The sequence below is a fragment of the Juglans regia genome, chromosome 13 (genome assembly GCF_001411555.2).
Source record: "Juglans regia cultivar Chandler chromosome 13, Walnut 2.0, whole genome shotgun sequence".
NCBI classification, from domain to species: Eukaryota; Viridiplantae; Streptophyta; class Magnoliopsida; order Fagales; family Juglandaceae; genus Juglans; species Juglans regia.
In genome coordinates, this window is record NC_049913.1 from 38248727 (window position 1) to 38320815 (window position 72089).

At 37.3% G+C, this 72089-nt stretch overlaps 4 protein-coding genes across 7 annotated transcripts; 2 read left to right on the forward strand and 2 right to left on the reverse strand.

Moving 5' to 3' along the window:
- The first annotated feature begins 504 nt into the window (after positions 1–504).
- On the forward strand, positions 505–14747 carry LOC109013214 (glutamate synthase [NADH], amyloplastic). Of its 2 annotated transcripts, XM_018995224.2 has the most exons (22): positions 505–1477; positions 1817–1936; positions 2456–2569; positions 2766–2918; positions 3284–3384; positions 3671–3767; positions 4243–4352; positions 5098–5201; positions 5449–5628; positions 5721–6064; positions 6144–6214; positions 6307–6776; positions 7032–7901; positions 8275–8429; positions 8710–8871; positions 9139–10740; positions 11687–11905; positions 12009–12277; positions 12518–12823; positions 12949–13216; positions 13562–13819; positions 13991–14747. In XM_018995224.2, exons 1-22 carry the CDS (start codon positions 1082–1084, stop codon positions 14288–14290), a joined length of 6669 nt encoding a protein of 2222 aa, XP_018850769.1. In that variant the 5' UTR covers positions 505–1081; the 3' UTR covers positions 14291–14747. The 2 variants fall into 2 exon arrangements, with proteins under 2 accessions (XP_018850769.1, XP_018850770.1); XM_018995225.2 differs by lacking the exons at positions 505–1477; positions 1817–1936; positions 2456–2569; ... (1 more) ...; positions 3284–3384; positions 3671–3767 and adding an exon at positions 3830–3889.
- A 1093-nt stretch (positions 14748–15840) lies between these two features.
- LOC109013215 lies at positions 15841–19634 on the reverse strand. Of its 2 annotated transcripts, none has more exons than XM_018995227.2 (3): positions 19431–19634; positions 16601–16779; positions 15841–16208 (listed from the first exon to the last, which is right to left on the reverse strand). In XM_018995227.2, the coding sequence occupies exons 1-3, from the start codon at positions 19507–19509 to the stop codon at positions 16191–16193; spliced, it is 276 nt and encodes a 91-aa protein (XP_018850772.1). In that variant the 5' UTR covers positions 19510–19634; the 3' UTR covers positions 15841–16190. The 2 variants fall into 2 exon arrangements, with proteins under 2 accessions (XP_018850772.1, XP_018850773.1); XM_018995228.2 differs by having other exon boundaries at positions 16601–16755; positions 19431–19628.
- A 10862-nt stretch (positions 19635–30496) lies between these two features.
- Positions 30497–32942, reverse strand: LOC108984497 (rust resistance kinase Lr10-like). 2 transcript variants are annotated; one of them, XM_018956480.2, is made up of 3 exons: positions 32226–32942; positions 31798–31820; positions 30497–31680 (listed from the first exon to the last, which is right to left on the reverse strand). In XM_018956480.2, the coding sequence occupies exons 1-3, from the start codon at positions 32857–32859 to the stop codon at positions 30577–30579; spliced, it is 1761 nt and encodes a 586-aa protein (XP_018812025.2). In that variant the 5' UTR covers positions 32860–32942; the 3' UTR covers positions 30497–30576. The 2 variants fall into 2 exon arrangements, with proteins under 2 accessions (XP_018812025.2, XP_018812024.2); XM_018956479.2 differs by having other exon boundaries at positions 30497–31676; positions 31770–31820.
- Positions 32943–33079: 137 nt separating this feature from the next.
- Positions 33080–37884, forward strand: LOC108984496 (G-type lectin S-receptor-like serine/threonine-protein kinase At5g24080). The gene is made up of 7 exons (XM_018956478.2): positions 33080–33922; positions 34143–34175; positions 34324–34356; positions 34587–34622; positions 35092–35142; positions 36231–36269; positions 36530–37884. The coding sequence occupies exons 1-7, from the start codon at positions 33148–33150 to the stop codon at positions 37675–37677; spliced, it is 2115 nt and encodes a 704-aa protein (XP_018812023.1). The 5' UTR covers positions 33080–33147; the 3' UTR covers positions 37678–37884.
- Positions 37885–72089: the final 34205 nt, after the last annotated feature.

Below are 72089 nucleotides of genomic sequence, written 5' to 3' on the forward strand. Positions count from 1 at the left end.
AAATTATATTCTTTATTTTCATATATCACATTCTCTTTATATATATATTTGATTAAATATGTGATATATAAATAATAAATAGAAGAATTTAATAAATTTAAGAAGAATAAATTTTAAAATTTTAAAAAAATATGAAAAACATAGAAAAAGGGTTTTTTTTTTTTTTTTTTCCTCTACTTATGAGCATAGAAGGGTTATTAGGACTCTTTAATTAATCCAGCCCATCGTCGTAGCCCCCAAGGGATGGGACCCACCATGAGCGGCTGTCGCGTGCCGCATAGGGCAGCTAACACGTGGCAATCAAGCAGATTCCAATCTGTCACTGCGCCAGAAAATTGTGTATTGAATGAAAAAGGTAAGGGCGGACTGTGGGGTAGTACCGTAAATTTACAAAGATCATATATCGAGTTCTGTATTTCCCGGCTGTGGGTCCCCACACTGCTCTCTGAATCTGTCTTATAAGTTTATAACGCCTCTTCTCCTCTATATAACGGACATCGCTTCTGTCTCTTCAAAGAGAACCCACCTTCAAAACTCTCTCCCTCTCTCTCTTCTTGAGCTTTCTTGTTTGTTTTCCGGGAAGCTGGCGGTTGGTTGGATTTGGCGCTCTGACTCCAGCCCCGAAAAATCTCTGCACGTGACGATCAGATTCTCGTTCGCAAATTTGTAAAAAAGAAAAAATAGTCTATGTTTTAGTTTCTTCGTTGCTTTCCCCTTTAATTTCTCCGAATCAGTCAGATTTTCCTTCAGTTTTCTCGGATATCATCACAGAGCTAAAAGGAAAAAACAGGCCTTGGATTCCGTTGGGGACGAAGTTGAACGGTTTAGATCTGTGAATTGTCTCGAGAAAGTAGTAGTGATAATTTCCAAGTTCTATATGTTTCGCCCCGGATTTATGGGTTTATCTGGATCAGGCTCCTCTTTTTTCGAAATTTGAGTATCGTTCGTGATTGAAATTCTAATACTAGATCTGAGTTTGAGACCTAAAAGAACTCAAGTTTATAGAATAAATTATTTAATTTTACTCCCTACTATATATTCGGGAACCCAACCGTCATTGAAATCTCGGTAGTTTTCGAAAATGTTCACGTGCTCGGGCTCGTATCTCCATCTCCGAACAAGCCCTTCCTGTGCTCTGCCTTCACTTAACAAGCCTTCCAACCAACAACCGAAACTCAATGCGGCTCCGAGAGCTCCTATTAGCCGGTTTAAAACACGTTGCTCGACGGCGAAGAAGTCAGTGAATGTAATAGACAAGAGATTCTTGGGCGCCCGATTGCGGGCGCCCAGATCGGAAAAGGTTCAACTTTGGCGGTCTGACGGGCCGGGGAGGTCACCTAAGCTGAGGGTCGTCGTCCGCTCGGCGCTTTCCGCGGTTCCGGAGAAGCCGCTAGGACTCTATGACCCGTCGTTCGATAAGGACTCGTGTGGGGTTGGGTTCGTCGCGGAGTTATCCGGCGAAAGTAGCCGTAAAACGGTAAGAATATCATTTCTAGTATGTATGTATGGAGGCGAGAACGGAGGGAGCTTTGCCTATTCTGCTTTTTGCAATCAATTTTATACATGCTATGTTTGTATTTACGCATGTATATTTTCGTGTATCTACGTATGTCTGTGTGTATCTTTCCTGTATGTATGTTTTGATTTCATGCATATGATTTCCTTGAATTGGATTTTTGGAGAGTATGTGGGTATGTCTGTGTTCTTTCATTGCCTATATGTGATGCGTGTTCATTGGTTGTTGAATATTGGGATTAGTTGTGTGTGATCTGAGGTAGGTGTGATGGTTTTGTTGTGGGGTTTTTTCTTGTCGTAGGTTACGGATGCTGTGGAGATGTTGATACGTATGTCACACAGAGGTGCTTGTGGCTGCGAAACTAACACTGGTGATGGAGCCGGAATTCTTGTCGGTCTTCCGCACGAGTTCTACAATGAGGTATTTTTTACTTTTAAAAAATGTATTTCTGTTCTTTTCACCTTTTCCTTTATTGTTCTTCTCCCGATTGGTTTTTGGTTAGTTTGACAGGTTTTTGTTAAAATATTTGACCTTTCAGAGTATTGATAATAATGCCCGAAACTTTTTCTGTCTGTATTTCCCATTTTGCTTTAGTTGGTCCTCGAAGCATTTTCAACTACGAAAAAATCCTTTTATTGGGAAATCCTACAAATATATCCTCTCGTTGAGAGTTATTCTTTTTTGTTATATTAACTTTTATATTTCTTTTGAGGGAAATTAGTCCCTCAAAAAGGGGTCCGAGGGAGAAATTTGCATCGAGTGTTATCATGTTTGCGGACTATCAAACCAAAGAACCTTTGATTTCTGTGATTTGCAATTAAAGTCAAGCTGCTGGGGTTTGGCTTTCTCTTTCCTTAATCCTTTTCCCTAAAATTTTCTTCCGTTCGTGGTTGAGATATAAAATTATGTAATTATTGTTCTTGGGCTGCCTTTTTTCAGGTTGCTAAGGATCATGGGTTTGAGCTTCCACCATCAGGGGAATATGCTGTTGGCATGTTCTTTTTGCCCAAATCTGAGAGTCGGAGGGAAGAAAGCAAAAATGTATTTACAAAGGTAATTTTTGAGTTTGAAAATTTTGCTATTTGAGTATCACTTCCTATTTCTTGGTGGACTCTCTTAATTCTATTAAAGTGGTTTCTGCTACGTGCTTTGGTACCTCGTTTTCCAATTTTCTTTCTCTGCTTCTCATGTTATTGTTTCTCTTCCGAGGGATTATCTATTGATGAGATTCCTTTGCTTTTGTTTGAAGGTTGCGGAGTCCCTTGGGCATACTATTCTTGGGTGGCGACCTGTGCCAACAGATAACACAGGATTGGGCAATTCTGCATTGCAGACGGAACCGGTGGTTGAGCAAGTGTTCCTTACCCCTACTCCTCGGTCACAAGTTGATTTAGAGCAGCAGGTAGTTTTCCATCTCTGATATTCTACAAGTCAGTTACAGAGGTTTAAAGTGGAATGCATGATTATTTTGTGGTATTGTTAGGATAAGTTTTCTAAATAACATTACTTATTAAAAAAAACGTTTTCTAAATAACATTATAGTCATGCTTTTGAAATTACCAAAAATTTGAACAAAGCTTTGCTGGATTATTTTGCTAAATTAATTAGTTAAATCCCTTTGCTTGATTCAATGATCCTAGCAGTCAAACTAATTAAAGTATTTATAAATGGAAGACACAAAGTATATGCTCATTTGCGGTTTATTTGTTTTCCAATGTAGTTAAGTTAGAACATCATGATAGCATTCTCCCACTTCTTTCTCTACAGATGTACATACTAAGGCGGGTTTCAATGATTTCTATCCGAGCTGCATTAAACCTTGAACATGGTGGTGCTAAGGACTTCTATATTTGTTCTCTCTCCTCAAGGTACATTTTTCAGAAAGCCACATTATTTGTTCTAGATGCTAGGTAGCATGTAATATAAGATGATTTTTTAGTAATGCTACTCATCATCCCAACTTCCATCATCCCCCCATCATCTTATGATGTGTCATTAGATGATTAGAAATTATTTATTATATTTCACTTATAAACCTATCACCTAATACCACATCATGGGATGATGATGAAAATTAGGATGATAAATAGATTTTTTCAAGTTTTTTTTCCTTTTTGCAATCACATTGTCATTGATTTTGCCTGTTTTCTGCAGGACTGTTGTTTACAAAGGTCAGTTAAAGCCCGATCAGTTGAAGGATTATTATTATGCAGATATTGGCAATGAAAGGTTTACGAGCTACATGGCCCTGGTAAATATATTATCCATTCACTTTTCTTCTCTCTCCACTAACTCTATACTCCAACAAACAGCATGGGAACAACCGGTAACTGAAGAGATGCAAGGTTGAGGAATGACTTCTGAGGCATTGAGGTTTGAATGATCTCTTAAGTTCTTCCACTCCCTTGATTACTGTTTGAATTTGGATGCTGGATTAGATACATTGGGTGAGTTGGTAAGAAAGCTTCATTATCGAGATAATCATGTTTGCAGAAACTTGGTGCCGCGCTCTTTGTGATCAGTTGTTGGGGATGAAAATGTCAATGGAGTGGTGGGAAGAAAATTGTGTTGGTTAAACTAGATTAGGGTTTCCAAGCATTATAGTGTCAGTGCAACTATAAGTGCCCGAACAGAATCTCACGGGCTGTTACCAAATCAATTTCTGAAGTGAATATATCAGATGTGATTGCCACTGACAATCTTGGTTCTTTTGATTTATGGTGCAGATACACTCTCGATTTTCAACAAATACATTTCCCAGCTGGGATCGTGCTCAACCCATGCGTATCTTGGGCCACAATGGAGAAATCAATACACTTAGAGGCAATGTAAACTGGTATGTCATCGAGTAAAAAGGTTCTTTTATGTTCTTAAGTGAATAGTGTAATTGTGTCTTGATTCTTGAGCTGTATAACTGATAAGGATACTTCTGTACATAAAATGGTATACACCAAGTTCTCAGTTTGATGTGATATGCTACCGGCACCTAAACTTAAGACACTATTTCTTGAGTTCACATCAAGAATGCCTGTTTATGGGTCAAGTTAGTAATGATGATGGATGCTAGTAATATTTTCTCTTAAAGCTAAGCAAGAAAAAATCTTCAACATAGCTGATGCCCCCTGCATCAATAGCCCAGATTTTTATCTGAATGTGCTTACTTCTCAAGAAATGTAAATGTTGAATGATAGTTCATTAAGTGTAACATCTATTCAGCTGCTCAGTTAATGACTTCTTGTACTGGCTACAACATCTGGGAAGATAGGCCAGACTTCCAGTGTTTAAAATTATTAATATTGCTGTGTGGTAGTAAGGAATGTAGTCTCTGAGAATCCACTTGCTATAGAAGTCAAACTTGTTTATGACATTATAACCTTGATCTAAATGTTTCTCCACTGCCCTACTTGCCAACGACCTGCTTGTGCATTGTCAATTCACTATATTTCTAAAATGTTGGAAACAATTGGTAAATGGCCTTGCTAGCTGATTGATGGCTTATGGTCAAAGCTGATTTTATTCATATTTTATCGTGAATAAGAATAATGAAAACGCAATGCCGACCCATTTTGCTTTTTTTGCAGGATGAAGGCACGTGAGGGTCTGTTAAAGTGCAAGGAACTTGGTCTTTCAGAGAATGAGTTAAAGAAGCTTCTACCTATTGTGGATGCCAGTTCATCTGATTCAGGTGAAGTTTTAGCTGGTATCTGGCATGTGTACATGCATCTTTTACCTATATATATATATATATATATATAATCTTGCATGTGTCCATATGTATATCTGTGAACATATGGAAATTCTTCCATGAACTAGCATCTCATTGCCTCTTTCATGTCCTGTTTTCAGATTTTAATTGGTAACATGTTCTATGGGATTCTGTACATCATCTTATCATATACTGACTTGCTTTATACATTTTTTTTCCTCTATAGGAGCTTTTGACGGTGCCCTTGAGCTTCTGGTTCGAGCTGGTAGAAGTCTTCCTGAAGCAATCATGATGATGATTCCTGAGGCTTGGCAAAATGATAATAATATGGATCCTCATCGAAAGGCACTGTATGAATACTTCTCTGCTCTGATGGAGCCATGGGATGGGCCAGCTCTTATATCATGTAATAGTTCTATTTTTTTTTTGCACCAACTCCACAAGTTTGCTTTAGGTTTCTTCTATTTTTTAGCTTTTAATGTGTAAAATCATATGCAGTTACTGATGGCCGCTATCTTGGAGCAACATTGGATCGCAATGGGCTGCGACCAGGTCGTTTCTATGTCACCCATAGTGGACGAGTTATAATGGCCAGTGAAGTTGGTGTAGTAGACATTCCACCTGAAGATGTGCTTAGGAAGGGAAGACTAAACCCAGGCATGATGCTTTTGGTGGATTTTCAAAATCATATTGTTGTCGACGATGAAGCCTTGAAGCAGCAATACTCAATGGCAAGGCCTTATAGCGAGTGGCTAAAAAGGCAAAAAATTGAACTCAAGGACATAGTCGACTCTGTTCATGAATCTGAAAAGGTCCCTCCTCCAGTTGCCAGAGTGATTCCAGTAAGTATTTTATTACTGTTCTCCTTGATATTCCTTTGTGGACATTGCTCATATGGGATCTTGCCTTTTGTAACTGTAGGCATCTAGCAATGATGGTAGCATGGAAAACATGGGAATTCATGGTATATTGGCTCCATTAAAAGCTTTTGGGTACGTAAATCTCTGCCTTGCTGCTGCTGCTTTTATTTTCATGTTTTTAAACTTTACAGGAAATCATTTTCAGTTTTGGCTTCCCTATGCAGTTACACTGTTGAAGCCTTGGAAATGTTGTTGCTTCCCATGGCAAAAGATGGTGTAGAGGCCCTTGGTTCAATGGGAAACGATACTCCCTTGGCTGTAATGTCTAACCGAGAAAAGCTCACCTTTGAGTACTTCAAGCAAATGTTTGCCCAAGTTACAAACCCTCCAATTGATCCTATTCGGGAGAAGATAGTCACCTCAATGGAATGCATGATTGGTCCAGAAGGTGACCTGACGGAAACCACTGAAGAACAATGTCATCGTCTTTCGCTAAAAGGTCCTCTTTTATCCATTGAAGAAACAGAGGCAATTAAAAAGATGAATTACAGAGGTTGGCGTAGCAAAGTTCTGGACATTACTTATTCTAAGGACCGAGGTAGGAAGGGATTGGAGGAGACCTTGGACAGGATCTGTAATGAAGCACATGATGCAATTAAGGAGGGTTATACCTTGCTCGTGCTTTCTGATAGAGGTATCTCATTTTCTACTTTTATGCCTACATTTGATTGCAGTCACTGTTGTGCATTCACTGAGTTAACATGTATCTGCATTCATGTCTTTTGTATACGTCCCGTGTACATGGATCGTTCGTATTAATGAAATTGTCTTCTTACTTATCAAAACAAAAAAACATGTATCTGCATTCAACAGATAATTGGAAACCATGCAGAGTATCGAATTCATTTATTGACTGATTTTTTTTTTTTAAAATTCTTTGATTGTATAGCTTTCTCACCTAATCGTGTTGCGGTAAGCTCCCTCTTGGCCGTTGGTGCTGTCCATCAACATCTTGTTAAAAAGCTCGAGCGCACTCAAGCTGGGTTAATAGTTGAAACTGCTGAGCCACGTGAGGTGCACCACTTCTGTACGCTTGTTGGGTTTGGTGCAGATGCTATATGCCCATACTTGGCCATAGAAGCCATTTGGAGATTACAAGTTGATGGAAAGATCCCACCCAAATCCAGCGGTAACTTTCATTCAAAGGAAGAGCTGGTCAGGAAGTACTTCAAAGCTAGCAACTATGGAATGATGAAGGTTCTTGCTAAGATGGGGATATCAACTTTGGCCTCTTACAAGGGTGCGCAGATATTTGAAGCTCTGGGTCTTTCATCAGAAGTGATTGAGAGGTGCTTTGCAGGAACTCCAAGTAGAGTTGAGGGTGCAACATTTGAGATGCTTGCTTTTGATAAACTTCATCTGCATGAGTTGGCATTTCCCTCTCGTGGTTTCCCTCCCAATAGTGCAGAAGCTGTAGCATTGCCTAATCCAGGTGATTATCATTGGAGAAAAGGTGGTGAGATTCACCTTAACGATCCCCTTGCTATAGCGAAGCTGCAAGAGGCTGCCCGAACTAACAGTGTTGCCGCCTACAAAGAGTACGCCAAGCTTGTTCATAAATTGAATAAATCCTGCAATTTGCGGGGACTCTTGAAATTCAAAGCAGCAAAGGTGGAAGTTCCTTTGCATGAAGTGGAACCTGCCAGTGAGATTGTCAAACGGTTCTGTACTGGGGCCATGAGTTATGGATCTATCTCATTGGAGGCACACACAACCCTTGCTATCGCTATGAATAGAATGGGAGGAAAGTCGAATACAGGTTTTCCACCCCCCTCCCTTTATAGCTCCCAATTGTTCTTTTTGGTAACTAAGGCACTTTTGTTGATTAGCGTCTGGTCAAGGTTAAGCTAAATACCATATCAGGTTTTGGAAGTTTTCATTTTTACTTATATAAAAAAAAAAAGTTTTCATTTTTGCATCGCTTACATGTTTGGAATATCTTTAGACATTTCTTACACGTTAGTTTTTTCTATTTTTTTTTTTAATTTTTGAAAAAACAACTCAGTACTAGCTTATAGTGCGATTGACTTTCTGACGCTTCAATTTGTTAAATATGAAAGGTTAACTGTTCCTTTGAATTATACTAATGATATATTCCATTCATTGATTCTTCCTTTGAATTTTTGCTGAAGGCGAGGGAGGCGAGCAACCATCTCGCATGGAACCACTTCCAGATGGTTCAATGAACCCAAAAAGGAGTGCAATTAAGCAGGTTGCAAGTGGGAGATTTGGAGTTTCGAGTTATTACCTTACTAACGCTGATGAATTACAGATAAAAATGGCTCAGGTATCTGTTTATTAGTTTATGAATGGATGCCCATCATTTATATATTTTAATGTAAATATATTCATTTTTGCCCTATTTCCTATTGGAACGGAGTTTCCTCTTGCTTATGGACCTAATTTCAAGGCAGATGATGCTGTGTCTGCAAAGCACCTCTGGGTGCCTTTGCATCTTTAATTGATATATCATATATACATTTGGCATTTTATGAGATTGAATATAAACTGAATTTGATAAATCTCTGTGATTAATTTGTTTTAACTTTGTGTTCATCATGGTTCAGGGGGCAAAGCCTGGTGAAGGGGGTGAACTTCCTGGCCACAAGGTTGTAGGCGAAATTGCGCTTACCCGGAATTCTACTGCTGGGGTGGGACTTATTAGTCCACCACCCCATCACGATATATATTCCATCGAAGACCTTGCCCAGTTAATTCATGATCTTAAGGTACGTGTAATGCTGTTTTTGCACTCATTACTTTGAGGCACAACTAATCAAATAAAATATCTGTCCCATTGAAGGCCCTAGTAGGTTACTTCAGTGTATTCCCTTCCTCCTGGAAGGACTTTGTAATTTTTTTTTTTATATATTTTTGGGTGTCCTCTTTTGTTAGAGTAATGCTTGGCTGATATATGGGGCAAATGGGCCTTAAAATTTAATTACTCTTTATTTTTGAGCTATGGACAATCTGATGCTTTTCTTTTCAATTTATAGAACTCCAACCCAACGGCTCGAATTAGTGTGAAGCTGGTATCTGAAGCTGGAGTGGGAGTAGTCGCTAGTGGAGTAGTGAAGGGGCATGCCGACCATGTCTTGATCTCAGGTCATGATGGAGGTACAGGGGCCTCTAGATGGACGGGAATAAAAAATGCTGGGCTCCCATGGGAACTTGGTTTGGCTGAGACTCACCAGACTTTGGTTGCTAATGATCTGCGCGGCCGAACAGTTCTCCAGACAGATGGCCAACTGAAAACTGGAAGAGATGTGGCCATAGCCACCCTTCTTGGTGCAGAAGAATTTGGCTTCAGTACCGCACCTCTCATAACACTTGGTTGCATCATGATGCGGAAGTGCCACAAAAATACCTGTCCAGTTGGCATTGCTACTCAGGATCCAGTACTCAGAGACAAGTTTGCTGGAGAACCGGAACATGTTATTAACTTTTTCTTCATGGTAGCAGAGGAGATGAGGGAAATAATGTCACAGCTAGGATTTCGAACAGTAACTGAGATGGTTGGCCGTTCAGATATGCTTGAAGTGGATAAAGAAGTGACTAAGAACAATGAGAAGCTGGAGAATATTGATCTGTCCCTATTACTTAGACCTGCTGCTGAACTTCGGCCTGAAGCAGCACAGTACTGTGTCCAGAAACAGGATCATGGCTTGGACATGGCTTTGGACCAAAAACTTATTCCACTGTGTGAAGCTGCATTAGAAAAGAGTCTTCCTGTTTACATTGAAAAACCAATCTGCAATGTGAATCGTGCTGTTGGAACAATGCTTAGCCATGAAGTGACTAAACGCTATCAAGCGGCAGGGCTTCCTGCAGATACCATCCATATCAAATTCAATGGGAGTGCGGGTCAGAGCCTTGGAGCATTCCTCTGCCCTGGAATCACACTTGAGCTTGAAGGTGACAGCAATGACTATGTTGGCAAAGGATTATCTGGTGGGAAGATTGTAGTTTATCCTCCGAAGGAAAGCAATTTTGATCCAAAAGAAAACATTGTAATTGGTAACGTGGCTCTCTACGGGGCTACAAGTGGGGAGGCATATTTCAATGGAATGGCAGCAGAAAGGTTCTGCGTACGTAATTCAGGGGCTAAGGCAGTTGTGGAAGGTGTTGGTGATCATGGATGTGAGTATATGACCGGTGGGACTGTTGTTGTGCTTGGAAAAACTGGCAGGAATTTTGCTGCAGGTATGAGTGGCGGTATAGCTTATGTTCTTGACATGGATGGAAAGTTCTGCTCTCGGTGCAATCCTGAGCTCGTGGATCTTGATAAAGTTGAAGAAGAGGAGGATATCATGACTCTTAGAATGATGGCTCAGCAACATCAGCGTCATACAAACAGCCAACTAGCCAAAGAAGTACTTGCTAACTTTGAGATTCTTCTGCCTAAATTCATTAAAGTTATCCCGAGGGAGTATAAGCGGGTTCTTGCAAGCATTAAAGCAGAGAAAGCCTCCTTGGAGGCTGTGGAAGATGCTGCTAAAAAAGACGAGGAGAAAGTTGAGGCAGAACTAAATGGAAAAGATGCTTTTGAAGAGCTTAAGAAGTTAGCAGTTGCATCTTTGAATGGGAAATCCAATAAGGTAATTCTCTTTTCATTGCAATTAGTGTTGGTCTTTATCGGGATTATTACTCTCTCTCACTCTCTCATGCACTTGAGGAATTTATATTTGACAGGACCATAAATTCTCCTAGTCGCCTAATGTGATTCAAAACATTTTGAAGGATGTAGCTTTTAGTCATGCTTCGGTGAAGAGTTGAATTGAAATCCATATTAAAAGTTGAGCCCATAGATGGCCTTATTGACTTCTGGATTGGGTAGTTTTAGGGCTCATTTGGACACCTAGAATATCGAATTATGTGAATAATAGTAAAATGATTTGTGAATAGTAGTGAAGTGGTTTGAGTTCAAATTTTTTATTGGATTTTGGGAAAGGAGAGAAAAAAATGAATAAAAATATTATAAAGTTAAAAATTGTTTGAATATAATTTTTTCATATTATTTTTGTTTTGAGAGTTGAAAAAGTTATATTTTTTTTGTGTTTTGTTTAGAAGTATGGGAAAGTTGTATTGGGTTTTGTGTTTGGATAAGGATTATGTAATGATTATATGAAAAAGTTGAAAATTTGAAATGGAAAATTGTTGTGTTTGAGTGATATTTGGAAATGAAATTATGAGAAGTTTTGAAAAAATATCAGAATACCTTGTTACCCAAACAAGACCTTAGTCTTCAAATTTCAAAATGAGCTTACTTTAAAATGAGTTTTTGCTCATACTTCAGGGTTTAACCATTTTTTTATTTGTTGGTTCAGTTTATAGTTCACTTTCAAAATTGATATTTTTTTGAACGCACTGCTAGATCTGTTTTGCCTTTCCTCAAATTTTCAGAATCTCGTTTTCACTTTTATTTGGTCCTACTAACCGGTGGGGTAGTGGGGAAGGAGGGTGAGATGGGTTTATCAAGCATGCTTCTTGCTGGTGATCGTTATAGTAATTTATTTGTTTGATGTAATTTTTTGATACTTCCAGAATGTAGAAGAGGGTGAATCATTGAAGAGGCCTACAAAGGTTACTGATGCCGTTAAACATCGAGGTTTCATTTATTATGAGCGTGAGGGTGTTCAATACAGGGACCCGAATGTACGGATGAATGACTGGAACGAAGTTATGCAGGAATCAAATCCTGGCCCACTTTTAAAGACTCAGTCTGCACGTTGCATGGATTGCGGTACTCCTTTCTGCCATCAGGTGATTTTCCCACTTACTAGTCTATATGCAACTATTTGTTTTCTCTATTCAAAGTTTCATATAAACTTTTGTGCACTAAAATCTCCATTTTTAAAATTTGCAGGAAAATTCTGGATGTCCTCTAGGAAACAAAATACCTGAATTCAACGAGTTAGTATACCAAAACAGGTGGCGTGAAGCATTAGATCGGCTCCTTGAAACAAATAACTTCCCAGAGTTCACTGGTCGCGTGTGTCCCGCACCTTGTGAAGGTTCGTGTGTCTTGGGAATTATCGAGAATCCTGTATCTATCAAGAGCATTGAGTGTGCCATTATAGACAAGGCATTTGAGGAGGGATGGATGGTACCGAGGCCTCCTCTCAAGAGAACTGAGTAAGCCTTCAAAATCTATCGATGAGAAATGATATTGTCTTTCAAGTTACTCTTTCTTGTTAAACAGGGATATTTGTTTTCCTTAACTGGTGGTCTTTGAAATGGTTTTTTCTTGGTTAAATTGTGGTCTGACAGTTTTTGTTGTTTTACCCAGTTAGAATAGTCTAGTTTATGAAGAGAAATTCTGTGTGGATAAGTCCCATCTGCTCCATGGAAATAACCTAATGTGTATGATCACAGGAAAAGAGTTGCGATTGTTGGAAGTGGACCGGCTGGCTTGGCTGCTGCTGATCAGCTAAACAGAATGGGTCACTCTGTGACTGTGTATGAACGTGCTGACCGAATTGGAGGACTCATGATGTATGGTGTTCCAAACATGAAGGCTGACAAGGTGGATATAGTTGAACGTCGGGTGAAACTTATGGACCAGGAGGGTGTCAATTTTGTGGTTAATGCTAATGTTGGAACTGATCCTTTGTACTCTCTTGATCGGCTCCGAGAGGAGAATGACGCAGTTGTTTTGGCTGTAGGAGCCACAAAACCAAGGTAATTTGTAGAAAATAGAAAGATAGAGATTACTAAATTATCCATCATAATCTCTAGAAATTATGTTTAGCTAAATTACTTCATGCCGATGCATGTTCAAAGGATCTAGTTATTTTTGGGTGCAGGGACCTTCCAGTACCAGGACGGGAGTTATCAGGAGTCCATTTTGCCATGGAGTTTCTGCATGCAAACACTAAAAGCTTGCTTGATAGCAACCTCAAGGATGGTAACTACATTTCTGCTAAGGGCAAGAAAGTAGTCGTCATTGGTGGAGGTGACACTGGCACAGATTGTATAGGGACATCCATCCGACATGGCTGCAGTGGCATTATAAATTTAGAGCTTCTCCCTGAACCACCACAAACTAGGGCCCCAGGCAACCCTTGGCCACAGGTTTTGACTTTAATTTTTCCTTAGGTCTATTTTATGATGCATGCCAATGGTCCAACGTAGAGCATTTTTCATGTAGTTTCCAGCTGTGATCTGTTTTTTACTTGCTCTGCTTTTAGTAGTCGAATATTGTTGATGCCCCTTTGATGCCATATTTACTCAAACCATATCTTTTTTGTGCATATTTGGAGTCAAGAATATTTGAATGAGATTAATGACTATTTGGGAGTATTTTGATTTTATATTGGAATATTAGGTGCTTATTGTAAAGACAAAAAGGACCAGAAAGTGAGTGAATTGTACTTGTAGATGCTTCTGTAATTAGTTACTTTTATTTTGGAATTGCAGTGGCCCCGAATATTCCGTGTTGATTATGGGCATCAGGAAGCTGCTTCCAAGTTTGGAAAAGACCCGAGATCTTTCGAGGTATTGACCAAGCGGTTTTTGGGCGATGAGAATGGTGCTGTGAAAGGACTTGAAATTGTACGCGTCCACTGGGAGAAGGATGCTAGTGGAAAATTTCAGTTCAAGGAAGTTGAAGGTTCTGAGGAGATCATTGAGGCTGACCTTGTCCTACTTGCCATGGGATTCCTTGGCCCAGAGTCGGTTAGTTTCTCTTTACTTTGCTTAGCCCTTACAATTTACCTGTAGATTGAAACCAGTTGCCAAGTTGAGCTCCTTTCCTACATAAAAGCAAATACTACTTGGATAAAAACTGTTGTTCCAAGTTGTCTTCTCTGCTGACGTTTAGTGGTATTCTGCCATTTGATTTTCCAGATTGTAGTAGAGAAGATGGGATTGGAGCAGGACAATCGATCAAATATCAAGGCTGAGTATGGCCGTTTCTCAACCAATGTGGATGGTGTCTTTGCAGCTGGCGATTGCCGGCGGGGACAGTCCTTGGTGGTATGGGCGATCTCTGAAGGCCGGCAAGCTGCCGCACAGGTTGACAAATATCTCATACAAGAGGAAAAAGACCTTGCTGTTAGCCCTTTGATCCGAGAAGACCTTATCAAAAGGCATAATGGCCTTCCCAAGAGGCACCAAGACAGCAGCAAACACCGAGTGTTGACATAGGCGACCTTGATTTTCCTCCCTAAACAGTATTTTAGAGAAAAAGATACATAGAAAAATTATTTATATGTTGATCTTTCTCACGGGCAACAAGTGATGCTCAATTCACAGGCAACAGGAGGAAGAAGTGGGTTCATTGGGGGTTGGCAAGGTTTTGCAGAAAGCAAGAAGTAGCTTCAATTGGGCTGCTGCTGGATATAGGTTTTCGAATGTTGTGTTAAATTTCTTCATCAATTGATGTTTATAGGTTCTACCTCGTGATGCTTAAAATGTTAGCTCATGTAGTTGTTGTTAAGAAATAAATGTATAGTTTTTTTCTTTCTTAATCATTGATTAAGAATTACATGTTGGAAATTCTTGATACCGTATGAAATTGTGAGGTCTTGAGGTTGCTAAGCATGCTTGAATCTGTTAGTTCCGAACTGTTTTGATTTGAATTGAATACTTTTGAGTTGGATCTCATATGTGCACATTTGGATCTCTACAATGTATACTGCAATCAAGGGTTATCCAAAAGTCAAAGCCCTCTCTCCTTCCCCATGCTCTCGGTTTATAAGGGATGATTCATGGTGCAAGTGTGGTTCCCTGTTCTTTTCCATCCTATAGAGCAAACATGCGGATATACCTAGATAGAGCAAATATGCGCATATACCTAAATCTGCATTTAGAATTCATGATGGCCTAGTTCATCTAAACTCAAGTTCGACTTGATTCGACTTAAGTCAATTAGTGAATGAGTTGTTTGTGAATATGAAAATATGATCGATTACTAAAGGATACAACTCGTATAAAAAGCTCGACTCAACTTATACAATCTTCCATAACTTTGCATTTAAATTTTTTTATAGCATTATCTTTCTTTATAATGAGAATATCTTTGAACATTTAAAAGTATAAAAAGAAATCATGTTCATAATACTAAGCATGTTTAAGTCCTTGGAAATATAATCGTCACTATATGTAAATAAAAACTATTAAAGATATTTAGTAAAATTCAAAATTGGTAGATAAAATTATAGGATATGGTATAAATAACTTGTTTTTTGGTCAATTAAGGGCTCGTTTGTTTTTAGAAATGAGATGAGATGAGATGAATTGAGATTAAAGTTAAAAAGTTGAATAAAATATTGTTAGAATATATTTTTTAATATTATTTTTGTTTTGAAATTTGAAAAAGTTGAATTGTTTATTTTATTTTGTGTGAAAATTTGAGAAAATTGTAATGATAAGGTAAGATGAGATGATGAGATGTTTCCTGAGAACAAACGAGGCCCAAGTAAATCTTGAACAACAAGAACGTCTAGTTATAGGCGCTTGGGCGAGTAGTGGTTACTGCAGTTAAGGAAGTAAAAAAGTGCATGCGGTTGATCACGCAAGGCGTTTGATCAAGCACCTACCCCTCGAACTTCCATTTCAATGTGTCGTCTAAATTTAACAAACTCAACTCGTGTTTAAATAAAAATTAAATGAATAAGACTTAACCACCGCGTTGGCCGTTTCAACTCAACTCGTTTACACTTCTAGACCCTAAGTCCAACAACTAGAATTCCACGTGTGAAATTCAACACGAATTTCCTTTTCTGATAAACTCGCATTTCTTTGTGCCAAATACATATCAAACCTGTAGGGGTTATGTGCCAAATACCAGCCCACCGTGGAAAAGTAGGAAAAAAAGGAAGAGAGAATATAGTCCGACTGTGAAGAGAAAATCAAACGAATCCATCCATTATGTCTTGACGGATCAAAGCAGGTCCGGTGATCCTTTCCTCAAAACTCCTTTGCATTCCAACTGTTACATAATACCATAACAGAGTACTTGAATTGCATTATTAAGCCAAATGATATACAGAAGATCCAAAAGTCTAGATCAATTGCACCTCCATGGTACTAGTTCTTGGTTAGATCAGAAGCATCCACCCAACTGCGAAAGATCATAGGAACAAAACAAAATCAATGCAAGTATCTAGTTGAAGAGTTGCTGGCTAAGAGGGATTGATCTTCTAAACCCAAGTGCCTGTACCTACTAATGAATGCTTAGATAATTTTTTTTTTCGATATTATAAATGCATTGCATAAAATCAAGTTGTCATAACAGGTTTTTTCCATCATATAATTTCCAGAAAATCTAATCAATCCAACACTCAATTAGGCAGGAATTTTTCCATAAAACATGGAGCTCAAAACAAAGTACCTCAGGGGTCTGTGGAAAACCCATTTAGACAAATTCTAAAGTTTAGAGGTCAGGATCAGATATGATCTATCCCAGATTCAAATATTTGAATTTTGATCAATTTCAGTATATATTTTGCTCACCAGAATAGCCTCTATCTCTTTTTCTGAGACTGGTGTTCGTTTTGGCTGAAGAGAAGCTTTCCCTCCCAAAGCAGCATTTGTGGGTGCTGCTGGAACATCTGACTTTGAAATGGTAATGTTACGAGCATCCCTACTTTGAGCTTGAGATGTAGAATCTGTGCATGGAAAATTATGGAAATCTGAAATAGAAATATTTGTAAACGCACACTAAGAAGAAAACTATCAAGGCAATAAAGCAAATCTGTACCTGAGATCGATTCAAGTAAATGCACTAGTGTAATAAAAAATTAAAAAAAAAGTGGGGAGAGACATCCCTTACCATGCCTTTAAATATGGTTAATCATTGAGAATACATCAGTGAACAAAAAATAAAAATAAAAGGTAGAACACTTGAAGTCACTGCTTAAAGCTTCACACAACCAAATATACTTTATCTGCTCAACCAAGAAACATAGCAGTATCCAAAATGTCATATATGCGTTAATCATGAAGCCATTTCCCATTTCCTCAGGATTTCATTTTAGTATATCATGTATCAAAATATATGGAACCATCTTGAATCCAACCTTTTGGGACCATCAAATCTACGAGTGAACAGCACTGCAGGGGGAAGAGGAAGATCTTCGTTTGTACAAAGATTGGAGGAACCCATACTAATATTTTTAGGGACGATTAAGTTAAATATGGATACAGGGCAGAGGCAATACACAGACCAACAGACTACACAAAACTACGTACATGTCATAATGCCTTGGTACACCATTGATGAAGCTCATCAAAATGAATAAACACAGGGTTTGAAAACTAGCCAGTATTATAAGTACCGGGTTTCAGCAGAGACATCTTGATCAAATTGTGGTCTGATATAGCGATAAGGTGCAACTTAAATAAAACAATACTAGATTAATTTATGAGCAAAAAGCCTCATCCCATTTCTTGGGATCAGCTACAAAACCTTCATCTGCTCATTATAGCATTACAAAACATTCTTCATGAGAAAACCCATATACCACATGATGAGGACATCTCCTATTAAATGTTTTATTTATTTTATTAATGTCTTGTCTATTTTATTTAGGGTTGTATTACCCTACTATTTAAAGACATTTTCTATTTTGTTATTTTATTAATGTGTTAGTTATTTCATTTAGGGTTTGTATTGCCCTACTATTTAAAGACATTTGAAGGAATATTGTAGACGGTTAATTTTGAATACAGAGTTGAGTGCTAGCCGCCCCCTTCCAGTCCCTCTTGCTTTCTTCTTCTTCCTCTCTTCTCTTCTCGTTCATTTCTCTTCTCTATTTCCTATTACTCTGTTACTACTTCCCCTTCTCACTTCTATCCTACATCACCACATCCTTGCCAAACTTACCTTCTGGTTTTTTAGCGCCCTCAGCCAAAGATTTATTGATGAATGCCATGGCCTTACCTCTCCTCAGGAGTGAAATCATTATCTATCTTACCCATATCTAAACAGTCTCAGTCAACATTTTGAGACAATTCCCCTATTAGTGGTCTATCTTTTAATTGATGCATCAAGCCATTGACATGAGTGAATTCTACGGTATTGTGAAATGATAAGCAGTCTTTTCTTGACCTTGTCCTCATAATGAGCCTTTATTGTCTTGCTTAGTCTTTGTGATGCCCAACTTATTGTACTAGCCCATACAACTGCAGCCATGAAGTCTATGCTAATGTCACACTTTCCTAAACTTATGGTGACCAAGCCCACAATCTCATCCATCTTTCTCCACCTCATCCCTTATTTGTGCTGAAACTAACTTGTCATCACAAAGGCGAGACATTGATAAGTAGGCTACGCAAATATGCTGCTGCAGCATCATAATATATGTCTTGTTATACCGCTTATATAGCTTCTATTCTTAAAAAATTGAATAAGCCTAAGGTGCACCACTCATGGTCATGATTCAGTGGTGCCTGGACTTTTGCACAGATATCTCAACCAATCTATTTACAGAAGACAGGTTAAAAAATGAAAAAACACCTTACCAGATTAAATCTGTTGAAGAACAAAAGGGAAGCCAAAAAGAACACATATAATGGAGAAGAAAATAGTTTGATTCATATAATTAAGCTCTGTACTATTCAGAAAGCTGTCAACGGTCAATGAGCCTCATTGCTCACAAGAGAACCAGCACGGCCTACATTTCTTTACCTTGTCTCCGTTATTGCTACATATAACTTCTCATAACTGAGTTAACTTGAGTAAATCCTTAATGAATCATATATTATTAGAACAGCTGTGAAACCCACTCTCTCAATGATACCATTGCTCCCGCATTTCTCTTCTCAAACCATGACCTTTCTGACCTTCTGTTATCCTTGTAATGCCCCACTGCAATACTAGAAGACCTAACATTCAATCTTGGGTGAGACTTCAAAAAAAGAAAAATGCCACCATTGGTTTTCACGAAATAGCTAAAAGACATCTCATTACACTTCTGCCCATCTCGGTTGCCAATCGCACATCCATCTCAATAGCTCATGATAAGCATACAATTGGAGAGAAAATTAACCAATCCGAGTTAAATATTTACGAAATTTACATTGATACCGTCTTTTTTCTTCCAAAATAAAAGCGAAATAATGATCTGTTGAATATACATAAAGCAAAAAAAGAAAAAGAAAAAGAAAAAGAAAAGAAACATGCAGTTTTTTTGCTAAATAAAAGCAACATGCACAAACCAAAGCAGGATTTCTGTTCAATCACTTCTAGCGAGAGAATTGTTGATAACAAATTAAAGTTACAGTAAGCATAGCAAAGAAGGAAAAAACATGAGACTTAAAAGAGAGAGAGAGACAGAGAGACCTGAAGCAAAGGATTTAGGGTGTCTTTGTGGGAATCTAATGCGGGGAATCCTCTTCAAGACATGTGCTTCTCCACCCATTATCGCCCTCTTCAACTGTACGTCTCTCTTTCTCTTTCTCTTTCTCTGATGCGATAGCAGAATTTGTTGTCTGGTTGTTCTTCGAGGAAGCCTGGTACATGGCAAAAATTTGCCCTTTACTCGTGATTAATTTTAGAGAAACGATTTACCATCTTTTTACAATTTTCTACCATCTTTAAATAAAATAATATTTTTAAAAATATTAATTTAATTTGATTTGTTGAATTTATTTATTTTTAAAAAAAATATTTTTATTGATAAATAGTAAATAAAATGTAAATGGGTTTGTAACTTTATCATTACTCTTAGGGTAGGTTTGGGGGGTGAGATGAGAATTTTGTGTTTTGTTTTGAAGTTTAAAATATTAAGTTTTAATATTATTATTGTTTTGGGATTTGAAAAAAATGTATTGGAATTTGAAAAAGTTGAATTGTTTATTATATTTTGTATGGAGATTTGAAAAAGGTGTAATGATGAGATGATAATTTTGTGTTTTGATTTTGGCCCCAAACCTGCCCTTAATCTTAGGAGTAGTTTTGCCAAAGGCCTGGTTGGCATAATTCCCATACTTCTATTTTAGAAATTTGGAGTTCGAAACACCTTCACTTAAATTAAAAAAAAAAAAAATAGGAGATATTTTTGAAACCATCCTTTCAACGTTGGTAAAGCAGCAAAGCTATTTTGGATAACATTTTTTTTTTTGAGATGTTGGATAATATTTGTTGTTTGATTTGTTTGGTCTTATCAATGTGACAATAAAAAATTCACGATACAAGAAAAATAATTAGACTTCATATCTAAAAAAAGCAAAAAGCCATATAATTTTTATGAAAATAATAATTCTTTTCTATCATTTTGAAAAAAACAAGGAAGATTTTCGTAAAATATTGAAGTTGAAGGTATTTGGACATAGACGGAATAAAACCTTCTAATTGACTCATAGCACCCAGACTCCCTCCCATTCATTCCCTTAAGTTAGAGATCTATATTTTCCTCTCCCCACATCACCTCTTTTGGTAGTGCATGCCATAGATCCCAAATTTGTGGTATGCCCTCACATATGACCGATATAGGAATTTTAGTTTCCAGTTAAAATCTATTCTGCCAAGGTACTCAAATGTGCTAAAAGCATTGTAACCCGCCATGTTCTCGAATGGATTGCGACTCCCTTTTTGCTGCTCCATTCGGGATGTTCTGGATTATCTCACTTTGGCTCCTTCGCAGCTTCATCCTAACACTTGGAGGATCCTTCTATCGTGTTGCATCGTATGGCGCTTGGTCTTGGAAACCGACGATGAGAACTTCCCCAACTTGACTGCCAAAGAGTTTTTTATACCCATGGGATATGGTGCCACGACGGTAATTTGTGTATTTCCCGCTCCTATACCAACTATTGAGTAGATTGCCTGGAATCCCGCTTTTCTTGTGTCAAAGACTAGTTTTAATTTTTTTTTTCATGTCGGGTCACGGTTGAGAATTCTCTACTGGTGAGGCTGACTGCTAAGAGTTTTCCATTTGAGCTGTATGGGGAGTTGTTCCATACGAAATGGTGTTTTCTTTGAATCTTTTCGACTGGGAGCAGACTCACTTAAAAAATGTCTATTCCTGAGTCGGACAACACTAGGAAGAAGTTTGTACTAACGCCTATTTTACTAGAGCTAATATTGATCTGTTGCATGTTAGCAGTCACCATTTGCTAAGGGAGCCATTCGCTTCCCGTGGCCCAAAAAGGCCTTTTGGCACTCCGTCGAAGGGGAAGGAGAAGAAACCTCGTATAGAGGATGAGCTGATCCGCGAATCGATGAGAGTTTGCGATCGTTCAGGGCCCGAGTAGGAGGCTTCCTTTCCATTTGGTGGCTCTAGCCACTTTCTACGGGCTCAATCATTATCGAGGGCTGGTGGATCAACTCGGCGTGAATCACCCAACCTGAACAACCTTGATGACTTCTTGGAACAAGCGGAAGCTAATTTGGCTATGGAGCTGGGTTTCGAATGCCCTTCGCCTAGTCTACGCTTGGCTCCATCACCTTCCTTGGTTCTGCATTCTACCCCGCTAGGTGATCAGGGGCTGATCGAGGCTTCTAGTCTGGACGAGGAGGAACTTGAAATGACTTTTACTCGGCCTTCCTTGAACCTATTTTGAGGGGTTCTCATGAACCCATTCTGGGCGTGCCATTTGAGGATATTGCAGAGATGCCCGCACCTTTGGAAGATAATGTCAGGACATGCGTGAAGACTTCTGGGGTGCCTTCCTACTTGCCTGTTGACCCCGCTTTATTCCCTCCATCATTTTCTAGTGGTGAAACCCCAACTCTTCCCTTTGACCCTAGGGGTTTGTCCCAAAACAATCCCTTGACCGTGGATTTGAGTGAGGAGAGGGTCTCGATACCTTCCTCACCCTTTAGTACCTTTTCAAAGTTAGAGGTTCCTTTGCCAGTGGCTATGGAGGAAACCATGCCACTGAATCCTCCGACAGGTGATGTAGAGCCTCTGGGTGAGCAAAGGTCCGACGCTCCTAGGAGTGTGAATCTTTTGCCTTGGACTCCTTCTCCTACTTCTTCCTACTAGCTTGGGCAGCTGGGAGGCTTGAGGTTGACCTCTCGGAGTGAGAGGCGTGGTTTCTTTGGATTGCCCGGGCCCTTGGAACCCATCCTTCTAGGTCTCGTCCTTCTAGATGTGGTTTGAGTGCTCACAACGTCAGTGTTGGATTTATTCATGAAACAATTGACAAGCTTGGAAGTTTCCTTTCCTCGATGAGCTTTCTCAATGCTCATCTTCAGTCTATTCTCCTTTATCATTCCTTTATTGACCAATTTGTGATGGCATGTTAGGGGATTGACTTCGTGGCTGCATAGATCATCGACGGTAAGGCTGAGCTGGAAGATGAGGTTTGAGTATTACGGTCTTTCACAGTCCAAGCTCATCGAGAGGTCACCAAACTGAGGGTAGAGAGGGATGAGGCGGAAGCCACCTTTGCTCATGTGGATGCTTACTCCCACTCATTAGAAAGGAGCATCTTTGCTTTCCGTGAGGATGCATCCTACCTTCGGAGTGATCTAGAAAAATCAAAGGAGAACATAATTGGCTGCTACCTTAAGGCTAAGCTGTTTGAAGATGAGCAAGATGCTGGGCGGGATCAGCTAGTCCGCTTGGAGGTAGAGTTGGAGGAGACTAAAGGAGTAATGTTGTGGGTATGTGGCCGTGGTGAATTGAGCAGAAGGGACCTATCGGTACTTAAGTACGGACCTTGACTGCCTCAAAGGCAAGATGGAGTGTCTTGATAGTCAGTATGTAGTCGCCAAGAGGGAGTGGGAGAAGGTGGAGGCCAAATTTGTCAAGATTAGTGACTCTTTGTTACGCACGAGGGGAAAGTCACCTCCCAAGACCAAAATATAGCTACTTTGAAATCCAAGCTGGTTTCTTCTAGGGAGGAATTGGTCTGACTTTCTTCCCAGTTGTTAGCGACAAAGGTAGTTCGCAACATGACTTGGGGCTACAGATACAAGTTGGGTTTGGAGACGTTGAGAGACCATTTGATGGAGAAACCTCAGACCGACTTGAATACTCTAGCCTTGAAGACTCTCAAGCCTGATCGCCAGTCACTTCAATTCCTTGACTCTCTGAGTAGGGATCTGATACCCATTTCCTTTCCTCTTCCTGCCCCAAATCGTTGATTTTTAGTTTTCCCTTTGTGATTGTATTGATGATGATGATTTTTTAGACCTTTTTTGTTGATCTGAACAATATTAATATGGATATGGTTTGAACAATATTAATATGGACGTGGTAACTTTTCCTGATCTCTGTGTGTGTACCTCACTTTGTTTATTTACTCGGGTTTCATTGAGTGTGAGTAACCTGAATAGTTTAGACCTTCACAACTTAGGCCTATCTAGTTTACTTGGTGGATGATACGAGCTCTCTTCTTTAGCTGCTGAGAAAGCGTTTGGGCGGGGGCGATTGAATTACCAATTAAAGTTGCCCCGACTTCCTTGTTGGCTGCTCAGTTCGGTGAGGAAGGGAACATTTTGGGGATGTGTCCCTTCTTCCAACCGCCATGTGAGTTTAGAGACACTCGACTTTATTGTGCTAGTCGGTGGGGAGATGCATGCTTAGGAGGAGTATCCCCTTTTGTGATTGCCACTTGAGTGTACACATGAGTGTAGGAACACTTAGCTTTGAGATCTAGGTGGAAGATGAGCTTGACCATACTAGGTGGCTAGGGGAGAACACCTTGAGATGCTCTACGTTCCACGGGCGCTGCAACTATTTTCCCTCGACATCCCTTAGCCAGTAAACTTCGGGTCAGTGGTAGGTCGTAACCACATACGGACCTTCCCATTTTGGTCTGAGCTTTCCTTCTTCTTGGGAGGTCATTCTGGCTTCCTTCAGGACTAGGTCTCCTACTTTGAGCAATCTAGGCCTCACTCTTCTATTGAAGTATTCTCTATTTTCCTCTTGTTGGTAGTCGTCCTTGTTTCTACTTCTTTGATTTCTTCTACTAAGTCCAAGTTCACACGTAATGTCTATTCATTCAGTCCTCTGTCGAATACTAGACTCTGTAGCTTGACATTCCTACATCCACTAGGGTCATTGCTTCAAATCAAAAAGTTAGGACGAGGGAGTTTCTTCTGTCGGGGTTTTGATGGTGGTTCGGTACGCCTTCAAAATTCCTGGGAGTTCTTACTCCCAAGCCCCCTTTTCGGCCGCCAGTCTATTCTTCAAGATCCCTACCAAAGTTTTATTAGTCGTTTTGACTTGCCCATTGGCTTAGGGGTGCCCCGGGGAGGCGTATCTGACCTTTATGCTTAGCTACGTGCACCAGTCTCGATAGTAATTAGAGTCGAGTTGTCGCACATTTTCCGTAATGATGACTCATGGTATGCTGAATCGGCATACCACAACCTTCTCTAGGAACCTAGTGATGCTGGCTGAAGTTATTGTTGTGAAGGGTTTCGTTTCTGCCCACTTTGTGAAGTAGTCTACCGCAACTACGATGAATTGTACATCTCCTTTTCCGAGGGCATATGTCCTACGATATCTAGTCCTCATTACGCGAAGGGTTGCAAAGATTTGATTGATGTTAGCTCCTCAAGCAGACAATGTGGAATTGACACTTCGCATGTCTTGACGAATTGTTCAACATCTTTGAGAGCCTGACACCAATCTGCTCTCATGACCTTTCCCGCCAAGATTCTTCTACCCGAGTGATTCCCGCACACTTTTTTGTGTATTTCAACCATCACGTACTGGGTTTCTTCCAGCGAGATACACCTTAGGAGGGAAAAGGACAATCCTCACTTGTATAATGTTCTAGTTAAGAGGGTGAATCGGGCCACCTTATTTTTCACCTTTCTTGCCTTTTCTTTTTCACTTGGCATCTCTCCAGTGTTTAAGAACTTGGTTATCTCACGTGTCCATTCGAGTATTCTAGCCCTACTTGTGAGACTTCAAGTCCAATGGTTAGAGTCTCCAATGTTTTGGTGAGCTGCGTCTTCCATACCTGATGCAACTTGTGCTAATCTATCTACCTTCTAATTGTCCTTTCGGTAAATTTAATGAAGTTTCAGAAACAGTCTCGCTCTTCCCATACTTGTTGTAAGTAGAGTGGGAGTCTTTTGCTTTTCGCCACATACTCCCCCTTCACTTGGTTCACCACCACTTGAAAGTCTGTCTTTACTTCCACTTCCATAGCACCTAGTGCCTTTACTATGGCGAGTCTCGCAAGTAAGGCTTCAGATTTTGCTCTGTTGTTGGTTTGAACTCGAGCCTAACCGAGTAATAGGCCTCTTCCCCAGAGTTTGATATTATGTATACACTTACACCTCCACCCTAGGGGCAAGACGAGTCGTTGACGTAGACTTGCTAGTGACTCCCGGTAGGCGGGGTGGGCACATCTTCGGGGGGATTAGTTAGCTTGACAACAAAATTCGCAAGGGCTTGCCCTTTAATGGTAATCTGAGGAAGATAGTCGATGTCGAACTCGCTGAGCTCAATTGACCAGCTTACCAAATTTTTTGATGTGTTTAGTCGTTGAAGCACTTTCTTAAGATGGGCTTTTGTTAGGACCTTTATTGGGTTTGCTTGGAAATAAGGTCTCAAACAGAGGGCAGCTACCACCAATGTAAATGCTAGTAGCTCCATTGGTGGGTATTTAGTTTCGGCCCCTTCAGCTGGTATAATAGACTAGCCTTTGTACCTTGTCTTCTTCTCATACCAACGCTACTGATATGGCTTCCGCCATGACAGACAGATAGATATAGGTACAAGGTTTTTCCTTGTACAATTTGACTCACGAGGAAGGATTCGATAGGTATTCTTTGAGCCGAGTGAACACTTCTTCACACTCTTTATAATTATTTTTCCATATAAGAAAAGTATCTATCATAACACACTTCAATATCTAGTTCTCTCTTTCTACAATATATTTATTATTTTCTTTGTTCATGACCGGTTTACAAAGCATATTGTACATATTATTTATCTTTCTATTTTTCAAACCATTTTACATTTTTATTTTCTTAAAGAAAACCTATTGATTATAAGAGAAACACATGCAAACTGTAATTTTTCCTTCTTCTAGGCTGAAAATCTAAAAAAGAAACTTTCTGAACATATAGATTAGTGGTCCGGCTAAATCATGTATAACGAGCACTGCATTAGCTTCTCTATTTTAAACTTAAAACCAACAGAAGCAACATCTTCGACTCAATATTCCAGAAAAATCAGAAACTGAAACAAAACAAAAGGGTAGCACACAAATATGCATACTTGTTGCCAAAAAAATTCATTTGATAACTATCAATTTCTAGAAGATTAGAGAGCTGTTTGCACACATTTTATAGAAGTTGAACAAAAACTAAACTCTTGTTCTTTCCTTTTTCTAAAATATTTATATGCAAACGATTCTTTTGAACTTTTATTTTACCTAAATTGGAGAGATGAGTTATGGTCAGGTTTGTATCCTAAGAATTGATGAAGGCCCATCATTAGAATGTGTGATTAAAAGCCCATAGAGTAATTAAAAGCCCATCCCCAAAAGAGTGCAAAATGCCAAAAAGGTCAAAGCCTATGCGCTTCTCTCTCTACCTCCCTCTCTCAAAGCCCACCCTCCAAAACATGTGCTTTACTACTCTTTATTAAAGAAAATTAATTGGATAGATATCGACCTTAATTCTTTTAGGATTACTTTTTTTCAAAAACATATGAATGAAATAAATTTCATTAAAAATAGTTGTAATAGTGTTGGTTTTATTCTCTATTATCTCATCTCAAATATTTATTATTTTTCAATCCGCTCCCAAGCACCTCTCTTCTTCTCTCAAGTACTTTGTCCAATCAGGAAAGTACAATTAAAAAAAAAAACAAAATAACTGCTATAAAGAGATGAGTTTTTTAAAACATGATTATTAGATCAAAGTAATAATTTGAAAATAAGATAAATAGGAAAAGAAGAAAGAAGATGAGTTTTGAAAAGAAAGAAATGAGAATGTTTATATAACGCAGCAAAGAAATATTAAGATTTACTCAATATCTAGGATGAAGTAGAGAAAGTGACATGCCTTATAAAATAAAACAGTGGTGAGCTTATAAAATATATCCCAATTACTATAATATCTACAATTCAGATTACTACAATATGTCTATCACTTGCAATTACATCAATCGAATTTCTGCATTATTGCGTATATATTGTATAGAAAAAGAAGATTGCGACTGCTTTGAAAGAAAAATTTAATTTTTTTTCATTTACAAAAACTAAAAGGATATTCCATGCTCCATGATGGAGAGGACCTCCGCTAATAATGTAGATTGAGATTATCGATCTAAACTAAAATGAAGAAAAGTCATGACGTTGATGGTCAAGTTATTAAATTTGAAAAGACGTGCATTGATAAATTAAGTAGTCGATAGACATGAAAAAGGTGTCAATTGACTTGAAAAATCAACACCAATAGTACTAAAGCATGCTTTCTATAACCTATCGATATCTAAGAAATTCCTAAGAAACTGTTGTGATTTATAAGGGTGCGTAAACAAATTGAATTTGTACGTGCATGGTTAGACTCTAGAAGTGGTGGATGATCTAATTTTATTCAAACACAACTTGAGTTTACAATCAAGTTACATTTTATGTTTAGGAATAATTTATTTAGTTCTTGTTGTTTGCAGTCCCTAAAAGAAAAGTACCATGGGGTAACAATCTCCTTGTTGTATATCGTTCATAACATTATAAAAACATCATCCAAGAGTTTGAAATCCTCAAAAAAGTAAAAAGAATACAAAAGAGTTTTTACTTTATACAATCTCATCTGCATAATAAGTTATTTTTGTGAAGGCTACATGTCCTATCAATTGTCGAAATCCTCCTCGACCACTACTGCAGATGAATGTTTCATGATGCTCATACAATTTCATTCTTTTACGCCCTACTTGTTAATTATATTTTGTGTTCAAATTTTGTATTAACTTACACATCATCATTCTTACCTAACCTCTAGTATTTTATGTGAGCACATATTATATATAATGCTATGCGTTGATCATTATCAATTATGATAGTCGACATGAATCTATGTGAGGTCTAAATTAAACAATTCGTTAGGAGATAAGTCTTTTATGTGGGTCATCTTTTCTGACGTTGATTAGAACTTAAATTGATCTATCAACAAAAATATCGATAGGCTTCAGTGCAAGTAGTCTATTGGAATAACGCTGTGATCTTTTTAATGTTAAGGAGCCCATCTTCTATATATGGGACATTGATTATGTGGCCTACAAATTCTTACCAATCCGGTTTCTGCATTGTTATTATCTCTTTCACTATCAAGGGCATGTCTTTTACATATATAGTGGTTGAGCCCATCTTCAATGGGACGTTGATTGTGTGGTCTACCACTTGCAATATTTACACTAATAAGATTTCAACATTGCGTATGTATTGGGATGGAAAAAGAAGATTGTGACTACTTTGGTTCTTGTTTAAAAGAAAAATATAATTGCTTTTCATTGACAAAAAAAAAAAAAGATATTCCAAAAATTAAAACATATATATTGGGTTAGAAAAAATGAAAAAAGATGATTGAGACTGCTTTGGTTGTTTTCTTTTTCTTCTTGATCTTCTTCTTCTTTTTTATTTTATTTTATTTTTATCAAACATATAAATATATAGTTTTTCATTTACAAAAAGTATATAAATATTCCAAAAATTAAGACGTTTATCTACAAATAATTTTAAAACAAATTCTTATATATGCTCTAATTTTTTAGGACTAACAAAAGATCATGTGCTAGCTAGATAAAATATTTTCCAATTTGCATTTTAGTAAGGATTCTAAGAACTAATTCAAACCTGCATATCTCCATAGCAATTTATAAATGTGAGACCCACTTGCATGTTAGACCTTGACATGCCAATAATGTGAATTGGAATTATCTAAACCACATACATCAATAAAGAAAAGTCATCATAACGTGATGATCAAGTCATTGAATTTGAAAAGTCATACACTTGATTAATTAAGCAAGCCGTGGGCTTGAAGAAGATCGATGTCCGGCCATTGATTAGAAAAATCAGCACCAGTATTAATGGAGCATGGTTTCAAACAACATGAAACTAATATTTGAGTTTGTATGAGTTGATTTGAGCTTTAAACGAGTTGTGCCGACTAATTATCGATCATGACTTTACATTTACGACAGAACCATTTAGTAAATGAATTAAATTAACTTTAATAGCCAGCTTATGTTCATCTGGTGGTTTTGAAATGGGCTAGTTTCCTTTATATTATATTTATTAGCAATTGAGCACATTAATTAGTTAAATACTAGCTAGCTAGGCCGAGGCTCTCTAAGATTCGCCAGGTTTATTCCAAAATCTTCTTCAATAGATCAAAGATCAAGTGGTATAGCATATAGAAAAATTTACCGAATGATATAAAGGAATTACGATTTCAAAGCCTAATATATAGATAACGCCATAAAATAATCGCACTGATCGTGATTGTCATCTTTTCTGCTGAGATAGTCTTGAATTTCTTACATACGCGATTTGCCTTGATCAGCTAGTGGTGGATGATCAAATTTTATTTGTAAACACAAGTCGAGTTAGAATTTTTTATCATCTTATTTATGTTTAAGAACAGTTTATTTTTTTGAGTGAGTTTGAACTTATTCACAAGTTATATACTAAAATCATCTCAACCATCTCATCTCATCTCATTATTACAAATTTTTTAAATTTTCATACAAAATATAATAAATAATTTAACTTTTTCAAATTGTAAAACAATAATAATATTAAAAAATAATATTAAAGTAATATTTTATTCAACTTTCAACTTTTATCTAAAACTATCTCATCTTATTTCATTATCCAAATTCCACCGGCCTTATATGTTTATCTAAAAATTTTGACCAATATTAAGGTTTAGTAAATTTCTTTTATATGGTTAAATACTAGCTAGGCTGAGGCTCTAACGTTCGCCAGGTTTATTTATTCCAAAATCTTCTTCAAAAGAAAAGATCAAGCGCTATAGCCTATAGAAAAACTTACTGAATGATATATATAAGGAATTACAATTTCATGAAAACAATATAGTACCGCACATTAATGAAGTTGCAATTGAATTGCGCGCACTGAAAACTTCTTGGAAAATCCAATTGCAATTGTAAGCTGGACTACGTAATAATTAAGAAAAATAATAAACATACATAACTTTTTATAACATTTTATACAATAATATTTAAAAAAAAAAGTAATTTTTGTAAATTAACTTGTAAAAATAACATAATTTTATTAAAATACTATTATATTATAATATATATTATAAAATATATTACGTGGATATCATTACTCTATAATCGACCTATCAAACACGGGATACATGGTTGCATTGCCTTTGACTCATATTTATGTCTTCCAAACTACTAGATTTTATTTAAAACAAATATGATCATATCGTGTTCATATAAAAGAAACAACCTTGAATCCCTTTACATCGCAAAATCAAAAGTAATAATGGTTAACTACAACAAGATTTCAAAACAAACTCTAAATAATTTTACTTAATCTAATTCTGGGATAACCTCCAACTCATGACCTAAACGCGTGGTAGGCTTCTGTGCTTGGATTCTTGTAGGGCTTGAGGAGGCAAAAGGATTAGGAGGCATGACTAATTTATCTCCTCCTTCCAACATTTGAACTACAAGTTTCATGGAAGGGCGATCCATTGGGTGCCATTGTATGCACCAGAGTCCCACAATTGCAAGTTTCTCTACAATTTTTGTATCTCCATCATCTTCGATAAAGACTCTTAGCTCTTCTTTTTGGTCTAAAAGATTATAAATCCATTCTGGAAAGTAGACCTTGCTAGTGTCAACATTTCTCTTCCCTCCAACAATTTCAAGTAACAACATTCCGAAACTATAAACATCTGCTTTATGAGACACATTCCCAAAGTTCCTAGAGAACACTTCGGGTGCAATGTACCCCATGGTCCCCCTGCCTGTAGTCATAGATACTACACTCTGATCCTTGGAACACAATTTTGCAAGACCAAAATCAGAAATTTTTGGATTAAAGTTATCGTCAAGCAAAACATTGTGGGGTTTGATGTCAAAATGGAGGATTTGGTGGTCACATCCTTGGTGAAGATATTCAATTCCTTTTGCAACTCCGATAGCAATATCTTGCAACTTGTTCCATCCAAGAAAACGGTTCTTGACATTCGCTGAAAATATGAACTTCTCTAGGGAGTAATTTGATAAAAACTCATAAACTAGTGCTCGCCTAAATCCATCAGCACAAAAGCCAACAAGGCGAACCACATTAACATGGTGAATTCTACCCATTATTCCCACTTCATTTATGAATTCTTCACCATTTTCCTTGGAACTGTTGTTCAGGATCTTTACGGCAACATGAATTTGATTGGAAAGTTTTCCTTTGAATACTGTACCGTATGCTCCTTGGCCCAACTTGTCAGCAAATTGATTTGTAATCTTTTTAATATCAGCATACGAGTATCTCGTTGGCTTGAAATTTCTATAATCCTCCAAGAACTTTTCAATCTTTGCCCGATATTCTTTTTCTACCATATAATTAATATAGGCACGTTGGAGAGCAAAGACCACCAGTAGTACAAGAAATGAACCCATGACGGCACCTGCATATTGAACAATCGTGAGTGATCAAGAAGTCCCATATCTCATGATCTTGCCCCATGATGAAAATGTCATATAGCCAAGGGACAACTTACCAGCAGTGACTAGTTTTGTTTCTTTTTTTGTGACTAGTTTTGTTGATGTACCTGCGAAATGTTTTAACATATCAGATTCTCATCATGCTTATGATCATTACAAAACAGAGAGAACATATCAAATTCTCATCATGCTTATGACTAGTTTCGTATTTCACAACCGGCATCGTTTTTTTATTTATTTATTATTGTTTTCTAAATTAGTTTTCTAATTCCAAATTTTAGGAATAACATTAAACATGATAAAACCCTTCAATATATGTGTGTGTGTGTGTGTGTGTATATATATATATATTATATTTAATTTCATATTTCTTTGGTGCAAAATTAAAATTTCGTTAATGCAGAAAATTCGCCGCTGCTGTCTCTGCAGAAGAGCCTTTGTAAGCTAGGCATTAATAAAAGTGAGAATAAATTGAGTGCAAAGTTGTCAATTAGATGAAATAGGATGTTTACCTTTCGCTTCATCTGGTGGTATGTACCAATTCATGTAAATAGTTGGGTCATCCTTGGATACCAAATAACGTCGTGGAATCGATCTAACGTTATAAGTCCTTATGCAAGGGGGTGAGGGAAAGCGGGTGATGGAATCTTCATAAGCCAAGGCATGAACTTGGTGGGTAGGGCCACTAAGACAAGAGATCCGAGTAGTACTGTATTGATCATCTTCTTCTGTTGTTTTTTTACGGGAACAATTGAAAATGGCATGGTCAGGTAAAGGGTAATCTTGATCTGTTATGAACTGGAAACGCGAGGAAGATAAATTGAGATGCCGAATATCTCTTGGAAAGCAACGATCAGGATGATACGATTGGATTCTCCGAGATTTGTAGTCAATGTTTTCGACAAACAGTTTTACTGAATCCGGTAGGTCGAGCACCGTTTGGTTTTTATCAGTGCAGGATAGAAGAAACCCAGGAAGGCCACAGTGGTCTGGGTGTCGGTCTTTAAGTCGGAAAGGAAATCGGACGGCTGGGCCGTGGCGTCCACACCGTAATGAAACACACTCATGATTTCGGGCTTGTACGTGGGCGGGTAAGATGAAAATTACGACAAACAAGAAGAAGTAGGAGATGATCATCATTGCCATTTCTTATAAGCAAATATTTTGTATCTGTTTAATTTATGGAAGGTTGGTTTCTCAGGCTTATTATTGGTCTAGTAGTGGGAGTCAGATATAGTGTCAATTTGATGGATGCGAATAATGATATATAAGAGATATTTTATAACAAACAGAAAGAAAGACTCACATTTTTATGTGACGCATGTGCTTACGCCTAAGTATACGTACACCTATATATTACAGCGGTGGATACTTTACCGTCTCTCATAAATTCATAATCCCCTTCCCTGGTTCTCTCTCTCTCTCTCTCTCTCAATGACGAGAGGTGTCATGTCCCTCCCTGCAGGACTCACCGCCGTTATTGTTCTACTACTGCTAGTCCATCAAACTTGCGGCGCTAAGGACAGTGATCACTGTGCTACTTCCTGCGGCAATATCCACAACATAAGTTATCCGTTTCGATTGAAAGACCAGCCAGCAAACTGCGGCCTCCCAAGGTATGAACTGTCATGTGAGGACAATCAAACTGTGCTATACTTATTTGCCGGAAAATATTACGTACAGGAAATCGATTACACTAATGAAACAATACGAGTTGTGGACTCGGGTATTCAGAAGGATAATTACTCCTCTATCCCACGTTATTTTCTTAATTACGATATTAGTTTTGCAACCGATGTTCCTACATGTTATCTGTCAACGCGTCTGAACACGAGTGCAGTGGTTTTTTTGATGTGTGAAAAACCAATGAATATTCCTGGGATCTATCTGAACAATTTATCTACTTGCATTGAGAGTGGAGTGTTTTCTTCAAACTCTCCTAATTGGACCCAATCCAAGCTGGGGTTTGCTTATGTTACATATGGCTGGACGAAAGCAAGTGATATTGTGGATGAATCGTGCCAAGTGGAGCAGATTTTTTGGACATCGAACCAAGGCCTATTACCAGATCATGATGATCAAAGAAACTTTTCCTGTACAGACTACCACGACATATTGGCCTATGGTTTTCAGCTTAGGTTCGGTGTCTATTGTATGAATAAGTGTGGCAAAATGGTTCTTTGCAGCGACGTCGGATCATCATGTATTGGTGAGTAAAGAATGCATACGTACTGCTCCAATTTCTAATCCAATATTATTTTATATGTTGAAATACACAACGAAGCTAACATTTGTGTGTAGAAAAGGGAAAGAGAGAGAGTAATAGTAGCTATAAATAATAACAAGTACTTAAATATTATTAATATTGATTGAAGTTTCGAAACGCGGCTAACGTTATTCCTTGTTTTTTTTCATTTTTGTCAAACCAGGACTCCCTAAAGAACTATTTTGGCTATACAAAGGTGAGTTTTTTTTTTTATCTCTCTAGGTCTATATAAATTTAGTTTCACATTATATATAATCGCTTTGATCATGTTTAGTTGATTTCTAATTTATAAGGTACTATATATATGTAACATCTATATATTCTTTTCTTTGTCAAATTAACAGGATTTCGCGGCATACTACGTACTTTATACAAGGGTGAGGTTATTCTCTTTCTCAAAAAAATATTTGAATCATATGTGATATATATTACGATCGAATTACACTACAATAAAACATAATTTTCTTAAGAAATTAATTGGCTTAGAATGAATAATTTTCTTATTAGTTAATTATCCAATTTATTAATTAAATCATTCCATAGACTCTTAAAATTAATTATTTAAGTCAGCTTTTCACTTATTAATAAGTTTTTTTTGTCATCGTAGCTATTGACGAAAAGTTTATACCACAGACATACCACGGTAAGAATCCATAAGTCTCTTTAATTTATTTTCTCTATTATTTTTCTTCTTCAGTTTATCATTCTTTTTTAATCTTTTCATTTTTTAAGATACAAGTGAGTGAATCATATATATACGACAAGGAAAGAAAAAAAAAAAAAAACTGTACAAAATGATCAGGACGCAGCCAATAATGAAAAAACATACTGTACTGACACATGATGTCCATGATTAAAAACAGTTACAAAAATAAACTGAATCCCTTGCCGTATCATTCATATATAGCGTTAATAATGTTAAGCGTGATATATATTAAGCAGTTCCAGCACTTAGAAATTGGAGACACTTATTTTATTGACATGACTTTCATAAAAAGTATAACAAATAATGCTATTAATTAATGACACTACTTTTAATGGAAAGCTGATTGATTATGTGAGTTTCCAAACGCCTCATGATCATGTTATTGTTTTCTTCACCAATATTGCAGGAGATGATGTCCGTTATTGGATCGACAGTTTTTTATATTCCCGTGACAGAGGTGAGGTTTCTATCTATAATTTAAAATCATGTTGTTTGAAGGATATTATAATATGATTGAAAGGCATGATCACATGAATTAATGACCTAGAAGAATTGGATGGGTTGTGTCCTATATATATATATGATGATTATCCAAGTAGAGGATAATAACCGAAGTGTCTACCCAATGATGGATCTGATCTTGCTTTTGTATTCAAAACCTCTTAATTTATAACAAGCCTCGATTATGAGCCACAAGATAGCTCAAGAACGTCGACAATCTGGCATAAATAGAATCGAGCTCAACTCAATTTAAAGCTAGCGGCCTAGATATTTAAATCTAGAGGTTTTAGTTTATTATTATTATTATTTTTTATTTATTAATTGTTTTATATATATATATATATATATATATATATATAGGGGCGGCTCAATACAAATTGAGGCTTAAGACGAAATTTAAGTAAGTCATTTGTAATTATAATACAATAAAATATAAATTATTATATGAAATATTTTCAAAATTTTCAATAAAATAAGATTTTATTTAAAATCTTTAAATATAGTTTTTGTGAATTTATATTTACAATAACAACTTAAAATAAGGTCTCAATTCAGATTTTGTGCCTCAATTTAGCAAAATCTTAAAAAAATTATTTAAAATATAAATAATTCATTCATGTATTACTTATTAAAAAAAGAAATTCATTGTATTAAATATTTAATTTAGTATTATGGGGCCTTGCACACAGTGAAAACTATAAAAATTATTTAAAATTTTATTTAATGAAATGGTTTTTGTTTTTATTTTTATTTTTAAAAAAAATTAAAAACAAACACCTCATTTTTTATTTTTTGGGGGTCTTACATAGGATGGAGCTTTAGAAAATGGCCTCAATGACCTTATCATTGAGCCGACCCTATATATATATATAAATATATATTATATATATTATATTATATTCATGTCAGTTATTTCTTTATTTCTTATCCGGCATATTATATAGCCCTGGGCCGGGACACTTATTTATGCAATTTTCTTACGCCTTGAACTTAAATTTGTCCAAGTCTCTTGATTACTTAGTTTATCCTTTCATATTCATGCAGAACTTTCAGTCCAACTAATGATCATTCTCATCGACTTCGGTAAGAACCTGCACCTTGCCTTTGGTCTTCATTATTATTTTTTTTAATTTTTTAACTACATTTTTAGCACATCATTCTTTAGGCTATGAAGAATAAAAATAAACGCAATGGAAAACATTAATGAGTTTTTGACAGAAAAAAAACTAATAGTTACTATGCTTAATTTGTTACAAGATCAATTTTTGACAGTTGTGCACCTATTGATCATTACTTCTCTTATATATGATCTATTTCGATGATACCATACCATATATATATAGGACTATTCCATGGAGCAAAAGTTATCTTGGCGACTCCATTTGTGCTTGCATTCTTGATATATAAGTGGCGTAGGAGACATTTATCAATGTATAATGCTGTTGAAGAATTTTTGCAAAAACACAATGACCTCATGCCAATAAGGTACTCTTACTCAGAAGTAAAGAAGATGACCAAAGGTTTTAAGAATAAACTGGGTGAAGGTGGTTATGGCACTGTCTTTAAAGGAACACTTCGAAGTGGCCGACATGTAGCTGTAAAAATGTTAGGAAAGTCTAAAGCTAATGGCCAAGAATTTATCAGCGAAGTTGCTACCATTGGAACGATTCACCATATTAATATAGTGCAACTCATTGGCTTTTGCGTTGAAGGATCAAAGCGTGCTCTTGTGTATGAATTCATGTCCAACGGATCTCTCAATAAATACATTTTTTCACATGAAGGAAGTATTCTTCTAAGCTTTGAAAAAATGCATGACATTGCTCTTGGAGTAGCTCGTGGCATTAAATATTTACACGAAGGTTGTGAAAAGCAAATTTTGCATTTCGATATCAAGCCTCACAACATTCTTCTCGACGAGAATTTTACACCTAAGGTCTCAGACTTTGGCTTGGCAAGACTTTTTTCAGCAGATGATAGCGTTGTTTCTTTGACTGCTGTAAGGGGGACATTAGGATACATGGCTCCTGAGTTGTGCTATCAGAATATTGGGGGCATCTCATACAAAGCCGATGTTTATAGTTTTGGAATGTTATTGATGGACATGACAGGTAGACGAAGGAACTTGAATACATTTGCAGATCAATCTAGTGAAACCTACTTCCCTACTTGTGTCTATGACGAATTGCACAATGAAAATGGCATAGAAATAGAAGATGCCACAGAGGACGAAAAGAAAATGACTAAGAAGATGATCATAGTTGCATTATGGTGTATACAAATGAAGCCTAATGATCGTCCTTCAATGAAAAAAGTCATAGAAATGCTTGAAGAAGACATTGAATGTTTACAAATACCTTCGAAGCCTTTCTTGTCATTATCAGAGAGATACATACAACCGGACATTGAGGAAAGTTCATATCAGTCTTGGTCATCAATTCAATCAAGCGAATCAAGTCAATATACACAATCGCCAATGCAATTTAAATGATATGTCAGTTTGTTGATTTGCCTGCATAAAAAAGCTAGTCGCCCTAACCAAGGATGGCAATCTCTCATACTTGATAGCTCAAAGGTTCTTCATATTATTATATATGTAACAAATAAGTGCATGTTAGCTTTCCTTCATCCTATCGTCATTTATTTCTGAATTCAATTTGCTTATGCTAAACTATTGAATGGGATTTTAGTTAATCTTCGACAAGGTATGGCGTTAATATTCAATTCTCATTGGTTGTCTCCACTAACTTGTTGAATTTTGCATATTCTATGGGACCAATCAATATAATTTAGTCGCGCTTATATAAATGCATGTGTAGACTAATTTTGGGCTATCTAAGTATACTAGCGTATCATAGAACAACTATTATTAAGAGAGTTAGATGCAATCACCTCACAGCTCCACCCCATTTAGAAAATATATTACTATATATATATAAACTCATGCATGCAAAAAAAGATATCAATATATATACATAACTATGCATATGGAAATGCAATTTATACATATATGTCTCTGTTCTACGATACTAGCGTATCATAGAACAACTATTATTAAGAGAGTTAGATGCAATCACCTCACAGCTCCACCCCATTTAAAAAATATAGTACTATATATATATATAAACTCATGTATGCAAAAAAATATATCAATATATAGACATATCTATGCATATGGAAATGCAATATATATACGCATGGTGCGTGATGGCCACACATGGAAGAAACAGTGCGTGAGTATCACGTGCTAAGATTTTCACCATGGTTCCACTTCGTCTAGATAGATCGACAACTGGGGAGTTGCGTGGTGGGGCACGTGCAGGCTGTTGGTCGTTACAGTGCAGTAGATCTAACCAAAACTGAGCTGATGGAAATGAGGGATTAAAAACACTAGCAAAGATTGAAACTTATACACAGACATGTACTAGAAAAGAAATGGAGAGGCTTCTCTTCGTGGAAACACTGATGAAAAAGAATTAGTAATTTTTTAAAAGAGAAGCAGGAGTTTCTCTTTCTAGAAAGAGGGAATCCAACATACTATGAATCTTTTAATTGATGCATCAAGCCATCGATATGAGTGAATTCTATGGTATTGTGAAATGATAAGCAGTCTTGTCTTGACCTTGTCCTCATAATGGGCCTTTGTTGCCTCACTTAGTCTTTGTGGTGCCCAAAGACTGCAGCCATGAAATCCATCCCAATGTCACACTCTCGTAAACTTATGGCGACCAAGCCCACAATCTCATCCATCTTTCTCCACCTTTTCCCTTATTTGTGCTGAAACTAACTTGTCATCACAAAGGCAAGACATTGATTAGTAGGCTATGCAAATCCGCTGCTGCAACATCATAATATACGTCATGTTATACCGTTTCTATAGCTTCTATTTTTGAAAAATTGAACAAGCCTAAGGTACACCATTCACGGTCATGATTCAGCGGTGCTTGGACTTTTGCACAGATATCTTGACCAATTTATTTACAGAAGACAGGTTAAAAATTGAAAAACACCTTACCAGATTAAATCTGTAGAAGAACAAAAGGGAAGCTGAAAAGAACACGTATAATGGAGAAGAAAATAGTTTGATTGGTAAAATTGAGCTATTTACTACTCAGAAAGCCATCAATGAGTCAAATTGCTCCCAAGAGAACCAGCACGGCCTACATTTCTTTACGTTGTCGCCATTATTGCTACATATAACTTATCATAACTGAGTTAACTTGAGGAGATCCTTAATGAATCGTATATTATTGGAATGGCTGTGAAACCCACTCTTCTCAATGATATCATTGCTCCTTCATTTCTCTTCTCAAACCATGCCCTTTGTGACCACCTGTTATCCTTGTAATGCCCCACTACAATACTAGAAGACCTAACATTCAATCTTGGGTGAAACTTAAAAAAACAAAAGCAATATGCCACCATTGGACCATTAGTTGTTCACGAAATAGTTCAAAGACATCTCATTACCCTTCTGCCAATCTTGGTATCAAATCGCTCATCCATCTCAATAGATCATGATAAGCTTACAATTGGAGAGAAAATTAGCCAATCCGAGTTAAATATTTATGAAACTTACATTTTATACAGTCTTTTTTCTCCCCCAAAAAAAAAACTATATAAAATGGTAATGTTCCGAGCATCCCTACTTTGAGCTTGAGACGTAGAATCTGTGCACGAAAAATTATGGAAATCTAAAATAGACATACCATGCCTTTAAGAATGGTTAATCATTGAGAATACATCAGTGAACAAAAGAAAAAAAGAAGAAGGTAGAAACACTTGAAGTCACTGCTTAAAGCTTCACACAACTATACAAACTTTATCTGCTCAACCAAGAAACATAGCAGTATCCAAAATGTCATGGATGCATTAATCATGAAGACATTTCCCATTTCCTCAGTATTTCATTTAAGTATATCATGTATCAAAATATATGGAACCATCTTGAATCCAACCTTTTGGGACCATCAAATCTACGAGTGAACATCACTGCAGGGGGAAGAGGAAGATCTTCATTTGTACAAAGATTGGAGGAACCCATACTAATATTTTTAGGGATGATAAAGTTAAATATGGGTAAAGATTGGAGGAACCCAGACTAATACTTTTAGGGACGATTAGTGTGGCGACCCCGACCCCCATGTAAGGAAAACACGGGAATCGAGACGCCGGGATGATGACAATACGGTCACACATCCCAACGAAAGTGCCAAGTGTGTGTACATGCAACAATGTACAATAACAACGCAGCGGATTAGTCAACTAAGTACTAGAATTTAAATACAATCTAAACATCAGTGAAGTTTAAAAGTAGTTATACAGTCATCCAAAATAAAATTTAACACATGTCCCGAAATACAAATAAGTAAAATAAGATAACTAAACAGTGATCCCAGATCACTCCTCGGGCGGAGCCGTCTCCTCAGGCTCGCCCTCTTCCTCCTCATCTGCATCAAAATCTGCGTTACCACAGAATGGTACCGCAGGTAAGTATAACCCAAAAAAAATATCAGGAATAAAATGCATTTAACGCAACCAACATGCATGCATATGATGAAATATGCATTTTCCTCAAAACATCATTTTCCCCGAAAATGATAATTTTCCAACACACGCCAAAATCCCATTTGGCTCAAAAATAATCCGTAAAAAATTTTCCCAGAAAATGATTTACACAAAATCCAACTCACACTATTTTCCCAGAAAATAGTCCATTTAATCCGTCATTACCCTATGCACCATGGCCTCCCCTAGGGACCATCCGCACGTCCTGGCTTCGTAGCGATGCCCAGTTCCGCGCCCAGCGCGTTCATGGCCGAGCACCCACTACGCAACGAGCGATGCCCAGTTCTGCGCCCAGCGCGTACATGGCCAGATATCCTCTAGTCCCCGCCAGTAGAAGGACCACGGAGTCGGCACGAATCTCTCGTCCGATCCCATTGTCGCCCAGCGACAATCCAGGGGACGTTACTCAGTTTTATTCCGCTCCCGAGTAACCAGAGGAGCTCCACCGAGATAATGCCCCATCTCGGCTTGGGGTTGTGATACGCACGCACCCAAATTCAATTCTCACATGAAAACCCAATTTTCATAAACACATGAACATGAATGCAATACACGAAAACCCAGTTTTCCTTTACAAACATGATCATGCATGAAATAATGATATGCACATATACCAACACAAATCCACATTCCTCAATAACCAATAACCAATCCAATCAAACCAACCCAAACAACTCCAATCATAAGTCCATCCGACCCCCGAATTCCTCGGACTCAGTCCGGCATGTCAAACAAATACAGTGAAAAGCGTTAGTGCAAAAATACATTAAATTCACAAGAATTCTTTGGAGAAATACTTACAGAGCAATATAGCAATTTCTGAAGGATCACGAAGCTGCAAGAGGCGGCAACACAGCAACAGAACAGTGTCAAATACACTGTGGCCGTGGGTCACAGATACCCACTTTTTAACGGAGACAAACGAAGACTAAAAAATGGTAGGGTAGGGCCTAGGGAGGTCGGTGAAGCCAATGGTAGTGGCGGTTTGCCGTGGGTGGCGGCGCAAATGGTGGTTTAAGGCCAAAAATGCCGAAATCGGAGATGGGCTTGGTTGTGCTTCACCGGTGACGGATCGGAGCCGGAGTTGGGTCCATTGGGTTGCCAAGAGGTCGGGGATGAAGTGGTGTGAAGATGAAGGTCGGAGGTGGCGCGACGGCGGCGCGCGAGCACAAGAACGCCGCGGCTTCAAGCCGTGCGTGGAGGAGAACGCCGGCGAGTTAGGGGCTGAGATTGATGGGGAAGGACGACCGGCGGGAGGGGAAGCTACTGGGCTGGGCGGTGCAGGCCACAGCGGCAGTGGGCTGGGGGTGAGCGACGGAACGCACGGGAGAGAGGGGGTTGCTGGGTCGTGCGGGAGAAGGGGAAAGCAGAGGGAGAAAAAGAAAAGGGGAAGAAAGAAAAGAAAGGGAAAAGAAAAGTGGGGAAAAAAAATGAGGTCCAATCCTCATAACTTGGGTCACAAAAATGATCTAACGGAAACGATTTCAAAATCACAAGTTAAATAAAATAATTTAAACGTAATGGTAAAGTCAAATTGAAACAATTAAATCCCACAGTAATTAATTAAATATGAAAAACAATTTAAATGCACAATAATAAATAAATATTAAGAAAGCACATAAAATATTAATTTTTCCCAATTAAAAATCCTAAAAATAATCCAATTAAAAATCCAATAATTTTAAAACGAGAATAATTTTTGAATAAAATAAAAATAATCATTCAATAAAAATACACTAAAATACGGGGTGTTACAATTAGGTTAAATATGGATACAGGGTAGAGGCAATACACAGACCAACAGACTACACAAAACTACTGACATGTCATAATGCCATGCGTACACCATTGAGCAGCTCAGATTCTTCAAAATGAATAAACAGAGGGTTTGAAAACTAGCCAGTATTATAAGTACCAAGTTTCAGCAGAGACATCTTGATCAAATTGAGGTCTGATATAGCGATAAGGTGCAACTTAAATAAGACATTACTAGATTAATTTATGAGCAAAAAGCCCGATCCCATTTCTTGGGATCAGCTACAAAACCTTCATCTGCTCATTATAGCGTTACAAAACATTCTTCACTTGAAAAACCCAGATACCACATCCTTGCCAAACTTACCTTCTGCGTTTTTAGCACCCTCAACTAAAGATTCTTTGATGAATGCCATGGCCTCCTTACCCATATCTAAATAGTCTTAGTCAACATTTTCAGACAATTCCCCTAATTAGTGGTACCTGAATCTTTTAGTTGATGCATCAAGCCATTGACATGAGCAAATTCTACGGTATTGTGAAATGATAAGCAGTCTTTTCTTGACCTTGTCCTCATAATGGGCCTTTATTGCCTTGCTTTGTCTTTGTGATGCCCAACTTATTGTACTAGTCCATACATCTGCAGCCATGAAGTCTATGCTAATGTCACACTTTCCATCTTTCTCCACCTCATCCCTTATTTGTGCTGAAACTAACTTGTCATCACAAAGGCAATACATTGATCAGTAGGCTACGCAAATATGCTGCTGCAGCATCATAATATATGTCATGTTATACCGCTTATATAGCTTCTATTCTTAAAAAATTGAATAAGCCTAAGGTGCACCATTCATGGTCATAATTCAGTGGTGCCTAGACTTTTGCAAAGATATCTCAACCAATCTATTTATAGAAGACAGGTTAAAAAATGAAAAACACCTTACCAGATTAAATCTGTTGAAGAACAAAAGGGAAGCCAAAAAGAACATATATAATGGGGAAGAAAATAGTTTGATTGGTATAATTGGAGCTCTGTACTACTCAGAAAGTCGTCAATGAGTCTCATTGCTCACAAGAGAACCAGCACGGCCTACATTTCTTTACGTTGTCTCCGTTATTGCTACATATAACTTCTCATAACTGAGTTAACTTGAGTAAATCCTTAATAAATCATATATTATTGGAACGACTATGAAACCCACTCTCTCAATGATACCATTGTTCCCGCATTTCTCTTCTCAAACCATGCCCTTTCCGTCCTCCTGTTATCCTTGTAATGCCCCACTGGAATACTAGAAGACCTAACATTCAATCTTGGGGAGACTTCAAAAAAAGAAAAATGCCACCATTGGTTTTCACGAAATAGCTAAAAGACATCTCATTACACTTCTGCCCATCTTTGTACCAAATCACTTGTCCATCTCAATAGCTCATGATAAGCACACAATTGGAGAGAAAATTAACCAATCCGAGTTAAATATTTATGAAATTTACATTTTATACAGTCTTTTTTCTTCCAAAATAAAAGCGAAATAATGATCCCTTGAATATACATAAAGCAAAAAATAAAAAATAAAAAATAATAAAAACAAAGAAAAAAAGAAAAAGAAAATAAACATGCAGTTTTTTGGCTAAATAAAAGAAAAATGCACAAACCAAACCAGGATTTCTGTTCAAATACTTATAGCGAGAGAATTGTTGATAAGAAAAGTTACAATAAGTAGAGCAAAGAAGGAAAAAACATGAGACTTAAAAGAGAGAGAGACAGATAGATCTGAGGCAAAGGGTGTCTTTGTGGGAATCTAATGTGGGGAATCCTCTTCAAGACATGTGCTTCTCCACCCATCATCTCCCTCTTCAACTGTACGTCTCTCTTTCTCTGATGCGATAGCAAAATTAATTTGTTTTTTTATTTTTTGAAATACTGGATAACATTTGTTTTTATTTTTATTTTTATTTTTTTGAAATATTGGATACCATTTGTTTTTGTTTTTTTTTTTGAAATATTGGATAACATTTGTTGTTTGATTTGTTTGGTTAGATCAATGTGACAATAAAAATTCATGGTACAAGAAAAATAATTAAAATTCATAGCTAAAAAAGCAAAAGACATAAAATTTTTATGAAAATAATAATTGTTTTCCTATCATTTTGAAAAAAAAGGAAGACTTTCGTAAAATATAGAAGTGGAAGGTATTGGGACACAAAGGGAATAGAACCTTCTCGTCGACTCCTAGCTCCTAGACTCCCTCCCATTCATTCCCTTAAGTTAGAGATCTATGTTTTTTTGCTCTTCCCACATCACCTCTTTTGGTAGTGCATGCCATAGACCCCAAATTTATGGTATGCCCTCACAAATGACCGATATAGGAATTTTAGTTTCCAGTTAAAATCTATTCTACCAAGGTACTCGAATGTGCTAAAAGCATTGTATCCTCCCATGTTCTCGAATGGAATGCGGCTCCCTTTTTGCCACCCCATTAATGGGATGAACTAACTTATAAGGTGATAAATCGCTGCAAATAATAAAGTGATTGGACCACAGACTTTAAATTATAAGTCAATGTTAAAATGCCGCAACGATTTTAAAATTGCAGGAAAAAAGTTACTTATTGCGGCGATTTTATTTCAATTTTTTATCTGATTCTTTATTTCACTTTAATTTGGTTATTTTAATGATCTGGTGGAGCAGGGGATGGGTTTACTTGGAGGACAGATGAAGAATTTGCAAGGGAAATACTGGCTGAAGTAAACCTCGTCATCATTCGTGGTCTCCAAGTAAACATAAGCTTTCATTAATCTATGTCTAAGAAACTCTTTGAACAAGAAACATACAGAAAAATGAATGAAATTGGAAGAAGTTTTGAAATCTATATATGATATATATGTTTATATGTTTTGAAATCTCCAAGTAGGTCATGTTTTGTTTGCCAAAACATACCCATTCTAATTTATCTGCAGGAATTCCCTCCATCAAGCAAGTTGGATAGTAAAATATATGGTGATCACGTTGGAGATTTCATTCATCAAGCAAGTTCCCGCCACTGTGCGACTCCGCTGCAGCTTCAGCTTCAGCTAGCCAAAAAACGCCGATGATCACGTTGGAAGGGTCACCTTCTCTGTCGGAGGCCCATTTACAACTCGAGGATCATCTAGAGATTTGCTCAGAAGCTTTACCGTGCCATGAACTGAGTTATGTTGTTCCAGAGTTTATAGGGGTAGGGGAGGATGTGGGAGATGACGAGGGGTTTTCTCAGGGAATTGATTGTGAGGTAGAACGGGTTCTTGAGACTCAGTTTCTCGTTAGTAATGCTGTGGTTGAATGGGAGGGTAGAAACTTATTTGGGAAAGAAGATAGGGGGTTGATTCCTAATATGAAGTGGGCTTCCAGTGAAGGAGCCTTTGCCGTTGAACTGTTTGCTACCAAATGAATCGAATGTATCAGATTGGATGCTTCAAAAGGTAAAAGATATGCATCATTGGATAGGTATGGATTGTGTGGGTTATGAAGAACAGTTTTTGGCTTTACTTATTGCGGGTCATTCACAGTCAAAGAAAGCTGGATCAAAAAAACAGCGGGAGCTTAAGTACCTAAAGTGGTCATTGAACTACGAAGGAAGCTCGAGTCGTGAAAGATCAAAAGGGAAGGGGCTTGCATATCCTTTATGAAGCCAAAAATTTTGTCTTGGAATGTTCGTGGGTTAAATGAGGCGAATAAGCGGCTTCGTATCAAAAATTTGTTGCGACAGTGGAGGGCGGACATTGTATGTTTACAAGAAACTAAGCTGAAAAGTGTTTCTAGAAGATTAATTCGAAGTGTTTGGAGTTGTACCTATGCGGATTGGGTCTTTCTTGCATCAAATGGGGCTTCGGGTGGAATTCTAGTGATGTGGGATAAAAGAATTGTTGAGAAATTGGAGGAGTTTGTGGGGGAGTATACCGTGGCATGCTCTTTTAAGAGTGTGGCTGATAATTTTGTGTGGGCTTTTGCTGGTGTATATTGTCCTAATATAGATAACGATAGACACTTATTATGGGAGGAACTTGCTGGGTAACACTAAACAAGCCAATAATGTAGAAGGTAACGCTATAACTGCTAGCAAGACATCAGAATTGAATACGATGATTGGCATGTGCTTACAACTAGACGATTTTATTGAAACATAGAGAAATCACTTACCTACAGATTACAAGGTAAAAAAAAAAAAGGGCATAAATTATACAAAAAAAGGCTTCGTAAAATATGTTAGTAAAAGAATAGGTGAATGTTATAATGAATGGAATCCATTTAGTTTTGTAAACTCTAAGAATTTCCATCTCACAAATAATGTGAAATCTCATTTATGATATTATAAAATATATTTATAACAATATAAAGAAATAAGTCCAATTCATTTTAAAAGAACCAACACTTAAGATCCTTACAAATTGCACGATCTTACTTATCATGGCTAAAGTGAGATTGATGATATTATTTGTAATAGATATATCAAGAAAAACCCAAATAGAGATTTATCAAAAATTATAATTGACCCTTTTAGAATAGATACAAATTATTATCAGAACTTCAAAAACTTTTTTCTTCCAAGGAGAATATGTGGGTGGCACTTATCAAAATGGGAAGAACTTCCATGAACCTGGATTATGATTAACTACAAGAATTTAGTGAGCTAGGGATCCCTAGCTCACGGAATTCTGATAACTAGTGAGCCTTCTAGCTTTTTACCATACTAGAGATCATTAGGAAAAGGGAAAAGATGGACAATACAAAAATTCATAAATTTAGTTTAGGCCTTAATTTATACGGAGTGTATGGAAAATTCATAAATTTATTTTTTAGATTTCTATATTAATCGCTGTGGCTTGTTAGTGAAAATATGGTAACTGTATCCAGCTTAACATGATTTTATAAAATAAAAGATCTGATATTGGGTTTTTGTAATGCCCCCTAGCTAGCACGATCCTTATAACTCGCCCCAATTCTGAAACAACTAGGGTTAATACAAGAGCATGATCCTTATTACTTGCAAGCATGCTCAATAATTTCTTGGCCTAAAAATTTTTAGATGTCCTATTATCAACTGATCTTGATGATCATGATGATCTATGTGTAAGGTAAAAAAGCAGGATGAGTTCTTTATTTAAACATTTGTTTTATTTTTTCAACCCGGCAAAATTCATTTGAAAGTAAGATATGTTCTTCATCAATGACGACATGACCATCAATTTTCAACATCAATTTTGCAGCACAACAACCTAAGGGGTAGAGCTAGACAAATAAAATGCAGAGATACCTGTACGGAAGATAACCCCTGGAGCCTCGGTCGACAATGCTGGACTATTAAAAAGATTAACTCCGAAATGAAAATTTCGGCACTGTGCAGGGATTTTGCAGAGGAAGGAAGGGTAGGGCCTAGCTTCCATGGGAAGAGAATCCAGTGAAGGAGTAAAAGCTACGTTCGTAGTCGAAAATGGGGAAAAAAACTCAAACTGAAGTAGCCAATGGGTGGAATTGTAGGTAGTCGAAAATGGAGAACCACGAACGAAGGGGAGAAGGGTGTGGGAAAATGGGCATCCATGAATGAGGGGAGGAGTTGAAGCAACGGAACCCCAAACGGAGATCAAGCCGTGCGCAACGTTAGGGTTCGTGGATTTTGAAGGTAGACGAAAATGCAGACAACATCATCGAAGGGAAGAAGGGTGTTGGGGGGAAATAATGAAAGGGTTTCTGTGATTTGGAGCCCCGGAAGGAATAACGACGTCAATTCCAGCGTCGTAATAAATTATTTTATATTGCGACAGAATACATCGTCGGCAAAGCACATAAAATCGTTGCAAATTTTTTTTCCTATGGTAGCTTTGCTGAAAAATCAAAGGTTGACTATAAAAGCCATCGGCGACTTAAAAATCGTTGCAAAGAAGGGATTATTGTGGCGATTTTTTTGCAACGATATTTTCAACTCACCGCAATAGATCGTTTTTCTTGCAGTGAGGTCCATAATTATTCGACACCTTTTGATTAATTCTTTTAACCAATCCGTTCTAAGTTTTGATTAATTCCTTGAAGGATGCGAGTATTTGAAAAGAAAAAAAAATTAATTGGAAACGAGCTCTACTCTTGAAGATTTATTAGTTCACAATTAAACAAAGTGAAAACTAGCCTGAAATTGTTATGGTAATATATATATTAACTATGAATTGAACTATGCTTATTCAAGTACATGGCATGCATTGTGAGAAGTTTTAATACTCGCATAAAAGTATCGGTTAAGAATCAAATAGGAGGGACTTAGATGATGGAAAGTCGTAGACATTCTCTCAAGTCAGATTTGAGCCATATATAACTTAAACTCCATCTTCACCAAATAATTTAATTATTAAATTCTTAGATGGTAAATACTAAATAGGATATATTTTGGGAGAAAATTATATCATTCTTTGTATTTGATATCTGTATATATAAATACAAGATTGTACAGAAACTACAAGATTTTAGGGATTGTAAAGCTGTACAACAATTACAAGAAATCAAGCATTTAATCGCTGCAGCTGGAGATCACGCAATCAAAGGTGTCAATCTTTCCAAATCTGATTTTTGTGCATTATCACTTATAAATACTAATAGAATAAAGTGAATTCATAATTGGATACGAACTCAGAACTTAATATATGACAAACAACCAATCAGAATAATTGAGTCACCACCATTAATGATTAATGGGTCATGCATTATGCGTTACAACTATACAATACAAAATGGGAATCTTGGTAGACATCACTAATGCAGTGTCTACCATAAGAGTACTAGTCAATATCGATTATATAGCTCATTCGGAACTACCAAATTTTATTCGAAACAAATATGATCATATCAAGTTCATATATAAGAAGAAACCTTGAATTCCTTTATGATCATTCCAGCATCAAAAGTAATAATGTTCAACTATAACATGATTTCAATATCTTCCAAACAAACTCCTAACACTTAAGCTAGTTTGGATGAAGAGATGAGATGAGATGATTTTAGATAAAAGATAAAAATTGAAAAAAATATTATTAGAATATTATTTTTTAATATTATTATTATTTTGAGATTTGAAAAAATTGTAATTATAAGATGATTTGACACTCTCTGAATCCAAACAGAGCCTAGTCTAATTCTGAGATAATGTCGAATAATTCTTGGCCTAAATGCGACATAGGCTTTAGCCGTGCATGGATTTTCGTTGGGCCTCAGGAGGCAAAAGGATTAGGAGGCATAATTAATTTATCTCCTAATTCTTCCAACATTTGAACCACAAGTTTCATGGATGTTATTTATATGGCCGAAAATAGTTATTTATTCCAGCTATGTTTCTAATCGACACAGAAATAACCCAAACAATAAAACATGTTTTTAGCGGCAATATTTACATCACCGGAAATAAAAATAGCCGCTAATGCTTAATTTTCTTGTAGCGACTATGAAAAGTGAGTGGATTTTTGATGGTATCTGAACAAATCTAGTTGCTTTGGCAATAGAGTGTATATTTCCAACTCATCTTCATCCAAGCCTGAGGCCGGGTTTATATATGTTACACATATGTTGACGAGTGCATGGGCTGTGGAGGACTTGTGCCAAGTAGAGCAAATATTTTGTGTTAATGTAAAAATGAGTGTGTTGGCATATTATTGTGAAAACATTTGTAAAATTGTGTTGTAATAAGTGTGAAGTGTGTCAAAGTGAAAAAGGGAGGGCCAACTAAATCCAAAGAGTTCGCTTAAGTCAGAGAGTTCGCTCGACATGGCTTGACATTTCACTCGAGCGAACTTCAAGTCAGAGAATTCGCTCGACATGGTTCGACACTTCCCTCGAGCTACATTCAAGTCAGAGAGTTCGCTTAATTCGGCTTGACACTTCGCTCGAGCAAACGTCAAGTCAAAGAGTTCGCTCGACATGGTTCAACACTTCGCTCGAGTTACATTCAAGTTAGAGAGTTCGCTTGACTCGGCTCGACACTTTGCTCGAGCGAACTTCAAGTCAGAGAGTTTGCTTGACATAGTTCGACACTTTGCTCGAGCTATATTCAAGGCAGAGAGTTCACTTAACTCGGCTCAACAATTCGCTTGAGCAAAATTCAAGTTCGCTTGACACTTCGCTCGAGCCAATGTTCTGAAAACCTAATTTCCTTAGATTTGAGCGCCTCTTTCTTTATATGTATAAAAGGGAACTTTTTGTTCTTTCTTGGGTGTGGAGAAATCAGAGCAAAAACATAGCCTCTCACCAAGAGTATTTGAGAGAAACTTTTCCTCCATTCAAAGTTGAATCTCTTGAAAAATATACTTTCACTAAATCACACTCAAGATAAAAAAAAATACCGTTGAGTCAATTGGAGTGGACGTGTTCCTACATCCCTTATTTCGATTTATGGAAATATACTCCATATGATCGGCAGTACACAGAAAACATGGTTTTGTTGAACTGTGAAAAGCGAGTGAATTCCCCAGGGTATCTAAACAAATCTACTTGCTTTGGCAATAGAGCGTATGCTTCCAACTCATCTTCATCCCAACCTGAGGCCGGGTTTAGATATGTGATATATAACCTAACGAACCCAGGGGATGTGGAGGACTTGTGCCAAGTAGAGCAAATATTCCCGACATCGTGGCCGTCAATCTGCAATCTGCTACCAGAAGACCCAAGTAGTATTTCCTGCACAGACTTACACAACCTATTGCTATACGGTTTTGAGCTTTCTTGGTGGACTGCTCCATATTATGGAAACTGCGGCATCTTCGAGTTTAGCGAATATCGTGGTTGCTGCAAAAGACGTACGGGTGAGTAAACACTACGGGATCCGATTTCTTATCAAGTAAACGATGAATGCAACTTTTACAGAGGTGACCGCTAACGTTATTTTTGTTTGTCAAACCAGGAATCCTTAGAATACCATTTCAGGTTTACGCAAGTGAGGTTAATTTTTATCTCAAAATTGATCAAGAATATATATACATATATATATATATATATATGTATGATCGAAATTAGCACAATGAAGATTTTGTTCTTTTCTTTGTCAAACCATTACTCCGTGCCCAAATTATGTATGGTGGTAAGGCTCATTTCTATCTCCAAGTGTAGGAATCACCACGTGCTTGGACATTTGTTGATCTCAAAATTTTGGCTTTGATTCGATCCTATACACTGAACTGGAAATGCATGAAAGGAAAAATGAATTAATTTATACTTCTAGAGAAATTAGATTGAACAAAAAGTTTGTATATACTAATTTGAAATTATTTTCAAGTCACCTTTTCGTTAATTATTTTTCATGGAAGCTAATTTATCATGTATATACTTTTTTAACTATTGTAGTTATTGAAGATAAAGTAACGCGGACAGCCCTCGGTAAGATCATCTAACTCCGTTTTTATTTTCTCTATTAAATTCTAATTTTCATGGGTGATCAGATATTCCTTTTTTCTTGTTGGGGTGTGGGGAGTGATATCATTCCCCTGAGTGAGTTTAATTTGCACAAGGGGCTACTTAATTTGATTTCCACTGTAAAAACTTCACTCAACAAAGACAGAGTTGAGAGAGAAATTTTTCTGGATTTCGATTTTCTGATGCCTCTAAATTAATTTGCACGAGGGGCTCCGGTCCCACATATAATAATAATCAAAGCCCAGCGATTCAATACATCGAAGTGGCTGAAGGGTTAGGCGAATTCCCCACTCTATTAAATTTACGGCAAAGAACAATTCTAAAATCACAAAAATCAACTGAATTCTTTACCTGATCATTCATTGCTCTTTGAAGCATGAAAAAAGTCTCAGCATTTGGCCAATCAGAAGAAATTTTTAAGGACAGTTACTTGAAAATTTTAAGAAAGTGCTTTGATTAGGAAGCCAATTAGTTCTATGTATGTATTAACTATATTTTCGACTTGATAAATTGCTGGGTTTTAATTCTGACTTTGTAAATGCTGATGTTATTCTTTTTCTTTGTCAAAGCAGGAAGGCATATCAATGATTTTATCGACAAGAATTTATATTCTTGGTATGATCGTACAGGTGAGGTTTGTATGATCTAAATGTTAGCAATATATACAAATTAAATAATCAAATTCACTTCTCAATTAAAGTTTTCGGGACAATTGATAATTTAGTATATAGTAACATGGTAAAGTTCGAAAGAAAACTGGATCAATACTTCAGCCATATGAATTACATATTAAAAAAATAAGAGAGAATGTGATTAAAAAAATACTTCAGCCATATGATTTACATATTAAAAGCTTTAGTCAGTACAGTAATTATTCTGTAGGTAGATCTTTGAAGAATGACAATAAACGCACGACGCACGACGATGGATAATATTCATGAAATTTACACCAAAAAAATAACAATTGCCAGCTTATAAATTACTACAATCTTGACACTAATGCAACATGATTAACATATTTGCTTTGCAAACGTTGGAAGGATTTGTTAGAAGAAACTCAGCTGACCAAGATCAAGGCTCAATTGACAAAGATAAAGGCTTGATCTCAGCCATTAATTCAGCCTCAGATGGAGGCCCGCATGCAGACCATGCTCAAGACAGCAAGAAAGTTGATGCTTTCCTTGTATAGATTTATTCTCTATTTAGTTTCCTTATCTAGATTTATTCTTATTGAATGTAATCTAATCACATTATTTCTTCCTATGTCTCAATCCCTACAATTATGGGAATTGGAACATCTGTATTTAAGCAGCTCTGCTGCATTGTAAAGAATTGGTGAAAATACAGTTTGCATTTTTATTTTCTTCTATAGTTTTTTTCATGGTATCAGAGCCCCTCGAGGGTTAATACCTTTTTCTGATCCTTTTCCTTTTAACATCATGTCAAACTCTGGTAATTCCTCCTCCTCTTCTACTCTATCTCTACCAAGTATCACTCATTTTATTTCTGTCAAACTAGATGGTAACAACTATCTAAATTGGGTATCACAGTTCCTACCTGTGTTGCGTAGTCATGATCTCATGGGTATTGTTGATGGCACTGAGCCATGCCCACCAAAGTTTCTCTCTGATAATTCAGGAAACTTGTCAACTGAGATCAACCCATTTTTTCTATCATGGCAAAAGAAGGATCAATACCTTCTTAGTTGGTTCAATACCACCTTGTCAGATAGTGTGTTGTCTTTAGTTTATGGCTTACACACTTCTAGGCAAGTTTGGACCTCTTTGGCAACTAGATTTGCCTCACAGTCTAGGTCCCGAATAGCCTACCTAAAAAGACAGCTTCAATCCTTGAGTCAGGGATCACAAACCTGTACTCAATACTTAGGACAAGCCAAAATCCTTGCTGATCAACTTACTGCAGCAAGAAAGGCAGTGGATGATGATGACCTTATTTCCTATGTCTTGGGTGGTCTCAATCCCACTTACACTGCCTTCATCACATCTTTTCACTTTGCCACTAGAGAGTCTATTATGGCCTTTGAAGACTTTCAAGCTGAGCTTTTAAACCATGAAATTCTTCTTGGGAATCAACAACAGCAGCAAACAAGTGACTCTGGTAACTTTGCCCTTTACTCACAAAAGCCCAAATCTTTTAACTACAAGGGAAAGAATCTTGGACGGCAGAGGCAACACTTTCATTCTAAGAAATCAGAAGGGCACAAGCCCAAGAATGAAACAAACCAGAGAGGACCTTGCCAAATCTGTGGAAAGATGGGACATCAAGCTCTAGACTGCTACCATAGGATGAACTATTCTTATCAAGGGAGGCATCCCCTTCTCAGTTGGCTGCAATGGCTGCAAGAATGAATTCTGTTGAACCAGAAGAACAACCCTGGTTTGCTGACAGTGGAGCAAACAATCATGTCACAACAGATTTAGAGAATCTCACTCTTCAAGAACAATTCAAGGGTGATGAAGAAGTTGCTGTAGGAAATGGTTCAGGTTTATCTATCCTAAACATTGGTTCCTCAACACTTTTTCATTCTCAAAAAACCTTTCAAGTTCAAAAATATTCTTCATTGTCCTAATGCAGCAGCCAATTTGCTTTCTATTCAGAAATTTTGTGTTGATAATAACTGTTGGTTTAAACTGACTGATACTCATTTTTTTGTGAAGGACAACATCACAGGGCAGACTCTCATGCAAGGACCAAGTAGAGATGGCCTCTATCCAATCAAACTTTCCAAGTCTATCAATAAAGTCAAGAAATTCACTAGCTTCCTTGGAGCCTCTGCAAATGCCAATATTTGGCATCGAAGACTAGGACATCCTGCTTCTCTAGTCTTAGATAAAATTAGAAAATTTGCTCACATTCCTGTCATTCAGTCTACTGAACATTCTGTCTTGTGTGAGGCCTATCAACTAGCCAAGGCCAAAAATCTTCCTTTTCCTGCTTCCACAATTGTAACCAATGAACCTTTGGAAATAATACATTCTGATTTGTGGACTTCTCCTGTTTTTTCTACAACTGGGTTTAAATACTATGTTGTGTTCATTGACAACTACTCAAGGTTCAATTGGATTTATCTTCTCAAGACAAAATCTGAGACCTTCGACAGTTTTGTGAAATTTAAATGCCAAGCTGAAAATCTTTTGTCTAAGAAAATTAAAAATTTTCAATCTGATGGTGGAGGTGAATTTCTTTCTACTCAATTCAAACAATTCCTCACTGCCAATGGGATCCACCATTGAATATCTTGTCCATATACTGCCCAACAAAATGGTCTTGCTGAAAGAAAGCATAGACACATAGTTGAGATGGGTCTTGCTCTCTTAGCTCAATCTAAATTGCCAAATACCTACTGGACAGATGCCTTCAACACCTCTGTTTACCTCATAAACAGATTGCCTAGCCTTGTGTTTAAAGATAACTGTCCATATACCAAACTGCTAAACAAAGTCCCTGATTATTCCTTTCTCAAAGTGTTTGGTTGCTGTTGCTATCCTCTTCTCAAACCTTATAACACCCACAAGCTTATGTACAGATCCAAAAAGTGCATATTCATAGGCTATTGCTCCAATTATTGAGGGTATAGATGTCTTGATCCCATGACAGGAAAAATTCTGACCAGCAGGAATGTCATCTTTGATGAGCACTCCTTTCCAGCACAGGATTGGAAACCATCTCTGCTCAAGTCTTCTGCACGAGACCTCCCTCAACAGGTTAGTACTTTACACTCAAATGATGTTATCTTACCTGTTTACCACACTACATCAACACAAAGTTCTGATGTCTCTGTTAATATTGCACCACCTGCTGAATCTGTTGATCCCTCTGTTGAACCACAAATGTCTCCCAACTTCAGTTCTCCTTTAGAACCACCTCAAGTTGAGGGACAAATGATTTCTACTGCCTGCTCCATACCAGAAACACTTCAAGTAGAGGACACAGCAGTCCCTACTGCACCCCCAATTGAGACCATAGTTGCTTCTACACATCCTATGACTACCAGGTCCAAGGATGGTTCTAGGAAAACTAAAGCATTTCCTGATTACAAAGTCTTTTCAGTCATCAAACACCCTCTCATGGCTTTGCATACAGTGACTCCTAATACCACCTTACCAACTACACCACATCTTTATTCTCAAGCCATCAAGTCACCCCACTGGATTCAAGCCATGCAAGAAGAGTTTGATGCTCTCTTATGCAATCACACTTGGACTTTGTGTCCAAGACCTCCCACCAAGAATGTCATTCATAATAAGTGGGTGTACAAAATAAAACAGAAAGCTGATGGATCTCTAGACAGATTTAAGGCTAGACTTGTAGCCAAAGGGTATGAGCAACAAGATGGGATTGACTACACTGAAACTTTCAGTCCAGTAGTCAAAGTGTCAACAATCAGAACAATCTTAGCAATCGCTGTTCATTACAATTGGCCATTGAGACAACTTGATGTCTCAAATGCATTTCTCCATGGGACACTTGAAGAGGAGGTTTATATGGAACAGCCAGCTGGTTTTAAAAATAAAAAAATATCCGAATCATGTTTGCAAGCTACACAAATCCATCTATGGCCTTAAACAGGCCCCTCGTGCCTGGTTCAACAAGCTTGCCACCACTTTAATTGCTTTTGGATTTCAAGAATCTAAAGTGGACTACTCTCTCTTTGTTTATCATTGTTCTGACATACACATATTTCTGCTAGTGTATGTAGATGACATAATTCTCACAGGAAATAATACTGCAGCAATGAGAGGTCTCATAAATTGTCTTAAGCAACATTTTGCAATGAAGGATCTTGGCTCTCTTAGCTTCTTTCTTGGGATACATGTTCAATAACTAACCAATGGGATGTTGTTATCACAGTCCAAGTATGCATTGGACCTTTTCTCTCGGTTCAAAATGACAGAAGCCAAACCAGCTAAAACCCCTATTCTAGCAGGCTCTCAGTTATCTAAGCATCATGGTGATCCATTGGAAAATGCCACTGAATATAGACAACTTGTTGGAGCTTTGCAATACCTCACTTTGACAAGACCAGACATAAGCTTCACTGTCAATCAGCTTTGTCAGTTTATGCACAATCCCTCCATAGTCCACTGGACAGCAGCCAAAAGAGTGCTACGGTATCTCAAAGGATCACTCAATCATGGCCTGTTATTCACTAAGGGATCACTCACTCTTAATGCATACAGTGACTCAGATTGGGCTGGTAACCCAGATGACAGAAGGTCAACAACTGGCTATGCCATATATCTAGGACCATGTCTAATCAGCTGGAATGCCAAGAAACAAACTGTGGTTTCTAAATCAAGTACATAAGCTGAATATCGATCTTTAGCACTTACCACAGCTGGAGTTTATTGGCTCAGGATGCTTCTAAAAGAACTGCAAGTGCCTCTCGGTACAGCTCCTACCCTATGGTGTGATAACTTAGGGGCACTGTCCTTGGCAACAAATCCAGTGTATCATGCAAGGACTAAACATATAGAGGTGGACTATCACTTTATTCGAGAGAAAGTTGTTAATAAAGACATCACAACCAGGTATCTCTCTACCATTGATCAAGTGGCAGACATATTCACTAAGGGACTTACTTCAGCACGATTTCTACTACTTAGAGACAAGCTGAGAGTGACCACCTCACCCATCAGCTTGCAGGGGGATGTTAGAAGAAATTCAGCTGACCAAGATCAAGGCTCAATTGACAAAGATAAAGGCTTGATCTCAGCCATTAATTCAGCCTCAGATGGAGGCCCGCATGCAGACCATGCTCAAGACAGCAAGACAGTTGATGCTTTCCTTGTATAGATTTATTCTCTATTTAGTTTCCTTATCTAGATTTATTCTTATTGAATGTAATCTAATCACATTATTTCTTCCTATGTCTTAATCCCTACAATTATGGGAACATCTGTATTTAAGCAGCTCTGCTGCATTGTAAAGAATTGGTGAAAATACAGTTTGCATTTTTATTTTCTTCTATAGTTTTTTTCAGGATTGACATACATATATACAAATGTAGTGCACTTTATTGGTTTTTACGTTGAATTGTCAAAGCATCATGTTCAAAAGATTTCTCAACAAATACATTTTTTTCGGAAGTATGGTACTTATAAATTACGAGAAAATGCATAATAGTACTGCTAAAGGAGTACTATCCTGTAGGATGTGAAAAGCAGATTTTGCATTTGATGAAATTTACACTGAAATTACTTTGTGCTTAATTAATAGAAGTGAAACAACACATACGTTTCCAACTAATTATGATCTATTTTGGTGATGCTTTTTCATAGGACTATACCATGGAGCAAAAATTATAATGGGGACCCCATTTGTGCTTGCATTCTTGATATATAAATGGCACAGGAGACATTTATCAGCGTTTGACATCATTGAAGAATTTTTACAAAATAACAATAATTTCATGCCAATAAGGTATTCGTACTCAGAAGTTAGAAAAATGACCAAAAATTTTAAGGATAAACTAGATGAAGGTGGCAATGGCATTGTCTTTAAGGGAACACTTCGAAGTGGCCTTCAAACTAAACCTATATAATCTTGATAAACATATACAGTTAGAGATGGAATCAAATACCAGTGTATGATGATTTACAAATAAATGCGGACTCCCTCTAAGAATCATAGAGGAAATCGTTCTTTACAAAACAATGCATACCTATAGTTTTGCACTTATTTTCCCGTTTTTCAATTTTAAAGTTTTGTTATCTAGAAAATAAGCTCGCTTTCACGAAATTTTCGAGAAGATTGTTAATGTCAACAAGGAAAGAAAGTAAACTTCTTCCATTTAAAAGACCGAGCATATTATATATTTTAACAGGCATGGTACCAACCTCACTGATTGATCGATTGCCATGTTGTAGAAGACGCATTGGCATAGGCTCATTTATGTATGTATGTATGTGTGTGTGTGTATATATATATATATATATATATATATTGTATAGTAACAAGTTTCATAGCAAATTCAAATTATCATTTCTTTTTTTTTTTTTTTTCAATTTTAGTATAGTTTATTCCCAAATACATAAAAGAAATCACCGATATGATCATTTAATCTTGAACAAGGAAAATTATTAAGTAGCTGCCAATTATCAAGTAGCCACAAAGTACGGCTATGTGATACACCCAACTTATTATGACATTTCATAACATTAAAACTGCTTGTATAAACATTAATTTCTTAAGACATGCATAGCATTTTAAGATATATTAAGAGTACCACTTGTCCATATTTTAAAACTATCTAATAATTACTTATAAAATAGTGAACATTTAATAGAAGTGGAGCATGATTGTGGTGCCCCCGACCCCCATGTAAGGAAACACGGGAATCGAGACGTCGAGATGATGACAACACGGTCACACATCCCAACGAAAGTGCCAAGTGTGTGTACATGCGACAGTGTACAATAACAACGCAGCGGATAATTAAGTCTACTAAGTACCAGAATTTAAATACAAGTAAACATCAGTAAAAGGATTTAAAAAGTTATACAGTCATCCCAAAATAAAGTTTAACACATGTCCCAAAATACAAATGAGTGATCTCAAATCACTACTCGGGCGGAGCCGACTCCTCAGGCTCACCCTCATCTTCATCTGCATCAAAATCTGCGTTACCACAAAATGGTACCGCACATAAGTATAACCCAAATAATCCTCAGGAATAAAATGCATTTAATGCAACCAACATGCATGCATATGAAGAAATATGCATTTTCCTCAAAACGTCATTTTCTCCGAAAATGATAATTTTCCAACACACGCCAAAATCCCATTTGGCTCAAAAACAATTCGTAAAATATTTTCCCAGAAAATGGTTTACACAAAATCCAACACACACTATTTTCCCAGAAAATAGCCAATTAATCCATTATTACCCTATGCACCATGGCCTCCCCTAGGGACCATTCGCACGTCCTGGCTTCGTAGCGATGCCCAGTTCCGCGCCCAGCGCGTTCATGGCCGAGCACCCACTACGCAACAAGCGATACCCAGTTCCGCGCCCAGCGCGTACATGGCCAGACATCCTCTAGTCCCCGCCAGCAGAAGGACCACGGAGTCGGCACGAATCTCTCTTCCGATCCCATTGTCGCCCAGCGACAATCCAGGAGACGTTACTCAGTATATTCCACTCCCGAGTAACCAGAGGAGCTCCACCGATATAATGCCCCATCTCGGCTTGGGGTCGTGATACACACGCACCCAAATTCCATTCTCACATGAAAACTCAGTTTTCATAAACACATGAACATGAATGCAATACACGAAAACCCAGTTTTCCTTTACAAACATGATCATGCATGATATCATGAAATGTACATGTACCGATACTAATCAACAACCATCAATAACCAACCCAATCAAATCCAACCAAACAACTCCAATCATCAATCCATCCGACCCCCGTACTCCTCGGATTCAGTCCGGCAAATCCAATCAACAGTTAAATACAGTGAAATGTGTTAGTGCAAAAATACATTAAATTCATAAGAATTCTTTGGAAAATACTTACAATGCTACATAGCAATTTCCGGAGGATCACGAAGCTGCAAGAAGTGGAAAAACAGCTGCAGGACATTGTAAAATACACTGTGGCTGTGGGTCACAGATACCCATATTTCAACGGAGACAAACGAAGACCCAAAAATGATAGGGTAGGGCGTAGAGATGTCGGTGAAGCTAGTGGTGGTGAAGGTTGGCCGTGGGTGGCGGCACAAGGGGTGGTTTAAGGCCAAAAATACCCAAAACGGAAATGTTGATGAATGTGCTTCACCGGTGACGGATCGGAGGTGGGGTTGGGTCCAATGGGTTGCCAAGAGGTCAAGGATGATGTGGTGTGAAGATGGTGGCCAATGGTGGTGCGACGGCGGCGCAGGGGCGGAAAGAGTGCCGCGGCTTCAATGGGCTCGTGGTGGCTAACGGCGGCGATGGAGGAGCTGGAAACGGAGGGAGGGGGTCGCCGGCCGATGGGAAAGCTGGGGAGCCGGGAGGTGTCGACCACCGCCGGCGCACGACGGCGGGCTGGGCGGACGAAGAATGACGCACGGGAGAGAGGGAGGGAGCTGGACGCGCGCGGGAAGAAGAAGAAATAAGGAGGAAAAGAAAAGAAAGAGAAAAGAAAAGGAGGAAAAGAAAAATAAAGGAAAAAGAAATGAGGTTTAATCCTCATAATTTGGGTCACAAAAATGATCTAATGGAAATGATTTAAAAACCTCAAGTTAAATAAAATAATTTAAACGTAATGGTAAAGTCAAATTGAAATAATTAAATCCCACAGTAATTAATTAAATATGAAAAGTAATTTAAATGCACAACAATAAATAAATATTAAGAAAGCACATAAAAATTAATTTTCACCAAATTAAAAATCCTAAAAATAACCCAATTAAAAATCCAACAATTTTAAAACAATAGAATAATTTTTGAATAAAATAAAAATAATCCTTCAATAAAAATACACTAAAATACGGGGTGTTACAATGATAAACTAAATATTGGTTTATTTGTATCCATGCTAAAAATAGGCAACTAAAATTAGGCGGCATAACTACAAACGAAGATCACGAAGACCATGAGAACAAACCTACTACAAAGTTTATGTTCATTTGACAAAATTAAACCTACTACGAAGACCATCCTTGTAATCATCTCCTTGGGTATTAGAAGGACCCAGAAACGGAGCTCACCATTTTGTTTTTTCTCTTTTCATTTTCTTTTGTGTTTAGTATATCTTATTTGATTCCAAAAATAGCAAAAAAAAAAAAAAAAAAAGGCTTTGTTGTGGACCTGTGGTGCGTTTTTCTTATTTAACTTGTGGTGCGTTTTTCTTTTTCGATGGACTTCTTTCTACTTTGGGCCTGCTTTTACTTTGTAAAACTAGTCAATCGGCCAGGGCTTTTGCTTGTGTGGTTCCTTGATAATATAGATTGCTACTGTTTATGATACAATGCTAATGGATGATTAAGAAAGATAGAAAGGGTATTGAAATTTGTAATATTTTTCATACACATTATAAATATCATGTCTGGCCAAGCTACAATTTGGTTTTCTAAACTTTAGCAGGCAATAAAAATAGAGTATCGGTATGGGCATAATTATTTTACAACTCTATAATACAATATTGATTCTTTTAAAATCAAAACAGAATTTAAAGAAATTTAAATTGTATAATTTTGGATAATAATATACTTATAATTATTCTTTTATAATTATTTTACAATCAATCAATACTACTATACCATTCCAGTAAAATTTAAATTTAAATTTAAATTTTCAATATTAGCCCCCACTTAATATAGAGTTGTAAATAAACTATTTTTCAATATTTTATCATGTAATTTTTTCCTAGTTATATATTGGTTCTATCCGTATTATATTTGATAGGGGTGAAAACCGACTGTATCGGCGCGGTTTTGGGGTAAAACCGACGCCGACAGATAGTTTATTTTTGGGGGAGGAAACCGGCCGAAACCGATCGATGGGGAGAAAAACACCGGCCGTCTCGACATCGGCAATTCTCTGGCGGTTCACGGTCGGTTCATCAGCGAGTTTCGTCTGAGAGAGTAGAGAGAGAGAGAGTGTCGCAGAGGAGAGAGAGAGGGGATGAAAAATGCGATGCGTCACTGGGAAGAAGACGCCCGAGGAAGAAGACGACCTAATTTCAAAATGACGCCGTTTGGTCTAAACCAAACGACGTCGTTCTACTTAATTTTTTTTTAATACGTTATGAATAAAACGACGCCGTTTGGTTTAATACCAAACGGCGTCGTTTCAGTTATGTTAAAACATAACTACAGACTTAAAACAACGCCGTTCCACTTAAACTTAAGTGGAACGACGTCGTTTTGAATACAGAATATATATAAAAAAATAACATTTCTTTAATCGGCCGGTTCAGCGGTTTGAAGCAGGTTCGAACCGACGCCGAACTGGCCGATATCGGTTTATACTATTTTCTGCCGCACGCCGACCGGTTCTTCACCGGTTTCGGCCGGTTCCGAGCTCCGGCGGCCGGTCTGAGTCGGTCTAGGTCGGTTTATCGGTTTTTTGTACAGCCCTAATATTTGATGATCCATTATCTAGAATGCTGCCTCCCTTAACAATTTTTCTTTCCTTAGGAGACTTTCTCATTTGTGGAATCTAAGATTTCTTACTAAATAATATTAGATACAGTTATGGAGTGTACAAGTACTGCACAATCATTTTAAAAAAGAGTGAGGTCTACCATTAAAAAATTAGATTTTTTTCATGTGGGTCTCCTATTTACTTATTTTTATAAAAAATACTGTGCAGCGTTTGTACACTCGCGACTGCAAATATCATTTTTCTTTCTTACCACATTTGCATTTTTTAAAATATAATATAAGAAAAACTAAGGCGGTACTTGGTAATGAAAAGTTTATACCTCTCTAAAAATCTATGTTATATTGTTTTTTCCTTATTTTTTGTATTTTTTTCTCTACTAGGTCAATAGGTAAAAAAATATCTCATATAATGCCTTTTGGTCACCAAATTTGTACAAGCTCCAAAACACTGCAGTCCCCAGGCAATGATCTACTACATGGGCCAAGAAATGGTTCTGTTGAACTAGCACGTGAGTCTCACACGGCACAAAAGTTGCACATGAGCTCCATGCGTCGTCGCTAAGAAATGAAGTTTTATAGAATTGCAAAAACAAAAAAAAATGAAGTTTTCTATATTGCAATATTTTGGTTTAAGCATGAGAAATGAAGTTTTATAGAATTGCAACAAAAATCAAGAAAAATGGCCTATGTGTGTTTTGGCTTTGATGAGTTTGTTATATATGGTTGTGATGTGTTTTAATTTTTTCTATTTAGATATTTAGATTTAGGACAAAACTTATAAGAGGAATATAATTTTTAGTGAGTTTTAGAGTTAGGATGTAAAATAGTCATTTTCCCACATATAGATAGGCCAAATGGTAATTTTACTCTAAGACTGTATTTTCATGTTTGTAAACTATTTGTGATGAAATTACTAAGGTTTAGAAATCCATACTTATAGTTTCTCGTGTTCCCGCATTTTACTCCTTAACGCGACAATCACTGTATATTGGCTTCTAAGTTACAGTTTGATTACTATGCATGTATATTGGTAAAGAAATTAGTGGATATGTACTTATGTAACTTATGTTATCTTATATGTCATGCTATGTCACATCATTACTTGTATGTCTGTTATATATTATATTTTGTCATGAAATAATTATTTGTTACACAATATATTTTGTCATGTAATGTTTCATGTTATATTCTGTTATGTAATGTTTATCTATTACATGTTATGCTATATTACAAAATTTCTATATGTTTCACGTTATGCCATGTCACGAAACATATGTTTATTTCACGTTATGCCAGACTCATCCAACCTGCGACCCGAGCCCCCAAACTCCGGCTCGCCTTGAACGAACTTCCCCATCAAGAGATCCTCCGAACCACCTAGGGCACTCCACACCTCTGGGATCGCGTACAGAGTGTGAACAATGGACATGGAGGAGGAGGAGGTCACCTCCACAACTATGGGCGTTCCGTCTACTTGAGGAACAACCCCTCCTACCCAGGGGCTCGCGGGATCCTGGTAGAGGGCCTATGGCATTTTGTCATTCGAGACCAAGTAAGACTTGATGTCGGGCTTAGGAGAGTGCCCCATCGCGGTGAAGGGATGGACACCCGATCTCCGGTACTTGGGGGGGGACCCTGGCTCAGTCTCCACGCGGTGAGCAAGGATCAAAGATGTTGGGGGAGATGGGGGAGCCACCCCCTGGCCGAGGGCTCGGCCTGAGCAGCTTCCTTTTCGACAAAAGTATCTTTAAAAGAAGGCAGGGACTCGACTGCCGGGAAGACCCCGCGATGAGTGGGATTCATGAAGGCATTGAGAAAGGTGGCGTTAAGGGTGAGGTCCTCCTGCTTATCATCATCATCACCAAAAGCAGCTAGCTACGGCGGGACCACAGGCTTCGCAAATGAAGGGTGAGGTGTGTCGGTGACTGGGACCTGACGAGAAGAGCTGGACGAGCCCCGATGGAAGGTGCCCAGCAAACCCCGTCAGGATCGAGTGAAGGGAGCTACCAGAGGTACTGCGAGGGACGCCCGATAGAGCCCATCGAGAAGCAGCACTGAATTCACTAAATAGGGATCCTGTAGAGGCCCAACATGATGAACTAGCCGGAGCCCCACGAGAGGAGCTCGGTGGAACAAAGCGGGAAGAGCTAGAGCGGTGAGGTTGAAGACCCCCAGTCCCCAACTCGGAAGTGACCCCAGCGTCACTATCGCCGGTCTGACGTTGTTTGCCCCGATTATCAGCCGCTGGAGGGGAAAACTAAGGCTTCCTTCCTGGGGAAGAAGGGATAAAGCCATATGATAGAATTGAAAATGAATACTTAAGCAGGGACGTAACTGACAGGAAGATGAAGTTAGCGAATAGTTTCCAAAATGAGTTGACGATGATTACTATTTGTTGTAAATGAGTTTCTACGAAGTCTTTGAAGAAGAATTAATAGTTTCCATGTTCATTCCTAAACCATGAGCTGCAACATCTGATGTAGTCATTATTGGATGCTTGCCACCTTTAAACTCTGAGAGGATCCAATCCGTTTCTGCTTGACTATTATCTCTAGTAATTGAGAGGGCTGGCCAACCATCCATGCGAAGATGTCGAGTGATGTGATCACATCCGTTTTTTCTATCCATGAACATCAGTATCTGATTGTCATGCATGATATCCTCTAGCAGCTTTTCCAATCTTGAAAATAAAGTTTATCAGTAAAATGAATGCAGTAGATCGTATAATAAGACTTCAAAATATCCATATGTACAAGAATACAAAGTAGTGTGGCCTAGTTGCTGCATTTATGATTCTTAGAAACAATGTCTAGATGCTAGGATATGATAAGATTAGCTTTCAAGTTCGGAGCAACAAAATCAGGCAGCCTAAAATACAGGGTAAATGATATATCATTATTGGCAATTTCATGCATTAAAAGTATAGAATAAAAACTGACGTTGAGGAAAAAAACTTTTAACAAGAAATCCCATCATAGTAACAAAATTCATTCAGAGGACTTTACTTTGTATGGGTTGTAAAGGAACTGCTTGGCATGTTTTTCAACTTCCTTAGGCCAGGTAGCACTATAGTATATAGTTTGACAATCTGCGCGAATCAACATAAAAACATTAGATATGAAGTAAAGGGCTGTTGCATTACCATTGATACATTCCAGTTCGGATATTTGAAATCTCTAATAGCCATATCATCATCAACCAGAACTGGAACTTTTGAAAGTAACTGCATCATATTCAAGAACACGTATTCTATTCATGATATGCATGGCCACCAACCCCACAGAGGAAAATGAACTCCATTCTTACTGAAGTAGGAGGATTCGAATCGGATGATGCTAAGTTGTAAGATTGCACGTTAACTATGCTGAAATACCTTGAGGTGATAGATCAGCGCAAAGATTGCAGGAAACCATGATCTTTCCTTGATTGAGATAGTTTTGGGCACATTTCAGTATTTTGGCCATAACTTTGGCTACGAGTATCATAATCATGCATATGATCCCAATTTGGAAAGCTCTTTTCGACGTGCACGTTGTGGTCAACTCAGCTACGCTCGGTGTGCATCTTTTTCAAGTCCAAAAGCCACTGTTTTCCCCTCTAAATCTCTATTTTTAGTTATTTTTTGCTTTTTATGGTATTATTTCATTTATCGTTTATAAAGTGAATATGAACCCGATTTAGGTCAGATTTTTGGCGGATTACTTCTTTTATTACGTATTTACTTTTGGTGTGATTATTAAGATTTTTCTATTTTTGATAAAATTCTGATATGGTCGATTTTCAACTATTACAGCCCGACTTGTGGGTTGATTTCGTCATTCTTGGATTTTGATAATTTTGAATTGAACATTAGAGTCGTTTTCTCTGTGTTTTGGGTGATTCTCTTGTCTTTCTTTTCTGTGAATTTTCTGTTGATACTAGCTTGTAGAATAATCACTATTCTGTCCGGCGTCACTTGCCTTTTAGATTTCATTCATGAATTAACTTTGTTTATGTTGAAACAAATAGTTAATTTTTCTGCTTTATCCACGAGTAATAAGTTTGGATGCATACATGTAAGTAAAGCATGTATGGAAGGTAAAGGATTTCTGTGGGGTTCGATTAAGGCTAATATTGCTTGGGTGGGACTTCGCTTGCGTGCTAGTAAAAATATGAATGATGGTGATGAAAATGTGTTGGATTTTTTTCTCTATTCCTATTAAACCTGTTAAAAGACAGAGATCTTGTCTTGTGAAATGGATAAAACCGGTGTTGGGCTGGTTTAAATTAAATGTGGATGAGAGTTCTTTGGGTAATCCAAGTCGTATGGGTGAGGGTGGTTTAATTAGAGATGATAAGGGGAATCTTGGGCTTTTGCTAAAGAACTGGGGCATGGCTCTAATAATGAAGCTAAGCTCATTGCACTTTTCTATGGTATGCAATATTGTAAGGATTTGGCTATTCGAAGAGTGGAGATTGAATTAGACTCTTTGTTAGTGGTTCATTGGCTAGAAAAAGGGAGATGTGATATATGGTATCTTGAAGATTATTGGGAAAAGATACAAACTCTTCTTTCTACATACCTTGGAAGTTAAGGTAAGACATATTTATAGAGTAGGAAATGCAAGAGCAGATTTCTTGGCACGTTCGGCTTAGATCAGAAAAATGGTACGTTGAATAATTACAATGAAGTGCCTCATTTGTTAAAAGGGATTCTGAAAGTTGATAAAGTTGGTGTTCATGCTATTCGCCTATAGGCAGTCAATAAGGTGCTTATGGACAGAATAAGAATGTCAGTTTGCTTTGTTTTTTTTGTTTTTGTTTTATTTATTTATTTATTTATTTTATTTATTCAGGCTTGTTTACTTTTTTCCTGCATTGATGGTTATTTGTTTCAGGCTTGTTAGAATTTGTGTTTTTTGCTGGTTTTATTATGATTTTATTGTCTTGTTTTGACACTTGCTTTTGAGTTAGTTTATAGCGTTATGTCTTGTAAACCCCCAGGACACTTGCTTTTGCAAGAGTATGGACATTTTGTTTTGAATGTTCAAAGAAGAGTATGCGCGCAGTTGACATTTTAAATTGCAATATTTTGTTTTTGTAGAACGTTCTTAATAAGTTATAACACATATAAAAACAAGGTTGTTTTTTCAAGTGTTGTATTCTTCGGTGGAGCAAACATGGAAGCTATTCTAAAAAGTCTCATTGCTGTGTTTTTTAAGTCATGGAAAATGTGTCTACAGCATACGGCCTGGGAGTGCATGATAAACATACATGTCAAGCAATGCTTTGAAATTTGACAACTCACTCTTTGCATGTTCTACAACAATGGAAAACTGGAATGCCTTGTACCATACTTACAAAATGACAAATATGAAGTCCAAACCCACATACAATATATCATGCAAAAGCTGAAATTTCTATCAAAATTCACTACCTATTACTCGCGTTCATTGTTGTACTGCCACTCAGGTCTCTCTAAAGTGAAGTCCAACCTAGGATTTTAAATTTGATCTTTCGGAATTTGTTAATTGGGCACAATGAGCACTTACCTTCTAGGAGTTTAGAAACTTAAATCAGTTAATTTTTGGTGACAAAAGAACACAAATCCCTTCAAATGAAATGTTGGTGAGCGTACATATGGTATGTTGGGGCTGCATGTAATCATTTAGATAAGCACATTGTACCACTTAAAACTGAGATGGCTTGGGCGTTGGGAAGAAGCAAAAAAAATTTTCTCGTGATAATGTGAAGTGTGTTCTAAGAATGTCAAATTTTTTCAGAATTGAATGAGCATGATGCAAAGACAAAAGCATCACCCAAATCAAGAAAGCATGGTGTTTGCCTCAAGAAGTGAAGACTATCAAGCAATATTGGAATGGATAAGTCTGGTTAAGCAATTTTTGAAATAATTAGAATGGGACAGTAATCATGGATAAGTTTGGTTAACTAAGAGGGCTTTTTTATGTTGTTTAAAGGATGTCAATTGCATATCATGAGCCTATACTAATTCAGTAGATTGTTGAAGTGTATATTTCTTAAGCAAGCACTATTTTATGTAGGATAAAATATGTACTATGGTATTGGCTTGTTGATTATTTCATGGTTTTTCTTGAGAAGAAGAATAAAAATTATGAGAGGAAAAAATCATTTCCAAGAATAAAAATTGGCTTGTCCTCATTTCCAAGAAATCACTAAATTATCTCGATAGCTTTTATCAACCTCCATCACTGGAAAAGAGGAAAAAATGGTAAAAACATATCCATAAGAGCGAAGCCTAGACTTGCATTTTTGAAAATGGGAACACATCGAAGAAAATATTCTTTTCAAGGATTTAGGTTGAATGGATGTCTATATCATTATATATAATGGGGAAAAAGAAATCCACAATAAAGATAAAACATTCATGATTTTTGCTCTCAGATACAACAAACATGGAGGCCAGAAAAAAATCAAGAGAGAAATGGAGACAGGCAGTGAGAGAGAAAGCAGAAAAAGGAAGAAGAAAAATAGAACAAACAGTAAAACAGGGAAAGAACTAAAAAAACATGCTTTCAAATCAAGAAAGAACAAAACAGGTTCACAATCAAGATAGAAGATAACATTGAGAAGCAAGAAATAAAAAGAAGCCGACACTTTTTTTTAAATGGACACAGAAACACAATTCAAACAAAATAGGAGACATTTTACCAAAAAAAGAAAAAAAAAACATAACATCCCCATGTGAGAATCCAAACACTCCATGTTGCACCAAAAAATATAGAAGTGGAACAATCCTGGTATGAAGAAAGCATATGGAACTCAATTCCACATAGAAATCACCTCTGAAAATCAAAGATTAAAACACAGACATAGATTAGTAGCAGAACAACCTATCAAAGGAAAACTCAGGGCATTCTTTCTGTTTATCAAAACTATTCAATGTCACTTGCACAAATATTCAAACTTAGAAGCCAAACACCAATGCTATGAGAGCTTAAACTTTCATTTGCGACTTTCCATTCTAATGCCTACTGAATTCCCCTGGGTAGTATCCAAATCAAGAAGATTCATACAATCACCCGTACACACTCAATCTAGTGGTCAGAGAAACACAACTATCCAAAAAGACAACAATAAATGTAAGGAAAAGATAAATTTCCTTTTCTAAGAACAACCAACACATGTCAACGTTCATGATTTACAGCCACAAAACTTCTAAACCAAATATTGATAAATCTTAGATTTCAATCGATTATCACCCTTTGATTGGCGGCCTCCCATGCTTGGCATTCCAGGGAAAAAGAAACCCAGTTCTGGAGAAACCAAATAAACTAACAATAAAGATAAAACATTACATCCACAAACAAGAAATAAAAATCCTAAATGCAGAATGTTTTCACAATTTCTCCTCTCAGATACAACATACATCAAGACAATAAAATAGAACCATAGTTTATCTGCTCTATAGACTAAAAGAAATAATAATCAAATAATTTGTAGGCATCCAATAAAAAAAGAATTGCTCTAGAAACCCCAAAATAAGAACTTCATTCATTTAGAAGAAAATCACTTGCCCAACCACTGATTTATTAGATAATTTCTTTGCATGCCACCCCTAATGTTCCTTGTTTCCATGCCGGGATTTAATACATCTTGCTCCTATCCAAGTTTGTCCAAAGTCCCAGAAAACCGAGAACTCAATGGACAATTAATACACTCATGGAGGCAGAACAATGCAAATTGTACATTTACATGCAAGACATAACGCAAGTTTCACTCAGCATCAAGCGTAAATTTATTGACATAGTCTTCTATCAATCTAGATATAAGAGGCAGCAAAGAAATGAAAAGCAGTTTCAATCAATACAAAGCTACAGCTCTTCAAACGGGAAAACGTATTGGCGAAAGATACTGTTGTGAAAAACGATGATAATAAAGAAAAAATAAACACAAGAGAACAAGCAATCACACATGATACAGTATTTACGTGGTTCGGAAAATTCCCTACGATTACGGGAGCTGCAGAGGATTTTTATTTCTTGAGGAATCGCAATACAATAGTGTGTGGGGCGACTAGTATTCACTTTGTACGGTCACAAGTCAAAACAAAACATTATTTATATGTCATGCGGTGGAAACCCTAAAGAATTCAGAAATAGTGATGTTCGCTTAATAGGCGTGTTGATCCCGCATCGAGCAAACATGTTTCTCACAATCTCTTGAGCAATGTGTCAAGCGGCTCATCAAGCGAATTCTCTGACTTCCCTCCGCTCGAGCGGTCTATCGAGCGGTGTCAAGCAAACTCTCTGACTTGCCTTTGCTTGAGCAATCTGTCGAGTTGTCTCAAGCGAGCTCTTTGACTTGTCTGCGCTCGAGTGGCTAGAGACTCCACTCGAGCGGTGTGGACCAGACTCCACAATACTCAACAATTCTCCCACTTGGAGACTAGTACACTCACAATATCGCCCTCTGTCTCAAACATGATATCATCCACCTCTGCAACTCACTGCCCTTGTCTTCATGTTAGAAGACTAACTAAAGTTGCGCATAACTTCAGTTTCTCAAGTGTAATACCCTTTGTCAACATATCAGCATGGATCTTACTTCTACAAATTCTCTCAAGTAACAACTGTCCGTCATCTAACAATGATTGTATAAAGTGATACCTGATCTGAATGTACTTAGTCCTGGAATGAAACGCTGGGTTTTTGGCAAAGAATATGGCAGTCTGACTATCACTGTAGAGAGTGTCATTCTCATTCTTTTTACCCAATTCCTCCAAGAAGCCCTGTAGCCAAACCATCTCATTTGCAGCTTCTGAAACTGCAATATACTCAGCTTCTATAGTAGACAAAAAAACTGTCTTCTGTAGATTGGAACCCCATGAAACTGCAGTACCACCCAGAGTGTAAACAAACCCTGTTGTACTCTTTCTGCTATCAGTATCTCCAGCTAAATTAGCATCAACATAGCCCTGCACCTTTAAGCCCTCTCCTGAGAAACACAAGCACGTTTCTAAGAAGCCTTTTAGGTACGTCAGAATCCACTTCACTGCTTCCTAATGTTGTTTTCCCGAGT

What these genes read in the sequence shown, in the direction of transcription:
- LOC109013215 (XM_018995227.2), bottom strand. Translation starts at nt 19,509, where the DNA reads ATGGGTGGAGAAGCACATGTCTTGAAGAGGATTCCCCGCATTAGATTC. An exon ending in CCCTAAATCCTTTGCTTCAG is followed by an intron (nt 16,780 to 19,430) that starts GTCTCTCTGTCT and finishes TTTCTATTTCAG; the next exon opens with ATTTCCATAATTTTCCATGC.
- LOC108984496 (XM_018956478.2), top strand. Translation starts at nt 33,148, where the DNA reads ATGACGAGAGGTGTCATGTCCCTCCCTGCAGGACTCACCGCCGTTATT. An exon ending in ACTATTTTGGCTATACAAAG is followed by an intron (nt 34,176 to 34,323) that starts GTGAGTTTTTTT and finishes TCAAATTAACAG; the next exon opens with GATTTCGCGGCATACTACGT. An exon ending in ACTACGTACTTTATACAAGG is followed by an intron (nt 34,357 to 34,586) that starts GTGAGGTTATTC and finishes TTGTCATCGTAG; the next exon opens with CTATTGACGAAAAGTTTATA.
- LOC109013214 (XM_018995224.2), top strand. Translation starts at nt 1,082, where the DNA reads ATGTTCACGTGCTCGGGCTCGTATCTCCATCTCCGAACAAGCCCTTCC. An exon ending in CCTCCTCTCAAGAGAACTGA is followed by an intron (nt 12,278 to 12,517) that starts GTAAGCCTTCAA and finishes GTATGATCACAG; the next exon opens with GAAAAGAGTTGCGATTGTTG. An exon ending in GATTCCTTGGCCCAGAGTCG is followed by an intron (nt 13,820 to 13,990) that starts GTTAGTTTCTCT and finishes TTGATTTTCCAG; the next exon opens with ATTGTAGTAGAGAAGATGGG.
- LOC108984497 (XM_018956479.2), bottom strand. Translation starts at nt 32,859, where the DNA reads ATGGCAATGATGATCATCTCCTACTTCTTCTTGTTTGTCGTAATTTTC. An exon ending in ACCACCAGATGAAGCGAAAG is followed by an intron (nt 31,821 to 32,225) that starts GTAAACATCCTA and finishes AACATTTCGCAG; the next exon opens with GTACATCAACAAAACTAGTC. An exon ending in AACAAAACTAGTCACTGCTG is followed by an intron (nt 31,677 to 31,769) that starts GTAAGTTGTCCC and finishes TTCAATATGCAG; the next exon opens with GTGCCGTCATGGGTTCATTT.